At 37.1% G+C, this 72,089-nt stretch overlaps 4 protein-coding genes across 5 annotated transcripts; 2 read left to right on the forward strand and 2 right to left on the reverse strand.

Annotated features, from left to right (window-relative positions):
- The first annotated feature begins 416 nt into the window (after positions 1-416).
- Positions 417-1,090, forward strand: LOC140013484 (uncharacterized). The gene is made up of 2 exons (XM_072062777.1): positions 417-680; positions 764-1,090. The coding sequence occupies exons 1-2, from the start codon at positions 417-419 to the stop codon at positions 1,088-1,090; spliced, it is 591 nt and encodes a 196-aa protein (XP_071918878.1).
- Positions 1,091-12,590: 11,500 nt separating this feature from the next.
- LOC113705930 (epi-neemfruitin B 7-O-acetyltransferse L7AT-like) lies at positions 12,591-13,826 on the reverse strand. Its single transcript, XM_072062778.1, has one exon. It carries the CDS (start codon positions 13,824-13,826, stop codon positions 12,591-12,593), a length of 1,236 nt encoding a protein of 411 aa, XP_071918879.1.
- Positions 13,827-47,380: 33,554 nt separating this feature from the next.
- LOC113705927 (probable (S)-N-methylcoclaurine 3'-hydroxylase isozyme 2) lies at positions 47,381-49,661 on the reverse strand. Its single transcript, XM_027227831.2, has 2 exons — positions 48,786-49,661; positions 47,381-48,167 (listed from the first exon to the last, which is right to left on the reverse strand). Exons 1-2 carry the CDS (start codon positions 49,659-49,661, stop codon positions 47,556-47,558), a joined length of 1,488 nt encoding a protein of 495 aa, XP_027083632.1. The 3' UTR covers positions 47,381-47,555.
- Positions 49,662-63,411: 13,750 nt separating this feature from the next.
- LOC113705546 (cis-abienol synthase, chloroplastic) lies at positions 63,412-71,559 on the forward strand. 2 transcript variants are annotated; one of them, XM_027227438.2, is made up of 14 exons: positions 63,412-63,627; positions 63,738-63,787; positions 63,864-64,152; positions 64,899-65,076; positions 68,107-68,309; positions 68,429-68,549; positions 68,644-68,741; positions 68,806-69,020; positions 69,294-69,403; positions 69,502-69,600; positions 69,674-69,889; positions 69,968-70,109; positions 70,183-70,428; positions 71,067-71,559. In XM_027227438.2, the coding sequence occupies exons 1-14, from the start codon at positions 63,546-63,548 to the stop codon at positions 71,379-71,381; spliced, it is 2,364 nt and encodes a 787-aa protein (XP_027083239.1). In that variant the 5' UTR covers positions 63,412-63,545; the 3' UTR covers positions 71,382-71,559. The 2 variants fall into 2 exon arrangements, with proteins under 2 accessions (XP_027083239.1, XP_071919842.1); XM_072063741.1 differs by having other exon boundaries at positions 63,435-63,538.
- Positions 71,560-72,089: the final 530 nt, after the last annotated feature.

Raw genomic sequence — 72,089 nt, forward strand, 5'->3', positions numbered from 1 at the left:
CTAAATTCCAACACCCCAACATCCCCACCCCACCCCCCCAAAAAAAACCCAATGTTTTAATCAAGAGCCCCTCCTTTATATTGAGGAAATTGCAGAAATTAGTGCAGCAATTTATGGAATGATGCTTTAGAAAATTGCAGAAATTAGTGCAGCAATTTACGGTATGTAATTTTTCGGTAGTTTACTATTTTATAGGAAATCTTTCTTTGTACAGAGATAGAAATTATATAGGTAGCTTCCTTATCTCTGTAGTTTACTAATTGTATAGGAAATCTTTCTTTGTACAGATATAGAAATTATAGAGGTAGGTTCCTTATCTCTTCTTATCTCTGTATATAAATACACCTTTGAGGTCAATGAGAAGATCAAGGTTTCTTTGATCCCAGTATCTCTGTTTTCTTCATGGTATCAGAGCAATGCTTCCCAAAGATGAAGGAAATTCTGGTTCAGATAAGAAAACTTCCAGCCCTTACGCTCTAAGCCCTAACGACAATCCAGGCAACATAATTACCCAGGTACAGTTGAAGGGAGAAAATTATGAAGAGTGGGCATGGGCAGTGCGGACTGCATTGAGGGCCAAAAAGAAGTATGGTTTCATTGATGGAACTGTGGAACAACCGGCAGATGATTCGTCGGAAATTGAAGATTGGTGGACAGTTAATTCCATGCTGGTTTCATGGGTATTTAACACGTTGAACCCTCTTTACGTTCAACTATTTCTCTTGTGGACAATATTGGAGATTTATGGGAGGACATAAGGCAGCGCTTCTCAATTGGGAATGGACCAAGAGTCCAGCAATTGCGATCGGACTTGACGAACTGCAAGCTGGAGGGACAAACCATAGTCAATCACTATGGACAGCTTAAAACCATATGGGATGAACTGAATAATTACGACAAAACACCATTGTGCAGTTGTGGTGGATGCAAGTGCAATCTCACAACTGAACTGGAAAAGAAAAGGGAGGAAGAAAGAGTTCATCAATTTTTGATGGGCTTGGATGAGGAACACTATGGTACTGTGTGTGCTAATATTTTGAGCACAAAGCCATTACCCAATCTGAATAGGGTATATGCAATGGTCGTTTAGCAAGAATGAGTAAGGACAATGTCACGAACAAGGGAAGAGAAAGGCAACCCTATGAGCTTTGCAGTTCAGGTTGGTGGACGAAATTCAGGGGGGGACAAAACTGCAGTATGCTCACATTGCAATTGTGAGGGACACGATTCAGGTACCTGCTTTCAGCTGATAGGGTATCCAGATTGGTGGGGAAATAGACCTCGCTCCAGTACTCCAGGACGAGGAAGTGGGCGTAAGCGCAATGGTGGTGGAGGCCGTGACAGGGGTGGTATACCAAGAGCAAATGTCACTCAAACATTTACAACAAAAGGTGATCACGGAGGAGTCACAGAAACTGACCGAAAGGGGCTTAGTGGGTTGAATGATGAACAATGGAGCATTTTGCTAGGACTTTTGAGTTCGCAAAAGACTGTATCCAATGAAAAATTGATTGGTAAGCAAGAAATTTTGTCTTGGATAATAGATTCAGTGGCTTCCCATCATATGGCTGGAACAAGGGCCTGCCTGAGAGATGTGTCTGACATTGTTCCATGTTCAGTCAGAATGCCAAATGGTGAAGCAACTGTGGCACTAAAAGAAGGAACGGTGCATCTTGGAGGAGGATTGAAATTGCAACATGTTCTTTTTGTGCCTAATTTAAAATATAACTTGATCTCTATTTCACAACTTCTCAATGACTCAAATCTGGTACTGCAAATCACTAACAAAATTTGTGCTATACAGGACCGAAATATGAGGAGGCTGATTGGAGCGGGTGAACAACACGAGGGGCTGTATTTTTTGAAGGTAGTGGGTTCGGCTAATGCTTGTAAAACTTCTGGAGTTTCAGACTTCAATCTTTGGCATAGGAGAATGGGTCATCCGTCGAGTAAGGTGCTAGAGTTGATTTCTGCAGCAAATAAATTTAGTAAAGATAGTGATAATTTAAGTTGTGATGTTTGTTTTAGAGCAAAACAGACTAGGGAGATGTTTTATTCTAGTGACAATAAGACTAAGAATTGTTTTGATTTAATGCATTGTGACTTATGGGGGCCTTATAAAGCTTTGGCTTCTTGTGGAGCTGCTTATTTCTTGACTATTGTTGATAATTGTTCTCGTGCTGTGTGGATTTATTTGCTAAAAGGAAAACATGAAGTCGCTTGTGTTCTTAAGAATTTTATTGCTATGGTTAAACGACAATTTGAGAAGGAGATGTGAAGACTATTAGGAGTGATAATGGCACTGAATTTGTGTGTCTACGAAAATATTTTGATGAAAATGGTATATTGCACCAAACTTCTTGTGTAGGAACTCCCCAACAGAATGGACAAGTTGAGAGAAAACATCGTCACATCCTTAATGTGGCGAGAGCTTTGATGTTTCAGGGACACTTGCCAATTGATTTTTGGGGTGAATGCATTCTTACCGCTGGATACTTAATCAATAGGACACCATCCGCGGTCCTGAAGGGAAAAACTCCTTATGAAATTCTCTTTCGACAACTTCCTTCCTATAATCATATTAGGACTTTTGGGTGTTTGTGTTATGTGCATAGACAACTTAAAGATAAGGATAAATTTGCCAGTCGAAGCCGTAGATGTGTTTTTGTGGGGTACCCTTTTGACAAGAAAGGATGGAAAGTGTATGATTTAGAAACTTCTGAGTATCTTGTTTCAAGGGATGTGGTGTTTGTAGAAATAAATTTGTCATACTCTGCAACAATGTTTGTAGGTGAAAATTCCACTAAAAATGCAGATGGAGCTCATGAGCATAAGGATTGGGAAATTATTGAGGAAAATGGGGAGATATTAGAGAAATTTCCTGAAGGTTGTCCACCTACTGAGGAAATTGCAGAAATCAATGAGCTGAAAGTAGGGAGGAAAATTCAGGAGAGAAGGTACTAGTGGGAGATCAGCTTGGTCGTGGACAAAGGATTAAGCAGTCATCCACTCGTCTGAAGGACTATGTGACAAATAATGTGCAATTCAGCCCCTCGCAGAGTTCACCACTTCAACTACATTCCTCGGGTATGTCTTATCCCATGGCCAATTTTTGTTGGCTATGATCGGTTTTCTTCACAACATCGGTCCTTCTTGGCAAGCATTACTGTAAGTTCAAAACCAATTTCTTATAATGAGGCAATGAGAGATGAATGATGGCATGAAGCTATGAGAAAAGAAATTCAAGCTTTGGAGGAGAATGGAACTTGGACGGTGGAAGACTTACTCGTTGGGAAGAAGGCTATTGGCATGGGTGTACAAAATAAAATATAATTCTGATGGAAGCATTGAACGATGCAAGGCTCGATTGGTAATTCTTGGCAATAATCAAAAAGAGGGTATTGACTATCATGAAACTTTTGCTCCCACTGCAAAGATGGCCACTATACGTACTTTTCTTGCAGTAGCTACTGCAAATAACTGCGTACTACATCAGATGGATGTGCAGAATGCTTTCTTGCACGGCGACTTGACTGAGGAAGTTTTCATGAAAATGCCACCAGGTTTTGCCTCTAAAAGTCCTGGGAAAGTGTGTAGACTACGAAGGTCTTTGTATGGCTTACGTCAAGCACCCCGTTGTTGGTTTGCTAAGCTAGCAAATTCTTTGAAGACGTATGGCTTTCATCAATCTTACTCAGACTATTCATTTTTTGCTTTTCGTGAGCAACATGTGCAAATACATGTTCTGGTCTATGTTGATGATCTCATTATTTCAGGTAATGATGCACGGCTGTGCAGCGAGTTAAGAAATATTTGAACAGTTGTTTTCATATGAAGGATTTGGGACAGTTGAAATATTTTTTGGGTATAGAGGTAGCAAGAAATGCTGAAGGGATTTTTCTTTGTCAGCGAAAATATGCCTTGGATGTCATCTCTGAGGTTGGTTTGCTGGGAGCTAAGCCAGCAAAAACTCTACTGGAGCAGAATCATAAACTTGCACTTGTTGAAGGGGATGATGCTAGTGACCCTGCTCAATATCGTCGGCTGGTAGGCAGACTAATTTACTTAACTATTACACGACCTGAATTGAGCTACTGTGTCCATATTCTTGCTCAATTTATGCAGCAACCAAAGAAGGCCCATTGGGAAGCTGCATTACGAGTAGTCCGATATTTGGAATCCTTTTGCGGGCCAACTCTGATCTTAAATTGTATTCATACTGTGACTCCGATTGGGCAAGTTGTCCCTTGACAAGACGCTCCTTGACAGGTTATTTTATTTGCTTGGGCAGATCACCTATTTCATGGAAAATCAGGAAACAACAGACTGTTTCACGCTCCTCTGCTGAGGCAGAATATCGGTCAATAACTACAGCAGCTTGTGAACTTAAGTGGTTAAAGGGTTTGCTGCTATTTCTTGGTGTTGATCATTCGAGTTCCATGCGCTTGTACTGTAATAGTCAATCAGCTTTACACATTGCGGCGAATCCTGTATATCATGAGCGTACGAAACACATCAAGGTTGATTGTCATTTCATTCGAGACGAGATACAAAATGGGAACATTGAAACAGCTCATGTACGTACGACTCTACAACTTGCTGATATTTTCACTAAAGCTTTGGGTACTGATCAGTTTCAATTTCTTCTTAGCAAGTTGGGCATCTCCAATCTTCATGCTCCAACTTAAGGGGGGGTATTGAGGAAATTGCAGAAATTAGTGCAGCAATTTACGATATGTAATTTTTTGGTAGTTTACTATTTTATAGGAAATCTTTCTTTGTACAGATATAGAAATTATATAGGTAGGTTCCTTATCTCTGTAGTTTACTAATTGTATAGGAAATCTTTCTTTGTACAGATATAGATATTACATAGGTAGGTTACTTATCTCTCCTTATCTCTGTATATAAATACACCTTTGAGGTCAATGAGAAGATCAAGGTTTCTTTGATCCCAGTATCTCTGTTTTCTTCACTTTACCTATCCTGGAAATAGCCATAATATGTTGTGCTTCACTCTTATTTATTCTTTCTCTTATCAAGATTTTTGACTTCTAGAATAACACATATTTTTACCTCTCTCTCTCTCACACAAAGTTTCACCATCGCCATTCTCTTTTGATTTATCGAAGATTCTTTCGATAAAGGAACCAATCACAAGAGTAAGCCAGCCGTACACCTAGCCAAATTAGACAGCCATACTTTAGGCTGTGGCCTTTCGTGGGAGAGAGGAGTGGGGACGGTTGCACTGAAGTATTCTTGGTTTTTTGGCAAATCTTTAGTATAAACCCCTCTTGGGACAATTGTCACTCACACGCCATGCCCCATGTCCCTTGGTGACTGGTGATGGTCCATGGAGATGGCAGTGGCGTTTCCAGTACTTTTCAGGAAATTTCAGAAGCAATTGATCTTGGTGCAAGATCTTTTCTGTCCATCTTTTCTTCTTTTCTTGTTCCTAATGTTCCTTTTGTAAGACTTACCTCCTTTAGAGGCAAATTATGACCTACATGATTGATTGATATTCTAAATTGATTGACAATTAATTGGTATCTCCCATTAGGCAATGATTGGTGATTGGTATCCTAATTAATTGATTGACATCTTGTCAATAATTAATTAGTATATTCCATTTGTTAGTGCTTGATTGATATCTATTATTAATTGATATCTTATTCAATCAGTTAATCAATCAAATCAATCAGTTAGTCAGAAAATATTAATTTCAGTTATGGATTTTGGCAAGAGTTCCTTGATGGAAGGAAACCCTAGGAATTTTTTGTATTTGCCAGTAAGGGTCCCTACCCTAGCCTATAAATAGCATGTGGTATTCCATCACTTATACACTTTTTGGTTAGGCATAGGCTAGAAGATCCCTACTCTAAATTCTCCTTCTACTTTTCTCTTCTTCTACACATCTACATAGTCTCTTTGTCTACACAAACAAGAACAAAGTAAGAAGACAAGGAGTTGCAAAGATCAATCTCTGTTCAACAACAATGGCTGGAGGTAAGTCATTTAAATTTTCGCTGCCTAGTACAAGTTATTTGTACTTATTTGATTTAACATGTGGTATCAGAGCCACCCTCTAGCCATGTTGCTTAACATATAACTTCATGGTTTGTTGGCAATCTGAGAAAAGTTATATAGATTCATTTAATATTGAATGAATCAAATTCAATTTGTCATGGGATCTATGTATCCATTATCTCAATTATTGAGAATTAATGGCTAATTCCATGTATATGTATCATCCTTGTGATGATTTATTTATCATGCAAGTATGTGTCATACATATATCGTTAGTGTGATATTTAATTTTCATTTGGTTATGCTTGTATATAACAACATAACTAATTTTATCTTGCATGAATTATGATTAGTATACTTATGCCTTTTGACTTTGCATCATGTATGCTAAATGAAGGTTGAACTTTGCTTTTGAGGCACTTTATGAGTTCTATTTAAATAACTCCATGCCTCTTGAAATTATTGGTTAATAATTGGCATAGCAAGTTGCTTGTTTCGCCTAATTATTTAAACTATAATTTGTGACATTTATCAACCTTTCATTTTGTCACCTTTATAGCTGTTATCATAAAGATTTTGCATCTTGTATTTAAGAGTAGCCACAGCATCTTATATGCTTGATGTTTAGAATTTTAATCACATAAATGTCTAGTGATTACTTGAATAACATCTAATTAAGTAAACAATTAATTTATTAAAATTATCACTTGGCCCACAGGAAAGTGATAGTTTTAATAAGATTAGTTGAAATAAAATGGTAAATTTAATATTGTGCTAAGAGATTTTTCTAGACCCACAGGTATGAAAATTTCTATTTTTGTTAATAGTTTTAATTTACCAGTCTTATTATAAAGAAAGGAAATTCAATGCGTGTTTGGCAACCTCTACCCACAGGAAAGTTTGAATTTATTATTTGAATTAACATTGGTTAATTCAATCTTTATGTCTTAAATTTCATAGCAATAATGTATGTTTATTCTTGGATATTGCAGTTTTTTCTACCACTACTCTTTTTAATGATTCATCTCGTATTCCAATGCTATCCGGTGAAAACTACATCGAATGGAAGGACAAGATTCTTCTAACTTTGGGGTGCATGGATCTTGATTTGGCCCTTCGTGAGAATGAACCACCCATTTTCACGGATTCTAGTTTGCCAAATGAAAAGGTTGCTGATGAGCGGTGGGAGCGATCTAATCGCCTAAGTTTGATGCTCATTAAGTCGCATATCAGTCAAAGCATTAGGGGTTCAATTTCTGATTGTGACCGAGTCAAAGCTTACATGAAAGCAATTTATGAACAATTTGTAAGCTCTGATAAGGCTTTGGCTAGCACCCTTATGAAGAAACTTGCAAGCATGACACTTGACAAAAGTAGGAGTGTGCGCGAGCACATTATGGAAATGAGGGATATTGCGGCTAAATTAAAGTCCCTTAAAGTTGAGATTTCTGAATCATTTCTTGTACATTTCATTCTCAATTCTCTTCCGTAGGAATATACTCCGTTTAAGATCTCTTATAACCCACATAAAGAAGAATGGTCAATTAATGAACTATTGACCATGCGTGTTCAAGAGAATGAGAGATTGAAACATGAGACTCCAGAAAGTGTTCATCTAGTGACTCATGGTAGAGGAAACACAAAGAAAGGAAAAGGCAAGAGTGTTCTTATGAAAAAAGATGGCAATAAAGACAAATGCCGTTTTTGCAAAAAGAAAGGGCACTGGAAGAAAGATTGCCTCAAGTACAAGAAATGGCTCGAAAAGAAAGGTAATCTCACCTTTATGTGTTATGAATCTAACTTTACTGAAGTTTTTGATAATGCTTGGTGGATTGATTGTGGTTCTACAATTCACATTTCCAAAACCATGCAGGGCTTTCTGAACCTAAGGAAGCCGTTACGAAGTAAACAAAGCATCGATTTTGGAAATCGGATGCGTTCATCTGTTGAAGGTGTGGGGACCTATAGACTCATTTTAAAGACCGGTTTTCAATTAGATCTTGAAAATACTTTTTATGTTCCATCCTTTTCTAGAAATTTGATTTCTCTTTCTAGACTATCTATTATTGGATATGATTCCAATTCTCATCTTTCAACTATGAATCTTTTAAAAAATAATAAAATTATTGGTTCTACCAATTTGGATGGAATGTTATTTAAACTTGAGTTAGACCTCACATATGAATATAGCCTTTTAACTGTGCATGGTACTAGTACTAAACGCAGTATTATCAATAAGAACTCTTTAAAACTTTGGCATAAGAGATTGGGACATATCTCCATTGATAGAATCAAAAGGTTAGTGAATGATGGAGTCTTATAGACTTTAGATTTCACTGACTTTAGTACTTGTGTAGGCTTCATAAAGGGTAAGCAGACTAACAAGACCTCAAAAGGTGCCAAAAGAAGTTCTCAATTACTTGAGATTATACACACAGATATCTGTGGACCTTTTCCTACTTCTTGCTTGAATGGTCAGAGATATTTTATCTCATTTATAGATGATTATTCAAGATTTATGTATCTCTATCTCTTGTTTGATAAATCAGAAGCACTTGATGCTTTTAAAATTTTCAAATTAGAGGTAGAGAAACAAAAGGAAAAGAAAATCAAAATTGTGAGATCAGATAGGGCTGGCGAATATTATGGAAGGCACACAGATAAAGGACAGGCATATGGTCCATTTGCTAAGTTTCTCCAAGAAAAAGGTATTGTTGCTCAATATACAATGCCTGACACACCACAACAAAATGGTGTAGCCGAAAGGAGAAATAGAACTCTCATGGACATGGTTAGAACCATGATTAGCCGTACTAGTTTACCTTTATCCTTATGGAGTGAAACTTTAAAAACAGCTGTGTATATTTTGAATAGGATACCATCCAAGGCTGTGCCCAAGATGCTTTTTGAGATTTGGAATGGATGGAAACCTAGTTTAAAACATTTACACGTATGGGGTTGTCTAGTTGAAGTGAGGGTATATAACCCACGCATTAAGAAATTGGATGAACGTACAGTTAGTGGCTTCTTCATAGGCTATGCTGTTAACTCCAAAGGGTTTAGATTTTATTGTCCTTCACACACTCCAAATATTGTTAACGCTAGAAATGCTAAATTTCTTGAGGAGCATGAAATCAGTGGGAGTGGTTCTCAAAAAGTGGAATTTGAAGAAGTAAAGGATGCACCTGTGCCACCTTTACATGATCTAGTTGTTATTCAAAATATTGAAGAGCAACCAATTGAGCAACCTCCACTTGAGCTACCACAACAAGAACAATCAACAATAGTTAATCCCACTAATCAAACTCCCCATGAAACAGTGGGAGTTAGAAGATCTACAAGAATTAGAAGGCCAGCAATTTCTAGTGATTATGAAGTATATCTCCAAGAGTTTGACTATGATGTTGGACTTAAGGATGACCCTAATTCATTTTCACAAGCCATGAATGGAGAAAACTCCACATCTTGGTATAATGCCATGAAAGAAGAAATGGAATCAATGGCTAAAAATAAAGTCTGGGATCTCGTTGAATTACCCAAAAAGGTCTCTATTGTGAGTTGCAAATGGGTTTTCAAAACCAAAAGAGATTCAATGGGTAATATCGAACGATATAAAACTAGACTTGTAACCAAAGGTTTTACTCAGAAGGAAGGCATTGACTACCATGAAACCTTCTCTTCTGTTTCAAAGAAGGATTCATTGCGTGTTATCATGGCAATAGTAGCCCACTTTGATTTGAAGCTACATCAAATGGATGTGAAAACAACATTCCTTAATGGGGATCTTGAAGAAGAGGTATACATGTGTCAACCTGAGGGTTTTGTTAATAATGATAACAACCAACTTGTTTGTAAGTTAAAGAAATCTATATATGGACTAAAACAGGCTTCTCGTCAATGGTATATTAAGTTTCACAACGTTATCTCTTCATTTGGTTTTGTAGAGAATATCGTTGACCAATGCATATACCTTAAGATAAATGGGAGTAAATATATCTTTTTAGTCCTATATGTAGATGATATTCTTCTTGCAAGTAATGATATGGGTTTGCTGCATGAAACTAAAATGTTTCTTACACAAAACTTTGAAATGAAGGATATGGGTGAAGCCTCTTATGTCATTGGCATAGAGATTCATAGAGATAGAACAAGAAAAGTTCTTGGTCTGTCTCAAAAGGCCTACATTGAAAAGGTTTTGGAATGAAGCACTGCTCTTCCATTGCAGCTCCCATTGTCAAAGGAGAAAAATTCAGTTTGGATCAATGTCCTAAGATTGAGTTGGAACGAAAAGAGATGGATAGCATTCCGTATGCTTCACTTGTTGGAAGCCTTATGTATGCTCAGGTCTGTACCAGACTTGATATTGCTTTCATAGTTGGAATGTTAGGTAGGTATCAAAGTATTCCTGGAAAGGATCACTGGAAAGCTGCCAAAAGAGTTTTGAGATATCTGCAAGGGACCAAGGACTACAGACTTACATACAAACAGTCTGATTAGTTAGAGGTAGTTGGATATTCTGATTCAGATTTTGCTGGATGTGTGGACTCAAGCAAATCTACTTCAGGGTACATTTTCCTTCTTGCTGGAGGAGCAGTATCTTGGAGAAGTATAAAACAAACAATTGTTGCATCATCCACAATGGAAGCAGAATTCATTGCTTGCTATGAGACTACATCACAGGCTTTATGGTTGAAGAACTTCATATCTGGCCTAAAAGTGGTAGATTCAATAAGTAGGCCACTGAAGATCTTTTGTGACAACTCTGCTACTGTGTTCTTTGCTAAGAACAACAAGAGTGGAAGTCGAAGTAAGCATATCGACATCAAGTTCTTAATGGTCAGAGATCATGTTAAAAAACAAGAAGTAATCATTGAACACATTAATACTGAATTAATGATTGCTGATCCTATGACTAAAGGACTGTCGGCAAAAGTCTTTCAGGATCATGCAACTCATATGGGACTCAGTAATTCGTGCTAGATTATTTCTATTTTCTTGACCATTTGTGTCTAGACATTTGTTATTAATGTTTGCGCGCATTAAAATTGATATACATGTATAAAGAAGTGATCTTTTGATCGATAAAGTTGGACCTTGAGTAACTTATATGAAGTTATTCATAAAGTTCTTTTAAAGCACTTAATTAGGAAGTATACTATATTGTAATACATGGAAGGAAGTGTTCGCAATAAGAATATAACCGCCATGATTCGAATATTATCATTTTCTAATTAAGCAACTGCTCATAACTGTCGAGCCTATTGAGTGACAATAAAGACTTATGGCCACTTAAGCATCTAGTCACTCAAGGTTATCTGACTATGGCATGTGGGTCAAGTGAGAGAATGTAAGACTTACCTTCTTTAGAGGGAAATTATGACCCACATGATTGATTGATATTCTAAATTGATTGACAATTAATTGGTATCTCCCATTAGGCAATGATTGGTGATTGGTATCCTAATTAATTGATTGACATCTTGTCAATAATTAATTAGTATATTCTATTTGTTAGTGATTGATTGATATCTATTATTAATTGATATCTTATTCAATCAGTTAATCAATCAAATCAATCAATTAGTCAGAAAATATTAATTTCAGTTATGGATTTTGGCAAGAGTTCCTTGATGGAAGGAAACCCTAGGGATTTTTTGTATTTGCCAGTAAAGGTCCCTAGCCTAGCCTATAAATAGCCTATAGTATTCCATCACTTATACACTTTTTGGTTAGGCATAGGCTAGAAGATCCCTACTCTAAATTCTCCTTCTACTTTTCTCTTCTTCTACACATCTACATAGTCTCTTTGTCTACACAGACAAGAACAAAGTAAGAAGACAAGGAGTTGTAAAGATCAATCTCTGTTCAACAACAATGGCTGGAGGTAAGTCATTTAAATTTCCGCTGTCTAGTACAAGTTATTTGTACTTATTTGATTTAACACCTTTTCCTTGTCGTCCTTGCAACGGTATCAGCATTCAAACCGTGGGAATTAAATGGGGAAGTGACGAGGGACTAGGGTAGCCAAATTCTACTATGACAAAGTAGTTGCATATGAAACCATGGTTCAAAGACTCGATCGAGTCGTCACTGTCTCAGACTCTCCCGATACGATATCGGGACGATACGATTCCGAGATACTTGACTCGCCGAGATGTCATCGTGAAGAATTGAAACGGTCGAGTCACACCGAATCACTCCGAGTCATTTCGAGTCAACTCGAATTTTTATTATTTTTACTAATTTTTAATTATTTTTGTTTATCATAATTTTTACAATTTTTAGAATATTAAATATTTCAAAAATTTGCGTCTCATCGAAACCGCGACCGATATATCGAGACTGATGTGAAACGGTCCAACCCGAGACCGCAACTGCTACCGTGACTTTGAACCATGTGTGGAACTGGGCAGGCCGTCAAAAGATAACACGGACACATTTATCAAGTTCAATTTTTTTTTTCCTAAATAACTCTCATATGAAGCATCAAAACGTTTCCTTTAAGTGCTAATGTTGGCTGCCCATATTATTTTGTCCAGTCTTGCAAATCATGTTGTTAAACATCAAGCAGACAAGGAGATCTCAAGTGGGCTTGGATCCAAAGTAGCAAAATTGAGTAGCTCGGGAATCTTCTCAAATATAGCCATGTCATTTTCTTTCAAGGTCACCCATGCTTCAATTCCATCACCAGATCTTGTGTCCATGAAAACAACCAAATTTGGAAGTCCAAGGGCGTCTATACCAGCACTTCCAATGCAAGTCCATATGGGCTTCCCCCAACCGAAATCTGCATTATAAATACCTCCATTGCAGATACTTGAAAGAGACAAGTATTCTGTATCAAGATTGCCAGTATGTACTTCTTCCAATTCTTTCAAATGCTTCATCACATTGACCAAAGACCCGTCTTTACCTTTTATGTCTTCAAGAAAACTGTTGTCTAATTTATCGATGCCATTCCTGACACGCCTGACCATCGAGGGCAGCTTGAGATCTGAATTAACCAGGCATTTAGCATACGTTACCCAAAAGATGTTACCCATGGAATAAGGCGGCAAGGGTGGAGAATTTCTTGACCTCAGATTCACCACAAAGGTTAAAATAGATGGCTTTCGAAATCCAAATCTTGCTTGCGATGTGGCTATTGCGCACTGCCAAGTAAGTCCCATTGCGGCGGTAACACGACTGGGATTGGTGACATTTGATTCAGCACAAGTGGCATTGTTTTTCAAAGCATTCAAGGCCGATGCATCAAACACGAATCTCCTTGTCGCGGATTTGGATTGCTCAGATTGAGGAGGAGGTATCAAAATCGAAGTATCTTTAGGTAATTTAGGATTCGGATGAAAAATCGAGGATGAAATAAAACTTTCTGATGATCCACGAGCTGTGGCTGCCCACGCATTCATAAATGTCACTGTCGACTGCCCATCCATGACCTTGTGGGAACTATATATGCCAATTGCTATGCCACCACACTCAAAAATGTTCACTTGCACCATTGCTACATAAGTTTTAGTAAATAATTCCGTGGAACTCGGATGAAATGGAAGCAAGCCATGTATCAATTTTTGCTGCGGATGCCCAAGGAAATCGGAGAGTTGAGCGTTGACTCGGGCTTCAACATAGTACATACCATCATCATTGCAATCAACATGTAGATTGTCTTTGACTTTGCCAGCAAGTGGATAGAAGTGGACTAAAGTTTCTGACAGGGATTGCTTCAACAATTCCCTCCTCTTTGAAATGTCAGATTTTCCATCGTTCTTGAAGAAATAAACTAATGGAACCACGTACATGGGGAATAAGTTGATCCAGAAGTGAGATTTTGAAGGTTTTGAAATGATTTGGGGTTGGAGACTCTGGCTTAATGTACTCCCTTGAGATGATTTCAATCTCCAGCTCTTTCATTTCTGAACCACTAGTGTCGCATCTGCAAAATGGAAAATCATCAAAATTTTGAACTAGTTTTCATTAGTTCCAAGAACAATGACCCTTATTAACTGGTAATGCTCTAATTATCGATGAAACTTACATGGGAAAAAAAAAAGGGGAAACTGTTAATGTAAGGGAATTGAGATTCTATATGGCATCATAGAGAAGGAAAAAAAAAAACCCGACTGGTTGATACACCATTGTTAACAAATTTTGTGTTGTTTCTAAATTTTTCTTTTTCCAAAAAGACAGTAGACAAATGCAACAACCGATTGTTAACAAAATAAATAACTAAATAAGAGTACAACTCACAAATAGGAGAATAAAATCCACATAAGATCACCAATTCCTTGTGCGCGAACAAATTAAACAACAAAAAGACGTTGAAATTACAAACCTAAATGAACTTTTTTCTTTTGTAGCAGACCAAATAATTAACAAGAAAAATAAAAACATAATCGTGCATCAATTTGCACTTGGCCAGCCTCTTATAAACTTGTGAAAGTGTATTTTCCTCAAATAAAAGCACAAATCATACTTGGTTGTCATATACACTCGTCCAATAGATGGAGTGATCCAAGGCCAAGATGGTACTCTTCTGAACGACTTTTCTACTCCTAAGCATTCCCTGGGGTGGAAATCCGATGGAACTGCAGAACCGGCAGCGGATATTGGGGTTGAAGAAGGGGCCAAATCACCATTTAAAGCCATTCTTCGCCATGTTTTGAAACGTCTTATGGCAGAAAACCTCATCATCGTTGACACCAAATTTCTTCTGCGGGATGAAAATTTTCGATAGACCCAAAACCAAGTTCAATAAATTTGCTAAAAGCCAAATTTCAGCTTGCAATGAAAAATTAAAACAAAATGAGCTAATTGCAGCACATTTTTTGCTTTAGTATAGTTTACCTGATGAAGATATGCAGTTTAGTCCCAAATGATTATTGGCTTTAGCTCCTACAGCTTAAGTGGAACAAGAAACCTGAGATTGAACTCCACGGCAGATAAAACTCCCACAAAAGAAAAATAAAATAAAATAAAAACCTTCGGGTCTGCTTTGAAAGAGGCGAGATGCAATGGAATAGAAATGTTTCAAATCATTCACACATTGTAGGGGCTGTGGTGGCTGTTAGCTTAAAGTGGTTCAAATTACTTGTACTACTATCACAAAGGTTGCACGCAATTATACATGGTACGTGTATCATAATAAACAATAGGTAATTAAAATATATCATACTAGTTTGTTGGAACTAAATGGCTTGTCTGATTCCTTTTTCATTCAAGCTTGCCTTGGTGGCCTACACCCTGCATTCACCATTTCTCGATTGGTCAATTTGCCTCTCTTGATATGGTTACGTCTACGGTGGAAAGTTCACCTTTCTGCCGATAGTAGGCAGAAGCAATGCAAGGAGGCCAACTGTTCTATGTGGGGACGCACAAAGAAGGACATCCGAGCACCACCGGAGAAAGCCAGTTGGGCCTGGGTGAAAAACGTTGTATATTTTAAAATCATAATAAAAGTCCTCTTAAAAATTTATTCATCATCTAATGACCAATACTTATATTTGATAAATTAAAATAGTTAATTAATTATTCTATTATAATATAAACAGCTATATGTCATTGAGTTGATTGAATGATTTTTTTTTTTTTGTATTTCAACTAGTTGTCAATTAAGTTTCAATTGAAATAAATATTTTATAATTATTTAAATTATCAATTTAAGATGAGCATAAATATAAATACATTAAATTGTATTATTGAAATATTTGATTTAATATAAAAGAAAGACAAGAAGAAATAGCAAGAAATTTTTTAAAAATTCATATGAGTCCTTTATATTAGTAATCACATTTACTTGTTATTATAATCACAATGCCTAACCATAACCGATTGAAACTCATATACACAAGTCATACAACAATTTACGTTATAATGTTTACAATTAAAGTTACTATACACTCAAATTAAAATTCTCTTTTTTCCACTAAATTTTCTTTTATATATGATTTATGTGTTATCATTGATTTGTAATTAATTTAATGAAAAGATGCTCTTTAGGCTAAATGATACGTTTTGACAATGTGGATTACTTTTAAGGATTTTAATGAGATTTAGAACACATTTTTTATGCATTTAATCTAATTCACATTTTATTTTATTTGAAATATAATTATTTAAAATATAAGGGACCATATTGAACAAATTTTCAAATATTAGAGGCCAAAAAATATAAAGTCAAACTTTTGACTAATTCTAACTTGATTTTGACTGTTGGATATTATTGTTTTTTATTAGTTGTCCTAAATTTGCCGAAAAAAAAATTTGGGACCATATTTACTTTGATCAAAATATCAGGGACTAGTTTAACTCATAGACCAAACGTTAGGGGACCAAAATTGCACATCTTCCTTTATTTTAATCATGTTTGATATCCCAACTCTTTCTTTTATATTTGCGCTTCAATTATTTCAAATATTAAACTCAATTAAAATATAAAAACTATCACAATATTTGTTTTGACATGTACAAAATTTACTAAATAATATTGAAAATTTCACCTATTTTCTATTACAACAATTTCATCCACCTTTTAGTGCCTTTATTTTTCACGTTTTTTTGACATTCACTTTTTCGCTCTTCACTTTTCATTGGGACTTGCATCTCGGTTGGAGTGTTCACAAAATATTTTATAAGTAATGGGTATTAGATGGTGAACAAATTTTTAAGAGGGCTTTTATTGTAATTTTAAAATGTATTGCATTATTTCATCCGAGCACAACCGGCTTTCTCCAGTGCCCGGTACATCATTTATCTGTCCGCCTTTGTGTGGCCTTCTCACATTGTTTCTGCCTACTGTGGGCAAAAAAGTGAACTTTCCACCGTAGACGTAACCATCTTGATATAATTATAACGCGAAAATTCACAAGAACCCAATTTTTTAATGAAACAAGATAATTGATTTAAAAAGAATAAAGAGTTTATCTACAAAAAGCAACTGAAAATTATAACATGTTTAAATGTTAAATACAAATATGAAAATTCTTAAAATCAAAAGAGGTAGGTTATCATTTAGTTTGTGTCAATCACATAAGTTGTATGTCCTTTAAAAATAAGATTTTTCAAAAAAAAAAAAACGGAGAAATTTGTGCCCTTACACTAGAATCAATGACATGGGCTGGAAATGATTTGCAGGCAATGGAAATGCCATCACGTTCCCACTCATCACTGATTTAATTATTCATCCGTTCATTGGAACATGATCATATTATGTGGTAAGGGTAATAACATTAAAACCCTATACGTTGCAAGACATTAGTATTTAGACCGTACAGCTCAACTTAATCAGTTTCTGTTATTTTAATTTTCAATGCAATTCGAACCAAATTGGCCTCATAAAAAATGGACAATATTTATGTGAAAAAGCCTCTGTTTTAAAACTCGGACCGGACCGGCCGGTCGAACCGGGAACCGGCCAGATAGCCAATCCGAGTCATATTAAAAAAACGGAAATTTAAAACCTGGTCAAAACCGGTCTTAAATTTCCGGTCAAAGTCGGTCAAAAACCGGATTTGACCGGGAAAAACCGGTTTTTTCCGGTTCAACAGAATTTTTTTTAAAAAAAATTCAAACTTTTTAATATTATGTTTTGACCCCCTAAATTGTTAAAACTTATTGATATATCTCAAATATTTGATACTTTATAAATATTGTCCTAAAATTTGATGTTATTTTTCAATTAAATTCATAATTTTAATTCTAAACTTGTTAATATTTATTAAATAATATAAACTGCTACTTGATTGTTCTAATTTCTTTGTATTTTGTTGTTAAATATATTTAAAACATCAAATATATATGAATATACCTTTATTAATATCAATATATTATTAGATATTATATATATAATATTTTAATTTTTAAATAATTTTTATTTATGACGTCATCCGATTCGATCCCTATCGACCCCCGGTCGAATCCATTGACCCCTGACCCCTGATCTCGGCCGAGTCACTATTCGGTCCGGTTCTGAAAACATAGGAAAAAGCTTCGGAAAAAAACCATCTTCAGCTTCAAACACTCATGGCCTGCCAGCATTCTATTTTATCCATTTACTTTTTATCTTCAGCTTCAAACGAAGAGTTTTATTGATTAAAAAGATTATTGATTCCAATAAAGTATAGAAAACAACAATTAAGATGCCTAAATTAGTTTCTCTCACTACTTATGAGCTAGCATGAGCCATCATCTTTGACCCATTGCATTGACAACACTTAATTATCAATCCAATCACTATCAGTAAAGAATTTCAAGTCAACCAAATCAACTTTTTGCCTATTAAGACATTAATCTACTGCTTACTTTCGTAAGAAAATGTAAGAAGACATTAATCTACTGCAAATTGACATGGCCGGCGCCTTAGTCAGCTTCAACTAGTAGGCAGGTGTGTCAGAACAAACGTTTCGTTCACGAGCTGATAGAGCGGGTATTTAGCATATTTTGCACTATTATTCTGTCCTAATTTTGGCTACTCATGGTGCTAAGAATTGAGAATTTGCTTATATTTGATATTTGTGTAAATTGTAAGTGGTTGGTGTTAAAAATGATCACATAAGGTACATTTTCAGAAGACTCTTTATTTTATGGCATGCCCACGCTAGAAGCTGAGGAGATATACCTAAAGCCGGATCCGCGGGATTGGGAGCGGCAGGGCTAACTAGAAAACCAAGTCCATGTGAACCCGACGCATGGAATCAAAGCCCAGGCTCCAAAAGAAAGTAAAACTGCAGACGTTTCTTGGTCTCTAGGGCGGCGGCTACAAAAAGAATAAGAGGGCTTTGGCTTTTGGGGAGTCAAACGTATTTGGTCCTTGGATCGGCAGCAGCAATTAAGAAGCCAGATTCACGTCTTATCAATTGGAGATTAGCTTTAGTTTCAATTAGGAGTCAGACGTTTTCTTTTCTCTTCAGCAGCCATTAAGAAGCGGAAATCATGCGAGCTTCATAGTTCTTCCTATTAGACAATTTCTCATGGGCGGCTTGGCTCTTGTCTTTTGGCAGCCGACTTTCTCTAGTGCTTTACCTTTATTTTCTTGCTTCAGTACGAACACAGAGACCAAGAGATAGTCAAGCCGTTTTTGTTTGTTTTCCTCGTTGCCTCACCTTTCCCAATTTTTGGCAATTAATTAAATGGTTTCAATTAAATCATGCGAGTGTAATGGTACCAGATTGAGCTATCTGGAATTCTCAAATCTAATGACAGAAATGAATAAATCAACTGGATAACAACTAATCAATTGAAGAATTAGAGTATAGAATTGACTCAGTCAGCTGTATTTGATGTATGAATTAGGAGTTACAGAAAAAGCGGGTAAGAAGCTAAGAAGATGAACAAGAGTGAAGGAATTTGGGGAAAAAGAAACAGGAAGGGCTCAGCCCAATCTCTGCTGATAATACATAAAATTGCCTGCCTATTACATTCAATTCTATCCTATTTATAGATGACCAGCTGATAACAAACTTCACGTCTTCCAATTGGCATGACCAAGTGGCTGAGAGGCCGTTGCAGCTAATTTGAAAGTTTGTTATTTGAACTTCAGTCTTCATGTGCGTTTGTTGCAGAATCCTTGAAACCACGCCTTCATTTGTCTCTTCTACCTATTCCACGCCTTCCCTCCTTTTGTCTTCACGCCTTCCTCTTGACCTTATGACAATAGCTTCCCCTGCAATTAAATCTTCACCTCAAGATTGAAATTCTGGAAATTGGAGTTCTATCTCTTCTGCATCTTCCCATGTTGCCTCGGCAGGAGAGGTTCCCCACCAATGTACTAGCCATTGGACTACTGCTGCGTTCTTTTTCTTAACAATCCTGCGATCCAGCACTGCCATTGGTTCGACCCTTAAGTGGCCCTTCTCGTTTGTCTCTGGCAATTGTAACACTGGAACCACCTTCTAGCCTATCTTTCTTTTGAGCAAGGAAACATGAAAGACTGGGTGTAATTTCGATGAGTTTGGGAGCTGAAGTTTATAGGCCACCCTTCCTACCCTCTGGATTATTTGATAAGGCCCAAAGTACCTTGCTGATAGTTTAGTGCTACTTCTCATTTCCACCGAGCTTTGCTTGTATGGTTGCAGCCTAAGATACACCCAATCTCCAACCTCAAACTCCTTTTCAGTGCTCCTTTTATCTGCATAGACCTTCATTCTGTTCTTGGCCTCTTCCAGGTTCTTCTTAAGCAATCCTTCTATTCTTTCCCTTTCCTGTAAGTGCTTAGCCACCGTGGCCACTTTAGAATGTGAATATACACCTAAAGCTAGCTGGGGTGGCTTCATGCCATACAATGCTTCAAAGGGGCTCATCTATATGGCAGTGTGATTGGTGGTGTTATACCACCATTCTGCCATTGATAGCCAGGCATTCCATCTCTTAGGCTCCTGATGTGTCATGCATCGTAGATACATTTCAAGTACCTCATTCACCCTCTCAGATTGACCATCTGTCTGAGGGTGATAGGCAGTACTTAAGCATAGTTCAGTCCCCATTAGTGAAAACAGTTCTGTCCAGAATTGACTGGTAAACACCTTATCTCTGTCTGACAGCATGCTCAGTGGCATTCCATGTAGTCTGCAAACTTGGTCCAGGAAGGTTCTGGCCATGGTTGGAGCATCAAAAGGATGAGTTAGGCTAGTGAAATGAGCATACTTAGTGAACCTGTCTACTGTGACCATGATAGTGTCTTTCCTCTCTGAAGTAGGCAGCCCCTCAATGAAATCCATGGTGACATGGCTCCAAGAGTACTGTGGTGTGGGTAATGGTTGTAGGAGACCAGGATAAGCAACGTGCTCATTCTTGCATCTCTTACAGGTGTCACATTGCAGTACTGTATCCTTGACTTTCTTATACAATCCTGGCCAATGAAAAAACTGCCTGACTCTTAGGTAGCTAGCTTGCACACTAGAGTGGCCTCCTAGTTGTGAGTCATGGATGGCAGTGATGCTTTTCCTCCTGATTTGTCCTCCTTTTCCCACTACTATCCTTCCTTTGAATTGGGCTATCCCATTGTGATAGGAGTAGTTCTGTAGGGAACTTGGTGTGAGGATGAGCCTCTTGATTATCTCCTGAACTTCTTCATCTCCTTGATAGCTTTCCTCTACCTCCTTGACCCACTTAGGGATGACACAGGTCGTTTCTGCAATCTCCCCTTCTTCCTTGCTGCTTCTCCTGGATAGTGCATCTGCAACAACATTTTCCCTGCCCTTCTTGTATTGGATTTCATAGCTTAACCCCAACAGCTTAGTGAGCCACTTCTGTTGGAGTGGGGTTGTGACCCTTTGTTCAAGCAAGTACTTGAGGCTCTGGTGATCTGTCCTGATGATGAAGTGATGTCCTTCCAAGTAATGCCTCCACTTGGTGACTGCAGTGACCAGTGCCAGAAGCTCCTTCTCATAAATGGACAGTCCCAAGTTCTTGGTTCCTAAGCTCTGGCTTAAATAAGCAATAGGTCTCCTTTCTTGCATAAGCACGGCTCTAATCCCTCCATAGCATGCATCCGTTTCTATGAAGAAAGTCTTGTTAAAATCTGACAAGGCTAGCACAGGTGTGCTGCACATAGCCATCTTAAGCCTCTGGAATGCCTCCTCAGCCTCCTCATTCCATTGGAATACCCCCTTTTTCAGCAATGTTGTTAGAGGCTTGGCAATGGAACCATAACCCCTCACAAATTTCCTGTAGTAGCCTGTCAATCCTAGAAACCCTTTTAGCTGCTTCACATTTCCAGGTTGTGGCCAGTTCATCATTCCCTCAATTTTCTTAGGATCTGCCTGCACTCCTTCAGCAGAGATTATGTGGCCTAAGTACTCGATTTGGGTCTGTGCAAAGCAACACTTGCTCTGTTTTGCAAACAGTTGGTGTTGTCTTAATAGGTCAAAAACTATTGCTACATGTTGGAGATGGTCTTCCCATGTGGGGCTGTACACCAAGATGTCATCGAAGAATACTATCACAAATTTCCTCAATTGCTCCTTGAAAACTTGGTTCATTAAGCTCTGAAATGTAGCAGGGGCATTAGTTAGCCCAAATGGCATCACCTTGAATTCGTATAGTCCCTGATGAGTCCTGAATGCAGTCTTGTATCTGTCCTCTACTTTAACCCTGATCTGATGGTAACCTGCCCTTAGATCAATTTTAGTGAAATACTGGGATCCATGTAACTCGTCAATCAGCTCATCAATCAGAGGCATTGGAAACTTATCCTTCACTGTGAGCTCGTTAAGTTGCCTGTAGTCCACACAAAACCTCCAGTTTCCATCTTTCTTTTTGACTAACAGGACTGGAGAGGCAAATGAGCTATTGCTAGGCTGTATAATTCCCATTTGTATCATTTCTCTGACCAGCTTCTCTATTTCTGACTTCTGCACATAAGGGCATCTGTAGGGTCTGATCTGGAATGGTCTGGCACCTTCCTTGAGTGGTATCCCATGGTCATGGCTCCTAGGAGGAGGTAGGCCCTGGGGTTCAACAAATACATCTTGGTATTGATTCAGCATCTCTTTCACTCCTGTTGGTATCACTTCCTGTCCTTCCTCCATTATAGTGAGGAATGCAGTGACTCCATACTCTTGCTTCCTTCTCCATTTTGCCAATTTGCTTCCTTTAATAGCTGTCAGTTTTAGCTTATTAGATTCACCCTTCAATTCCACTTCCTCCTTTCCTTTTGAGAACTTCATGCTCAGCTATTTGAAGTCAAATTCGATATGGTATTGTGATATGCTCAGCTGTATCTGGCCAGCTAGTCCACCCTCAATACCATATCACAGCTCCCTAGCTGCAAAGTGTTGAAGTTGTGCTGGAACTCATGTCCTTGTACCCTTCACTTCAGGGGCCTGCTGAGTTGTCTAGACTCCAGCTTCTCCCCATTGGCCACTCTCACTGTTAGGGGGGTTCCTATTACCTGCAGTTGGAGATGAGAGGCCATCCTTTCATCCAGAAAACAATGGGTGCTGTCACTGTCAACTAGAATTAGGAGTTCCCTTCCTGCAAGCACCCCTTTCAGTTTGAAGGTGCTATGTCCATTGCCCCCAGCCAATGTGTGAATTGAAACCTCTATCCTCTCATCACTGATTCCTCCCTCAATACAGTCACAGAACTCTTCCCCTTCATCCATTCCCCCTTCAGCTACTTCAATTAGCTCAGTTGGTTCATCCTCCAAGATATATTGAATCTGAGCTTGCTTGCAGCTATGGCCTAAAGTGTAAGGTTCTATACATTTGTAACACAGTCTTTTCTCCCTCCTGTAGTTGAATTCTGTGGGAGAGATTTTCCTGAATTGGAATTGTATGAGGCTCCGTGGGATATTGTCCTCTGTGCCCTCCTTAGAACTTCTAAATTCTTCTCCTGCACCTTAGCAACTTCTATAGTATCTGCTAAAGTGTGAGGTCTGGCCATTCTCACCATATTTACAATCTCACCCTTCAGTCCACTCAGAAAACAGGATTTATAATAAGAATTAGGTTGGTTAGGTAGGAGAGGCATTACCAGGGACTTTAGCAGCTCAAATTTCTCCAGGTAATCAGTCACACTCCCTGTCTGTGTCAGCTTATTGAACTCCTCTATAGTCTCTTCTGGTGTTCCCCCTCCGAATCTCTCACATATTGCCATGGACAGCTCCTCCCATGGAACTTCAGTTCTCCCATGGTACATTCTGTGGAATCATATGTCTGCCTTCCCTTTAAGATGCAGTTGAGCCAGATCAGATTTTAGCTCCTCTTCTACTCCCTGGATTTGGAAGTACTTGTTGGCTCTCCTGACCCATTCCCTAGGGTTCTCTCCATCAAACACAGGGAAGTCAAGTTTTGGCAACCTGTTTCCTCCTCTTCCTTCTGTTTTCTCAGGTTTTTTGCTGACCAGATCCAATTTCTGGTATCCTCCTGAGCTGCTTCCTTCTTTACCCTTTTCCTTGTCAGTCAGTTTTGCCATCATTTGCGCCATCATATTCATCATGCTCTCATACTTCTGATCCAAGTTTTTTATAGTTTTCTCAGTACTCTCTTGCCTGTGTTCCATGACTCTCATGGCTTGCTCCATTCCATCATTCTTATTGGCAAATGTCCTCATGACACTCCCTAACTCAGTCAGGTCCTTCCTTATCATCTCCTCCTGTGTTTTAGTCATCCCTAATGGCTCGTAGCTAGCTCTGATATCACTGTAATGGTACCAGACTGAGCTATCTGGAATTCTCAATCTAATGACAGAAATGAATAAATCAACTGGATAACAATTAATCAATTGAAGAATTAGAGTATAGAATTGACTCAGTCAGCTGTATTTGATGTATGAATTAGGAGTTACAGAAAAAGCGGGTAAGAAGCTAAGAAGATGAACAAGAGTGAAGGAATTTGGGGAAAAAGAAACAGGAAGGGCTCAGCCCAATCTCTGCTGATAATACATAAAATTGCCTGCCTATTACATTCAATTCTATCCTATTTATAGATGACCAGCTGATAACAAACTTCACGTCTTCCAATTGGCGTGACCAAGTGGCTGAGAGGCCGTTGCAGCTAATTTGAAAGTTTGTTATTTGAACTTCAATCTTCATGTGCGTTTGTTGCAGAATCAGTTTTCAGCTAAGACGTGGTTTCAGACCACGCCTTCATTTGTCTCTTCTACCTATTCCACGCCTTCCCTCCTTTTGTCTTCACGCCTTCCTTTTGACCTTATGACAGCGAGATGAATATGATGAGGAGCGGTTAGGTTTCTCCTCTACCCAAAAGTTAATGCAAGGGCTCTGTCTATAACATCTGTGAGATCTAATCGAATTTTCATTATTTCTTCCAATTCGTTACTATTCATGCATTTCCTGGATTAATTGTTCATGGGTATTTTATTAATTGGGTATCAATGGCCGGGTATTTAATTTAATTTAATAGCCTACTGCCACGTTAATTAAATTGAATCCGTAATTGTTCGTTTAGTTGACAATTAGTGGCAACCACCATAATTGGCTTTATGTTGGGGGAACGCAAGATCTAATTTAAATAAACCCTCTTAGCGTGTTTATTGGTTAGGGTTGGGTTCTTCTAACTTTAATGCAACTGGATAATTAAATTCCTACGGTCGTACCTAGGGTTGTTTTCTGGTTAGAGAAACAGTCAACGGTTGTACCTTGACTGTCGAAAAAGTAAGGAATAATTGGTTGTCAGAGCTTGATGATAATTATAACCAATCGAGTGACGGATGAATGAAATATCTTTGCATCGATGATCATTTAATTGGACCGTGCCTGAAAAGTTGATCCTTTAGGTAAAATTTTATTAATTGCTATTTTTAGTAAATTGTACTTGTGGAGTTGTCTTTTGAATTTTATTTATTTTATTTTCATTTCCATCCCATTAATCATCCCCCAATTTTATTCTATTGACTTGGAAAGAAACAATTTCCTACCCGTTCCCTGTGAAATCGCCCCTACTTGTCATTGTACATAAAATTAATATTTTTATAGACAAATCTGGTATATTGGTGTCGCGTCCCACTTTTTGACAATAGGTGTGTGTGGTGTGTGAGATATGTATGTGAGCGTGTGTGAAAGTGAAAATAAAGGCCTTGGGATTGTGAAATGCGACGGTTTGACCAAATAAAGTTCAAAAAGGGTTTTTTTGGATGGAAAATGGAGTCGCCACTTGGTATAGAGTTAGGGTGTACCAAGTCACCAAAAATGATTTTTGTTTTTGAACGAAAAAGTAAACAAATCCCTTTTAAAGAATTTTTTTAGGTCTACGTAACCAAAGAAAGGGATCGGGGGTCACATTTGATAAGGGAGAAGGCAAAGGCAAAGCCTAAGGCACTCCCTTACCCTAGCAAAAGATAGTTGCGTGACTTAGCCCCACTTTTTCTAATTTTTCTACCCAAAATATGCGTTGCATGTTGGATATGACTAATGGACATGGAAAATAAATGCAATCCTAAATCTAAAATGTCTCTTATGAGGCTTTTTGGTCCCAACCACATGAGTTGTGGTGGCCAATAAGGAAAGTCCTCATAGAGGTCGCGAATGATGCAAATGAAGACTCAAGTATGAGTGCATGTGTGCAAATGTAAGAAGAGTGCATGTGTGCAAATGTAAGAAAAGTGCATGTGTGCCAATTGAGAAAATAAAAGTGCTTGTGTGCAATGTGGATGAAAATATGATAGTAGATACATATAAGTGCAATTGGGTGCAATTTGTGAGTTAGAAAATAAATAAGTGATAGAAGAAAAATGTGCAATCATGGCATGTGGATTGAGAAAAATATAAGTAGTGAGAAAACGTGGATAAAGAAAGTGAGGAAATGATATGATGAAAATGAAAGTGTATGAGCCTAGAGGAATGCATCAAGTTGGGTACGGGAATGACTCCTAATGTCATGACTTTAATTTTCCCTTTGATTAGAAGGAAGAACTAGAGTGCTAAGGCTATTTTGTAGCCACACTCGCTCGTTTCCCTTATCGAAAGGGGGACTCTCAAGCAAATGTACCCTACAACTAGCATGAGGCTGTAAAAACCTAAAATGAGGGGAAAAGGGTTGGAGGGGCATGCCAAATGATAGAAAACTAAGAAAAATGCATGAAATGTAGTGAAACATGCAAGTATGTACTAAAGAGAGGGAATGGCCTATTGGGTCTAGCGTTGGACTAGCCCTTCTTATGAATTCCTACTAGCGTTGGACTAGTGAAATCGAACAATGAGCCACAACTAGCGTTGGACTAGTATGGTGACGCACATTCATCCATCACATTCATTCATGACTATAAAAAGCGAGTAGACATGCGAATCACCTATAAACACGTAGCACATAACACTTAACATGCTCGACTAGGTGCAAGAGACTAATAAAGCAAATTAACACATAGCAACAAAGGCAAACAACCAAGCTAATGAACCTATTACATTTGCTAACTAAAACAAAATGGAAATGGGAAAAATGAATAAAATTGCTCTCCAAGCCCTATCTATTGCAAGCCAAGAGGTGTACACATACCCCATTAAAAGAATAACTTAATAAAAGCAAGCGTAAATGAAATAAAGGAATTAAAGAAAGGCAAGGAAAGCAAATTAGACATGCAATTCTCACTTAGCACGTTGGATCACATAGGAGAGACAAAAAAGGATAAAAGAAATTATACCTCCCCCTTTTGTGGTGCTAATAAAGTGGACAAGACTTAATTTGGGCTATAGTCACCAAAGAAAGGGATAACTTGGGCTAAATCCATCAAAATAAAAGATTAATGCACCAATTTAGTGGTAAAACATATATAAACCAATTTGATTCCACCAAAACATCGAATTCTTGTTCAATTGCAATTTAAAAAAATGACCAAATAATGCATAATGACCAAGGAAAAGTGGAACAACTCATCAAATTCCCAAATATAGCAACTACTAGGAGCTCAAAACAACCCTTAAACGATCATTCAAGTCCAAATGAAACATTTTAGGAACTTTAAAGGTCCAAGAGCAAGAAAAGGTCAAGTAACCAATTTATTTAGGGAAATTAACGAAAATAGACAAACACAATCTCATTTAGACACAAAGTTCACAAATTCATGCATTAAGTATCACCTAAACAAAACATGGTAATTAACGAAAGCAAACAAGCAATCGAGTTGAAAAATTGAGGCTACCAAGGACTCAATTGCGAACATTAACCAAGCACTCAAGCTTAATTAAACATTTTTTAGGAACTTCAAGGGTCCTAAAATAATAAGAGGCCAAATAACAGTTCAAATTGCAATCAATTTAGGACTTAATTGCAAGAGATTGGAATGTAATTGGGCCTTTGTAGCATTACTAGAAACTAAAAGGGAGCAAAGTATAATTTTTTGGAATATTTTTCATGCAAGCCATGCAAATCACGAAGGAAAACATGCTTCTGCAACAACAAGAGGACTTCGGCAGCTAAGCTAGTTCATCCGCAAGCCTTATCCATAAATCTTTGGCAAACAAAACTTTAAACTAACTCTAATTAAAACATGTTTAAACAACACTTAATCAAAGTAGTTCCTAAAAGAATTTCATGCAAGCTTTATGTAACAAAGAGCTCCTGCAAAAGAGAAGCCTGCTGCATTTCCGTTTACAAACAGATTCCAGGCCTGCTGCATTTTCGTTTACAAACCAACTCATCTATCCAAACTCTGAACTTAAGCATCCAACAAATAATCTCCTCATCCAACATAACAAAACATTGAAGGAAGTTATGCAAATTCGTATGAAATTTTCATGCACATTCACGAATGAAACTGCTGCAACATTCATGCAGCTTCTTTTCTTTCTTATCTCAGCTGAGAGGTATTCATGCGAAGTAGCTTAAGACTGGTTATGTTCGACCCAAACACTCCCAAAGGATCCAACAAAGCTAGCCATGAAATGCAGCAAATTAGATGACCAAGACCCACTTCACGGGTTTATGGCAGGGAGAAAGGAAAGATACAACGAAACATGAGAAAAAACGCAACTTTCTTCCATTCCCTGGGTTTCTGCAAAATTTTCTTATTCATGCTACATACAAAATCTAAACACTCCAGCCCATGAAATCAATATCAACTAATGTAAAAGAGAGCAAGCAACAGAGAGCAAATCAATCCACCATGAACCAAACACTCAAACAAGCAGCCACGGAAACAAAACGCAGTGGCAAAGATTCCTTATATCCTGATCTACATCTCATGATACTTGACTGGAAAAGAAATGAAAATATTACCTTAATCACCCAATGAAGCGCAGAATGATCAAGGATAAGGGCTAACGGATTCACCAGATCTTTGGGGAAGCACCAGTGCAAAACAGCGCCGCTGACCCGGTCACTTGGAGCTCCGATCCTTCCTTCCCTTCCAGATTTTCTTTCTCTTCTCCAAAGCTCCGTCTTTTCCGAATACCTTAGCCGCTACTCCCCTCTCTCAGTCCCCAGATTTTTCCTTTCTCTCAGCTCTCTCAGATGAAATCCCGTAGCTTTCTGCTTTTCCTATGCCGTCCGCTCTTTCACTCACCACCCCTAGCCACCAGCCCTCTCTCAGTTGTGAGCCCTTCCTCCGGTCTCTGGTTCTTTCCTCCTTTTCTCCTTCAGTTTCTCTTTAACCCTCCAAACTCTTAGCAGTTGTTCGGTTTCTCTCCTCCTTTCAAACTCTCTCTTGATACCCCTAGCCGTCTGCTGCTCTCCTCGCTCCCTTTCTTTTGTTCCTTTATAAAACCTTCCCCCCCGTTCAATCCCCCCTGGCTGCGGTTTCTTTTTAGCCTTTTATATCAAGTGAGAAACCCTACAAACCCTCTTTTGGATGGCTAGAAACCAACCTCCTCAAACCCCTCTCCCTTGGCCATCCGATGGCCATTCTACGTGAAACAGTTTTTTTTTCTTTTTTTCGAAAGAGTTAAGTAATAAACAAAATATAAAGAAAAATAAACACTGAAATAAAAATAAATAAAAATGAGCAAAATTAGGCATAAAAAATTGCTAATTAATTTCCTTTTTCCGATTGATGATTTTCTCTTTTCTTTTTTTTTCCAATTGATAAACAATAACTTGAATTTGAAAAGGAATAAAATATATTTTTGTGAAGGATTTTTCTTTTTCTTTTCAATAAATTCCTACGCTAAAATTACTCAAAATAAAAATAAAATAAAATAAAATAAAATAATAACATAAAATACAATAAATAAAAAACTAAAGAAAATACAAGAAAACAATACAAAACTAACACTAAAAATTTGGTGTCTACAATTGGATCAAGCAAACTCTTCGGAAATAGGGTGAATCAAGTAACCCATTGTACACCTAGGGTCCCTGCTCCAATACTTAAATTTGTTCTATAATTAATTGTGATGATAATTAGGACTTTTTAGTAATTATTATTGCACAGGTTCAACACCTGTCACGAACTGCGTCTCGGGCGCTCTTCTTTGAGCAGCAATACCTTCTTTTATGGAAAACAAAAGTTAATGGAGAATTTTTATATTAACAAGTCAAAGTCAATTGTTCAGCAATCACGGCCCAAAAAATGCAAAGAAGGAGCTAGTGACAACCGCGTCAGCTATGACGGTGGAATAAGATCGAGTGTTTAACTACTAAACTGGTACAAGTTTGATGTAATTATAATTTTTGTGCAAATTTGATTGCATAAGTTATAAACTCAAGTTTTACATTAAAGTTGTGTCAATTTATACCCGATATTGTAAAAATTATACAATCAGTTTGTATTGAACAACAACTCAACTGACGAGACATCAAGCAGATATTGATCCTGCACTTAATCTGGTCGTTTGTTTACTATCAAATTCGATATTTGCAATTATTTGAGTGGGATTATATTATGTGTCATGAGTCATGACGTGGATCTCCGTTCTAGTGGAAAGATGCTTGATCCGGGATTGAACATTATTTGAAATTTTCTTTTGTAATTTTTTTACTGCTACAATTTTTGAGTAACTATACTGTAATGCATTTTTGTTTTGTGATTTACGTGAAATAAAAAATATTTTAAATAATAATTATGTTATTTTATTACATATATAGTCAAAATGTATAGCAAGCGATGAGGCTTCTTACACGGGTATTGGTTCAGGAGATGAACCTACCGAGGATGGGGGGTCAACTAGTCCCGCCACGGACTAGGCCTTCACCATTAGGCTAGGATAGTGGGTGATTTTGACCTTGTACATAGGAAGGTTAGGGGATGTGGTGACCTGGTGGTTGTATAGCTCCTTTTGACTACTCGTGTTAGGTTTTGCTTGATATGACTATATCTGTACTTTTGGGGGCTCGTACTTGCTATTTTGGTCTCGTTATCTTGTAAATGACTGCTATGAGTCTTTTAATGTATAATACTTTGACTGTTGATCTTGATCTTTGACTGTTGACTGTTGACTATTGACTTTTGACCTTTGACTTTATTCCGTCATTAATTTTAACTACAGTGCATTTCACTTGCTTATCGTGATTTCGATTTTCATTTCTTACTTGACTTTTCATATGAGCATCTATCATATATCATATTGCTTACCCGGTTAGTTATCGTACTTGGGCATTAGGCCACTGAGTAATAATGGAGATTAGACAAAGACGTACTCGGGGCCGTGGACGAGAACCCAGGCAAGTACAAGATCAAGAGGAGGAACAAGGTTCGGTGGCGAATCAAAACCAGGGACCCCGAGGTGATGGAGGGGACCAAGTAGCAACAACTATTAATCGAATGACTGATTTGTTGGCCCGCTTGGTTGACCAGCAGGGTCAAGTACCTGGTAACCAACAAAGGGACCCCGAAGTAGGCCAGGATAGGGCCCTGGAGCGGTTTCAAAAGTTTGCTCCTCCAAAATTTCTTGGAGGACCTGAACCTGAAGTTGCCGAGAATTGGTTCGAGCGAATGGAGGATATATTCGCCGCGTTGCATTACTCTGAAGAGAGGCAAGTTACTTTTGCCGTTTTCCAACTGGAATGCGCGACCCGTTCCTGGTGGAACGTAGTAAGGGCCAAGTGGGAAAGGGAGCAAACCCCACGTACCTGGTTAAACTTCACGAGGGAATTCAATGAGAAATTCCTTCCACCCTTAATTCAGGAGAAAAGGGAGGATGAGTTCATTAAACTGCGCCAAGGCACTTCAAGTGTGGCAGAGTATGAGACGCAGTTCACCCGACTTTCCAAGTTTGCTCCAGAATTGGTAGTAAGTGAACAAAAGCGCATAAGGCGGTTTATACAAGACTTGAATGTAGAAATTCAAAAGGATTTGGCTGCCGCTCAAATTGACACCTTTAAAGATGCGCTTGAAAAGGCTTAACGTGTGGAGCAGGCCCGATCTCAAGTTCGGACCTTTCAGGCTAAGAGGCGTGGTGCATCTAGTAGTACTCCTGGCTGAGGTGATCTGAATGTGCCACCTCCGAAGTTGGGAAGAGGTGCGGGTGGAGGCCGAATTACAGGGACACCGAGAGGAGGAGTTTTATCTAGAGGAGCTCAAAGTGGGAAGGGGACAGGGACAACAAAAGACTGGCTCCCAAGGAGTTCCCGCACCCACCACACGTGTAAGCTGTGGATATTGTGGTAAGCCAAATCATACCGAAGATAATTGCTGGAAAAAATGAAGAAGTGCCTTGTTTGTGGAAGTTCTGAACACCAGATTGCCACTTGCCCTGTTAAGAATCGTGACGGGAACGGGGGTACCCAGTCGGAAAAGTCAAACCCTAAGCAACCTACCACCAGTGCAAGTCGACCCAAAACCTCTGCTAGGGTTTTTGCTTTGGACCACCGGCGAGTTCCGGATTCCTCGGAAGTAGTGGAAGGTACGATCCCTATATTCCACCGCTTAGCTAAACTTTTGATTGACCCTGGGGCAACCCATTCTTTTGTGAATCCTGCCTTTATGTGTGGTATTGCTGTGAATCCTGTTAAGTTGCCGTATGATTTAGAAGTGAAAACACCTACTGGGGATCAAAGCCTAATTACCAATATGGTCTATAAAAATTGTGAGATTTGGGTAGGAGAACGGAAGTTAGTGGGTAGGAGAACGGAAGTTAGTGGGTCACTTGATAAGTTTAGACCTGAAGGGGTACGATGTAATTATAGGCATGGATTTGTTGGCCCGTTATAACGCCCAATTGAACTGTAAAACAAAGGTGGTAGAATTCTCGATACCCGGAGAGGCAACTTTATAGTTGGACGTGAGAGGTAGGTTAGCCTCGTTTGCACTTGTTTCGGGAATCCGAGCCAGAAAGTTGTTGAGTAAGGGGGCGCAAGGCTACTTAGCCTTCTTAATTAATACTCCTGGAGATAAAGTGAAACTGGAGGATGTTTTAGTAGTGAATGAATTTCCTGATGTCTTTCCCGATGAGTTGAAATCGATGCCATCAGAAAGGGAAATAGAATTTAAGATTGATTTAGTACCTGGAACTGCTCCCATTGCAAAAACGCCATACCGAATGGCCCCCGCCAAACTTAAAGAGTTGAAACTGCAGTTACAAGATCTGTTAGAGAGAGAGTTTATTCGAGAAAGTGAGTCACCGTGGGGGGCACCAGTGTTATTTGTTAAGAAAAAGAATGGTAGTTTAAGACTGTGCATTGACTATCGTGGCTTAAATGACGTTACGGTGAAAAATAAATATCCCTTACCACACATTGATGAATTGTTTGACCAACTACAAGGAGCAGTAGTTTTCTCTAAGTTGGACTTGAGGCAAGGCTACTACCAGTTACGAATTAGGCAAGAGGATATACCGAAGACTACCTTTAATTCCAGATATGGTCATTTTGAGTTCGCTGTGATGCCTTTTGGTTTAACGAATGCCCCTGCTGCATTTATGGATTTAATGCATCGAGTTTTTAAACCCTACTTGGATCATGACAGGTGCCGAACCTGTGCAATAATAAATACCTACTCGAGAAAAATACAGATTTTGTATATAGCGGTGAGTAGGGTCGAATCCACAGGGACTGGGGATAATTCGTTTCTTCTAGAGTCCAAAGTATGGGGGGGTTTGGATTAAATGCTAACTAAATAAATTAACTGCAGAAAATAATTAATTAAAAGAAATGATTGGGGAAACTCTAGCCAAGGGTACACATCAGAAATGGTTCATGCACTGATCATTGATGCAGAAGTAATTCCAACATTTAGCAGTAGATTAGTTATAGTTGTCATGCACGCGATAAACAACCAACCCTTCCTTAATTTCTCGATAACTAAGGTACGACCGTTAGCTATTTCTCTAACCCAAAAATAACCCCAGGTACGACCGTAGGATTTAATTTCTAGATTGCATTAATAATTAGAAAGGCCCAATCCTAACCAACAAACACGCTACGAGGGTTTGTTTAAATTAGATCATATTATCCCCTGACATAAACCCAATTACGCCAGTTGCTACTGAGGTAGAGATAACGAACAATTACGGATTCAATTACCCCTATTTAGCAAAAATAGCCTATATGAATAATTAATTATTGCGCACTAATCAATCATACACAAGGCCATAGCAATTAAAATCAAGGAACATATGAATACCAATAAATGAAGAAAATAATTAAAATAGATTCGATCTCACAGTAGTTGTCGAACCAAATCGTCAGTTGTCCCCTTGACTAGAAAAGCTTAACCACGCCTCATGAGAAAATCTCCCCGTTGGGGAATATTGTCGAACACCTGGCGTGTGTCAGAGGCCAGTCCAAAGAAAGGAAAATAGAACTAAACTAAAAAACTAAAACTAAAGCCCTAGATGTCTTTTGCTTTTGTACGTTGTCCCCTTTTAAAGCAACAAAAGAAAGATGACTAAAAGCTATCTAGGTGGTCCCCACACATGTGGACAAAGCCTCCAAAGTACTTCTTTCTCCAAGTCTCTCTACGTAGCTTCTTTTGAAGAGCCCAAATGACTAAATGCCTTTCACTAGCTTGTGGTCCCCACCAATTCAAGGGCCCAAGAATTGAAGCCCTTAGAAGTTTCCATATTTTCCATAAAATCCCTCCTTTTTGGTAGTTTTCTACTTCATTCCTGAAATTAACTCCAGATACCAAATATGAGTAAATATTAACAATTAAGCAATATTTGGCAAGGATAAAAAGGGAGATTAATAATAAAATAACCAATAATTAACACCCTATCAATTCCCCCCACACCTAAATCATGCTTGCCCTCAAGCATGGGAACAACAATTGAACACCAAAATTTGACCATGGCTGTTACTCCAACTACCGTATTGCCAAGACACCAAGAAAATCATATATCAAGCGACACAGGTCAAGATCCAAGAAAAATCACCCCGGTTAGCATCTAAACTATCAACTCCTCCAATTTAAAGCAAACTAATCTAAGAAAAAGGAATGGTTGCTCACATTTATCAGTAAATGGTCCAGCTATTAACCAAAATCTCGACATTAAGATCACAAACCGGCAAGCTGAATTATTCACATACTAACACAATCTTTATTTTATTTTTTTCCTTTTCGTTTTGTTTTTGTTTCTTTCCCTTTTTTTTTTCTTTTTGAATAACAAAAGACTTAGTCTATAACCCTTAGAACCTTTTGACGCGAACTCCAACATTTGATAGATGGAGAAGCCCGGTTACTCAGCTCCAATTGCTACGGGACCACGCACTCATAATAACTACTACCTTTTGACGCGAGAATCGACACTTTAGGTGAAGATCTCCGGTTACTCAGTAGTAACTACTAGCGGAGTACAGTCAATTCTTATTTATATCCATATAGCACGATATCTAAAAATAACACAAAAATAACAGCAGCCAGCCTCAAATTTCCACACATGGAGAACTAAAATTAATAATTGGACCAATTCACATGAAAAAAAAATGCCAACAATCATTCCCTATGCCTAGAAAAGTTAACCAAAAATTGAAAAAGTTAAGCAATTATTGATATTCACCAAAGAGATGTTCCTGAACCCAACCATATCAACTTGATACCCTTTTATTATATAAAACTTGGCAATAGCAGAATTAGAGACAACAATCCGGTATCAAAACTTGGTATTCATATGAAGACTGACCACTAGAAGAAAATAAGAAAAGAAAATAAACGAAAAAAAAGAAGCTAAAAATAAAGGAAAAGCCCTTAGAAACTAAAAATAAAAATACTAGCACCACAACGATCCCCCCCACACCTAATTCACACATTGCCCTCAATGTGATAAATAAATAGTAATAGCAAGGCGAAAGGCAACGGAACTTCCCTGAAAGTCGTCAAAATAGGGGCGGATCGGGCGGGAACTGAGGAGCAGGACCTGCATGGTGCATAGATGCTGCCAAATTCTGCGCCATGTGAGGTTCTAGGTGTCCTAGACCTAGAAGATGACCATGGCCTCACCATTGGTTCTAAAGATCACTCCACTTGACAAGAGACAACAATGGCCAACAAATAATGGAAACAGGAAATTCAAAGCAATAAGAATTGAAAAGCCAACCCAACGAATAAAATGCACAATTCAACAACCCAGAGGTCATACAAATGCCCCAACACTTATAGCAAATGCAATCAATAAGTACTTATGGACCCCATGTAGTCAAATTCAGAATTAAGGTCGTCCAAAGTGCAACAACTGCTCTAAATACCCCAAGTAAGTCAATTAAAGGCAACCGACTTCAACAAGCAAATGCAAACTGCACATTCATGCCCCAATTCAACAAAGAAACGCAGAAAAGTAGCCACAATACTAGAGCACAGCTCCCAATAATGCAACAGAACAGCAACTCGAACAAACTAGGAACTGTGCTAGTGTCTTAATAAATCAACAACTTTCAGCAATTAGACACAATCGGACCCAATATCGTAACAACTGTCTCCAATTGGACAGTCAATTACCCACCTCAACCTGCTAAAATTAGCAATTGACCCAAGAAAATGGCAACTCCAGCAACAACAGTTCAGAAGTTGGACAGAAACAACTCAACCACAAATGCCCAGTAGTCGATTAGGCAACCAATAACACAGGAGTAACAAATATTATGTAAACTACCCTCACCAGTACCACTGGTGCATGCATAAGGAAAAAAAGTAAATCAAATGGCCAACCCACTGCACCTGATAGATCCGAACACACCCAATAGCACCAAAAATGAGCAGAAATCAAAACGAGAAGCAATTGGCAACTAACTCCCAAATCAACCCCAAAGAATGCACCAATTGTACTTAACGGGACTATGGACAGTGCTAGTGTGCTAATAAATCAACAAATGTCTCCAATTTAGGAAACCAGCAAGTCAACTTAACAGCACCAATGAAGCACACAACGGCTATTGAAATGTCTCACGGAGCACATAAACCACAGAGCCGTCAATGGAGCCCAAAAATTGACATTAAAAATGCAGTAGACTAAAGAGCAACTTGGGAACAGAGGGACTCAAAGATACCTGCCCACTGCCCAACGGTGTCGTTGGTGGCTGTGGGTGATGGAAGCGGCGACGGCCGGGGCAGACCGTGGGTGTGCGTGTGAAGGCTGGTGGCGGCGTGCAGGTGGCCGAGCAGAGGCAGAGTGAGGTGGAGAGGAGAGTGTGGGCAGGCGGCTGAGAGGGTGGTGAACTGGAGGAGGTTGTGTGGTGGTGCGCGGCTGGGCAGGGGGAGCTCGACGGTAGTGGGTGAAGTGGAGGAGATGGCCGACAGTAGTGGAGCTCGAGGAGGTGGAGCAGGGAAAGGGAGAAGGCCGCGCGAGGGAGAGAGGAAGATCTGGTGGCTGAGGCTTCAGACGCGAGGTTGCAGCTGCTGGTGGAGGGCGGCTGGTCAGCGGCGAGAGGCGCGCGAGGACGATGAGAGTGGAGGAAGAGGCGGACTGCAGCGGCGAACTGGTGGCGGACGAGCAAACTCGCGGCAGCTCCTGGCGGCGCTCGAACTGGTGGAGAGTTGGTGGCGCCGCTGCTGAAGTAGAAAAGGACAGGGGGAAAGGGAAAGCAGCGGGGAAGAAGGAAGAAAGAAAGAAAAAGAAGAAAGAAAGAAAGAAAAAAGAAGAAAAGAAAAAGAAGAAAAGAAAAGGAAAAAAAAGAAAAATAGTTTTTGGAGATTTTTTTTTTTAAGTTTAAAATTTGAATTTTTCAAAACAAAATCGCAGGTTACAATGGAAAGTATTTTTTTTTATTTTTCTAAAAAAAATATTTTTTCCAATAAAAAAAAATAAAGAGAAACAAAAAAAATAATAATAATAATTTTTCTTTTGTTTTTGGGTCGTCAAACACCGCGTGGGCACGCCAAGATTGGTAAACGTCCACTGACCTCAGGAGTTACACACACTGCGTGGGCACGCCAAGATTGCACTTCCTGCCACAATGGAGAAAAATATGAAAACTGATTACTACTCAACTGAGAAACGAAAAACGAAAGAAATGAACAACGAAAAATAATAAAATCAATATTTGGGTTGCCTCCCAAAAAACGCCCTTCTTTAATGTCTTTGGCTAGACATTATCATGTTTTGCTCATGGAGGATAAAATCTTGTGGCTCGCTTCAATGCTTCATCTTCAACGTGATCCTGGTAACCCTCATAGATGGAGTAATTCTTGGGCACACGAGTTACGGGCTTCCATGGACTAGTAAATGGCGCTAAACAAGTCAACAATGATCTGCATTCTCCACTCACTCCTCCATCACACGCATTCATTGGTTCAAGATATTTTGCCATCTCCACTCTTAACTTATTCCTGTCATGAAATTTTAAATTTTCTGGTATAATAAAATCAATTTCAGTAACAAGAGTTGAAGAATAGGAGTCAGGAAAATATTGATTAAGGAGTGGAGAAGATGTCACCGCATTTGGAGATTGTTCACTGGAATCGTTCACTTGAATGAGTTGATCCTGGAGTCTCATTTCTTGCACTTCAGCTTCCTTTTCAACTGCATCTTTAAATCCGTTTTCTTGAAACTCTTGCAGTTCCATGTCATTTGGCCGGACAATTGCACTCTCATCTTCCTCAAGATTGATATTGGTTTGTGCGGGCAATTCTTCCATTTGAGAAGCCAATCGATCTATCCTGGATGTCAATTGACGCATTTGATCCGCCAGGTCGCGAAGGCTCGCTTGTGTCTTCTGATGATATCGATTTAGGCTCACTTGTGTCTCCTGATGAAATCGATTTGAATTAGCAATTAGTAAACCTATCATTTCTTCAAGAGACATACCTGACACGAAGGATGATTGCTGAGACTCTTGCTGTTGAACATCCATTGGCCCCGTCGAATAATCAAAATTGGAATTATCCCACCATTCTTGATCATACCCGTTTGAATAAGGGTCATACTGCGTTTGATATTGGGGTGGAAAATCTCCAAAAGTATCAAGTGGAGAACTTAAATTATCTTGAAATACGGGGCATGTGTCAGTTGAATAACCTGAGTCAAAATAAGTTCCACAATTTGCAACAGCCCATTGATCATTAGGAAAAACATGAGTCTCATAACCCCATTCAGGAACAAAATCCAGTCTATCATCAAAATACGAAGTGTTAGAAGCCATAAAAAATAAGAGAAAAATAAATTAAAAATGAAAACAAGGTGAACTCGAAAAGAAACAAATTAATCTGACACCAGTCCCCGGCAGCGGCGCCAAAAATTGACAGGTGCCGAACCTGTGCAATAATAAATACCTACTCGAGAAAAATACAGATTTTGTATATAGCGGTGAGTAGGGTCGAATCCACAGGGATTGGGGATAATTCGTTTCTTCTAGAGTCCAAAGTATGGGGGGGTTTGGATTAAATGCTAACTAAATAAATTAACTGCAGAAAATAATTAATTAAAAGAAATGATTGGGGAAACTCTAGCCAAGGGTACACATCAGAAATGGTTCATGCACTGATCATTGATGCAGAAGTAATTCCAACATTTAGCAGTAGATTAGTTATAGTTGTCATGCACGCGATAAACAACCAACCCTTCCTTAATTTCTCGATAACTAAGGTACGACCGTTAGCTATTTCTCTAACCCAAAAATAACCCCAGGTACGACCGTAGGATTTAATTTCTAGATTGCATTAATAATTAGAAAGGCCCAATCCTAACCAACAAACACGCTACGAGGGTTTGTTTAAATTAGATCATATGCTCCCCTGACATAAACCCAATTACGCCAGTTGCTACTGAGGTAGAGATAACGAACAATTACGGATTCAATTACCCCTATTTAGCAAAAATAGCCTATATGAATAATTAATTATTGCGCACTAATCAATCATACACAAGGCCATAGCAATTAAAATCAAGGAACATATGAATACCAATAAATGAAGAAAATAATTAAAACAGATTCGATCTCACAGTAGTTGTCGAACCAAATCGTCAGTTGTCCCCTTGACTAGAAAAGCTTAACCACGCCTCATGAGAAAATCTCCCCGTTGGGGAATATTGTCGAACACCTGGCGTGTGTCAGAGGCCAGTCCAAAGAAAGGAAAATAGAACTAAACTAAAAAACTAAAACTAAAGCCCTAGATGTCTTTTGCTTCTGTACGTTGTCCCCTTTTAAAGCAACAAAAGAAAGATGACTAAAAGCTATCTAGGTGGTCCCCACACATGTGGACAAAGCCTCCAAAGTATTTCTTTCTCCAAGTCTCTCTACGTAGCTTCTTTTGAAGAGCCCAAATGACTAAATGCCTTTCACTAGCTTGTGGTCCCCACCAATTCAAGGGCCCAAGAATTGAAGCCCTTAGAAGTTTCCATATTTTCCATAAAATCCCTCCTTTTTGGTAGTTTTCTACTTCATTCCTGAAATTAAGTCCAGATACCAAATATGAGTAAATATTAACAATTAAGCAATATTTGGCAAGGATAAAAAGGGAGATTAATAATAAAATAACCAATAATTAACACCCTATCAGATCAATTTGTTGTAGTATTTATTGATGATATTTTGGTGTATTCCAAGACTCGAGAGGAACACGAACGGCATTTGAAGATAGTTTTGCAGACTTTAAGGGAACATCAGTTATATGCCAAGTTTAGCAAATGCGAGTTTTGGTTGGAGCAAATTTCTTTTCTAGGGCATATAATATCTAAAGATGAAATTTCTGTGGATCTAGTGAAAGTGGAGGCTATAGCTGAGTGGAAACACCCGGAAACCCCGACTAAGGTCCGTAGTTTTCTAGGTTTAGCCGGATATTACCGTCGGTTTATCAAAGATTTCTCCAAGTTAGCCGGTCCTTTAACCGACCTGACCAAGAAACATGGTCAATTTGTCTGGAATTCTAAGTGTGAATCTAGTTTTCGGGAATTGAAGAAACGGTTAACGTCGGCACCTGTTTTAGCTTTACCAAATGGGAGAGATAGTTTTACTGTATATACGGATGCCTCAAGGGAAGGTTTGGGATGTGTTCTGATGCAAAACGGGAGTGTAATTGCCTATGCCTCTAGGAAGTTAAAACCCCACGAGCGAAATTACCCCACTCATGACTTAGAACTGGCCGCTGTAGTTTTTGCATTAAAGAAGTGGAGGCATTACTTATATGGAGTGACTTTTGAGGTGTATACCGACTATAAGAGTTTGAAATACCTATTCTCTCAGAAGGAGTTAAACTTGAGACAGCGTCGATGGATGGAATTTCTTGAAGATTATGACTGTACCATTAATTATCACCCAGGCAAGGCTAATGTTGTAGCGGACGCTTTTAGCCGACAAGTGCAAATAGCTGGATTGATGGTTAAAGAATAGACTTTGTTGGAGGAAGTGAGTGAATGGAACCCGCAATTAGACCGACAAAGGGGTAATTTTCTGCAATATTACAGTAAGATCTGATTTGTTGGACCGCATTAAAGAGGCTCAGGAGAATGACCGGATGGTGCAAAGGTGGACAGAAGAAGTGCAGAAAAGGGAGTTACAAGACTTTAACGTGAGTTCCGAAGGTATCTTGAAATTTCGAGATCGAATAGTGGTACCACAAGATGAAGTGATAAAAAGAGATATTTTGGAAGAGGCGCATCGGTCCAAGTATACAGTACATCCTGGAAGTAATAAAATGTACCAAAATTTGAAAAGGTTGTATTGGTGGGATAAGATGAAGAAGGAAATTGCTCAGTTTGTCCAAAAATGTTTGGTGTGCCAACAAGTGAAAGCTGAGCATCAAAAGCCCTCAGGTCTTCTGCAACCTCTGGAAATCCCTATGTGGAAATAGGAATATATTACTATGAATTTTGTATCAGGGTTACCCCGTACCCAGAAAGGTCACGACGCCAGGTTGACCAAGTCTGCTCATTTCTTACCCGTAAATATGAAATATTCTATGAAGAAATTGGCCCAATTATACATGGATGAGATTGTGAGGTTACATGGAATCCCTGTAAGCATTGTGTCTGATAGAGACCCACGATTTGTGTCTCGTTTTTTGCAACAATTACAAGGAACCTTAGGGACCAAACTGAACTTTAGTACTACCTATCATCCCCAAACTGATGGACAATCGGAGAGGACCATTCAGACACTTGAAGACAAGTTGAGGACCTGTATTCTAGATTTTGGTGGAAGTTGGGGACAATACATGGCTCTGGTTGAATTTGCATACAATAATAGTTACCATTCTTCAATACAAATGGCACCGTATGAAACTCTCTATGGAAGAAAGTGCCGATCACCAATATTTTGAGATGAAATAGGAGAGAGAAGAGTTGTAGACCCAGTTGCAGTACCATGGATCGAGGATGCGTATGAGAAAGTGAAAGTGATACGTCAGAGACTTCAGACAGCGCAAAGTCGACAAAAGAGTTACGCTGATAATCGACGAAAGGACTTGGAGTTTGAGATTGGGGACAAGGTATTCTTGAAGGTTACACCACTTCGAAATCTCACGACAGGAAAACGAAAGAAGCTTCATCCAAAATACGTAGGACCATTCAAAATCCTTCAATGAGTTGGAAACGTGGCATATCGATTGGAGTTACCAACAAGTCTATCCAGGGTTCATGATGTATTTCACGTGTCCATGTTGAAAAGGTATCATCCAGATCCCACTCATATACTGAAGCCAGAGGAAATTGACATTGATGAATCTTTAACCTACGAGGAAAAGCCAGTGCAAATCTTAGATCGAAAAGTGAAGGAATTGAGGACTAAGCAAATACCCTTGGTAAAGGTCTTGTGGAGAAACCATGAGGTGGAGGAAGTTACTTGGGAAATGGAAGAGGATATTCGCGCCAAATACCCTAAGCTATTCAATGATCAAGGTGAGAATTTCGAGGACGAAATTCTTTAAGGGGGAGAGAGTGTGAGAACCCTCATTTTTTTTAAAAGCACAATTTCCCCAAATTAATTGCCTTATTCTAGGATTTAAATCATATATTGTATGCCCTTACATTAGCTTTTCTAGGTGTTACAATAATTTTCATGCATTACACTTCATTCCTTTTTACTTGAAGAAAAAACATTTTTTTTTCTTCTTGAGTTGATTTTAATTATACACCACTTGCATTTTACCAAGTGTCTTTATATTAGTGGTAGAAATCTTACATGTAGGATTATAGGTGTTAGTTAATTATTGGTGCATTTGGAAAGGTTAGTTAGAGGTGTTAAAGAATTATTGGTACACTTGGAAAGGTTAGTTAGAGGTGTTAAAGAATGATTGGTGCATTTGGAAAGGTTAAGACACCATTAGTCAAAGATTAAGAAAGAATTGGACAAGTAAGTGGACATGTGGCAAACCCTAGCCAAGTATCTTATTGAAACCAAGATTTGAAGATTATTTAAACTAGCCAAGGCCTTTTTTTTTCTTAGTGTTGGCCGAATTTCTTGGCTTCAAGAGAGAGAGAGAGAGTGAGCTACATAATCTTGTTTTCTTACCATAGCAAATCAAGAACAACAATCAAAAGAGAAAGATTTGAGTTAGTAAGAGAGTTTCTCTAACTTTAAGTGCTTTATTCAAGCTTGAAGACTTACTTTGGTGGATTGATTTTGGTGGTTCAAGCTCACCACAAGAGAGGTATATGTTCTTTAAATCTTGGTTTTTGATGATAGATCATGCACTTGAAGTGTTAATAGCAAAGATACAAGTTGTTTGGTTGAGATGTTGAGTTAGTTTCTTGAAGTAAACAAGTAGTAGCTAGGTTTCTTAGTATGCACACCAAGTGTTTGATGAAGTGTTTGATTCTTATTCATGTTTGTTTATGAGGTATTATTATGTTTTAAACCTCTTTTGAGCTAGAACTACCACTTGATATGATGATTTGAGTAGAAAACATGAAAGGATGAAAATTGAACAAATGTTGAAAAGTGTGGGCTGGTTGCTTTGTCTAGGCTGGCCGGTTCTTGTAGGAGGGATTTTCCCTCAATCTTGTTGTTAAATTATGTCCTAATCAAGCCTAATAAACTAGGTTAACTATTGGTTAAGCCTATGAGCAAGTTGGAATGGAATTGAAGCAAGTAAAGTGGTGCTTTTGAACCATTAGTAGACTGTTTTAGGACTCTTGTAGTTATGAGATCATTATGGCTACCTTAAATCATGTTGTATGTTATATTGTGAGCTCCATTGATTCTAAGTGACTTGAATCCTTGTATATGATCACTTGAGGAGTGAATTGGGTGAATTTGGATCAAAACTAATGAAGTTAGCCCTAGAACTAGAGTAGTTTGATATAAGATTAATGTTGATCCAGGGTTGGAAAAACAGCCACCTTGTCTGAATTACTGTTGTTGATATGAGACGAACCATAGTGTGAGCTTGGTACCGTTGGAAAGCCCTTCGAGTCTAGTTTCCAACGCCACTGACGGCACCTAATTTCGAATTTTCTACAGTGAGTTATGACCGTTTTCCTAAGACTGCCAGGGCAAGACTGTGCAACCCGAGAAGAAACCCTTAAGCCCTATTGGAACTTTTCTTTTGCCGAACTTTCATGCATCTACTAAACTTGTTTTCTCATCAACTTTTACCATGGTTTGGACCTTGTTTGCATGACGGATTAAGTAGTTTAGACTACTCACTTGGTCTCTTATTGAGCCTAACCTAGTGGGGCATGAATCTAATTGTTAACGATTTCACTTGTTGCCCTAGGTTTGGGAAATGAAGGTGGTCATAACTAAGACGTTTGACATCGATCGCTACTTTTGCTTGACAGGTGAGTGTTCCACTACCTGTTACTTGTTATGTGGAATACTTGTGTACTTGAAATTATTGAATTGGTATTGTTTGAGCCAAACACTGTTTTAACAAAATTGAGGCGAGTGTGTACTTCATCATACTCGACCTTCCTTGTTTGTTTACTGAGACTCTATTTATTGAATGAATTACCATGGGATGAAATAATCCTATATGTGACTGTGCTTAAGTTGCGTGGAGGATATTCCACCGACTACTGTTACTGTTTGGGTACCCAACCTCACAGGTGAGTCGGCCGTATCGAGCCAGTTAGGGTTTGGTCGAGAAAACCGATAAATCTTGAGGACTGTTTACTGTTCACTGAAACCGGTATACTCGAGTATTACCTAACTACTGTTATGAAGTGCGGGCCCGGTAGGGGGTTGATTGGTGGACGGAGGCAGGTGAAAGTGGTGTTCTACGGACTTAATATTCTGTGTATACAAGTGTTGACGGAGTGTCAACGAAGACATTTATGATCAAGCTCAACGGAATTTTGGCTTTTGAAAGCCACCCGTATCCTTGAATTGAATTGTGGTTAATTGTTGTTGTATCATATGGTATTTACTTGATTATTCTATGCCTTAATTTGACTATGTGTTTACTTGCTTTACTTGGAATCTCACTGAGTTTTAGCTCACCCCACTCCCTTTGTTTTCCTTAACAGATCGGGGATGGACTAACGGTCGAGGGCTTTCTTAGCTTTGTTTTGTTTGAACTTGTAACCTTTTGTTAAGATGACTTACCTTTTACTTTTGTAAGCTTGAATTTCTAAGTTTGACTTATGTTATGTAATTGTAGTATGGAATGGTAAGTGTGACTTTTAGCTGCCGTATTAAGTTTGGAAAGTTGATTGACGGTTATATGTTAGTAAAGTTGTACGATTTAATTTGAAGTTATTTTTCCCCAGTTATTTTGAGTTGCTAATTCTTTGATCGACTGAGCCCCGGCGAGAGTTGGGCAGGCAGTCCGCTAATACCCTAAAGTTCGCCCTAGGGAGAGGTGGGGCTGTCACATGCGAGGGCACCCGTGGGATTAAAAAAATTTTATTATATAATTTCATTAATTAAAAAAATTTATTATATAATTTCATTATAATAAATTTGAGCAAATAATCAAGTATTAAAAAATCAACACAGCAACAAATTATTTATTATTCATTGTAACTTCACAATTGAAACTCATAAAAATAATTAAACAAGGTTATTTGAATACAATCTAATATGATAAAACAAATATAACTAAAATAATCAAGTTTTCACTTTTGATACAAATACAATCACTAAATTATTATTGTATTTTTTTTAGAAAAAAATGTTATTGTATTAAGTGTAGTTAGGAATTTAACATAAATGTATTAATAAATTTAGTATAAATAATTAATAATTTTTATTAATAGACATGTATAATTAATAGTATAATTGATAATATCATTATATATATATATATATATATATGTGTGTGTGTGTGTGTGTGTGTGTGTGTAGTTAGGAATTTAACATAAATGTATTAATAAATTTAGTATAAATAATTAATAATTTTTATTAATAGACATTTATAATTAGTAGTATAATTGATAATATCATTATATATATATATATATATATATATATATATAATTATGTACATATATATATATATATATATTTTTTCAAACGGGTGGCTACTCTCCCGCCCCGTTTCTAAACGGGGGGAAAAATTTACCCCTGCCCCTGCCCCTGCCTCACCCCCCCCCAATGATCCCCCGCGGGTGCCCGCCCCCATTGCCATCCCTATCTAATAGGCATTAAATTATCAAAATTATTATACTAAAATCTATTGTCTAGACAAGCTAGAAAAAAGAAATGAATCCATTATCTCGTGTATCTATTATGAAAAGTAAAAGAAAACCTTCCAATATTTTTGACACTGTCAATTAGAAACTTGAAATCAATTTCACTCACTAGCTTGTGGAGTTTTGGAAAAATACGTGAATAAATTACTGGAGCGGTGTTCTTGCTTTATCAAATGACTGCCATTTGAGAATTTCAAGATTCTCGTTTAGGAAATAAATTTGTTCTTTCTTAAAAGTAAATAAGCATGTAGTGGCAAAGTCAAAAAATTTGTTAAGCGTAACACGCTTTTAGGAAAAAAAAAAAGATTTTATTGTTCTCATATTTCAATCTTCAATTTTACTTTTTTTCTATTTTCTATTTAACCAAATGCTTCTATATTTTGCGTTCTCTTAAATAGTAGAAACCAACTAGAAGACAAGAATAGTTGATTTATAACTTGTGAAAACATCAAACAATTTTGTGTACATTCCAATTTTAAAGAAGTACATTGGAGTTGGGCACATTATATTCACTATAAATGTTTCTCTCACTTTACATGTTCTTTGAAAGCGTTAACTATTACTACATTACCTTAGAGAACTTACATTTACCTGACGTTGATTGACTAGTACAAAGCTTGAAAAAGAAAATAAAAGAGTCAAATACCAACTCTACTTTTAACTCAATGTAACATATATTTAGTTGCTAAAGCAATAAGTTCCTAACTTTCTATGATTATTAATGGCTTAGTAAATTAAAAATTTGTCTGGATGTTATTTTCTAAGGAAAAATTTGTACTTTTTTTGTGAACATATTTTTCAATCTTTTTTTTATCTCACATACATCAAATAAGTAAAACATATTTTTCTACAAAAAATTTAAAAATTAGCAATTCAAACGGGACCTAAGTTTTCCACCACTTCAACCCCAATTATTTGTTCGCGTGAAATGGCAGGAGCAAGATAATTGAAACAATGATGCAAAAGAATGAGGGTAAGAGTTTGGCTTAAATGACAAAGTGAAGCTAGCCTTTTCCCTACTCAATATGGTAAAATCGACTCTATTGACCACTGCCATTTATAGCAAGCGAAATTCACTTGGTTATGTATTCAAGAAGAATGTGTACTCATAAAAAAACAGATCTAAAACAAGACATATAGCAGCAAGACATTTAGTTAACATTCGATTCAGGAAACAAAAGATACATGCGAAAAATATCTATTATTGGTATCGTCTTGATTTGGGGATGAGAAGCAATGGTTGTTCCTTCTGCAATGTAATACCAAACCTCTCCTTCATGTCTAACTGCTGGGGATCTTTGCCTTCAGGAAGTGACCACTCAAAGCAATGAACTAAGGTAGCAAGAACCACACTAAGCTGCCTGGCAGCCATTGGCACGCCAGGGCAAATTCTCCGTCCAGCCCCAAATGGCAACAACTCAAAATCATTTCCCCTGAAATCCTTGTCACAATTTAGAAATCTCTCTGGCCTGAACTTCAACGGCTCATCCCAAACCGAAGGGTCTCGTCCAATAGCCCAAACATTCAATAAAACTTGAGCATCTTTTGGAATTGTATAGTTCATGACCTGACAAGTTTCAAGAGCTCGATGAGGCATCAACAATGGCCCTGGAGGGTGCAATCTGAGGGCTTCTTTAATACAGGCTTGAAGATAAGGTAGTTGCATCAATTGAGACTCGTTTGGCAAATCGTCATGGAACTCTCTGTCAAGCTCTTCGTGTACTTTCTTCATGATTTCTGGATTCTTCACTAGTTCTGCCATTGCCCACTCAATTGTTGAAATGCTTGTGTCGGCCCCAGCAGTGAACAGCTCCTACATTACACCAGTAAATTTTTTTTTTTTTTTAAAATCTCGCATTAATATCTTGATGCACATTTCACAGAGTGGTCGTAAGGGTCTGTCTCAATAAGTTCCTTTCACAGACAACAAAAATAATTTTGGTTGAATTTTAATTCATGATAGTGTCTAATTTTGTGCCTTAAAACAAAATTGGTATGAATAATTAGGGATATAATTTTCTAGATATATATAACATAAATTACTTCAAGTTGAATAAGTAATAACTTAACATGATTATTGTAGAAAATTATTGCTAGTTGTGTCTGCCTCATTGAGATATATATTGGAAGCCGATTTTATCAGTCACAAAGATGTAGCATAACAGATAGAACATATACACGAGAAATCTAGAAATGCAACTGATTTTACGTTGTTGTTTCCAGTTGCATCCGATTTCTAATCTTATTCATCTTCTTGAGATTTAGCTCATGTTCTTGAGGCCAAAGATAAGTGGGCAAACAGTGCAGAAGCTTGAAATTATCATGCTCAACACATACAAATAAATACAGGTGGATGTGTACATTGACTCTGTGTTGTGTGTGTGTGTGTGTGTGTGTGTGTGTGCACGCTTAGGTAAAGAATAAAGAGTACCAAGAGCAATTGGTGGATTCGATCATTGGTAAAATTATTCTCTATCAGTGATTCCAGAAAGTCTATCTGGTCCAAAGGACCACCCTTTTGTCTTCTCTCTTCAATGACTGGTTCCCAGATAGCACGAATCCTTTTCTCCAATTCACTTGTCTTCTTTCGAACACCCTGAAGATCAAACCTGTCAAAAAATGGATAATAATCTGATATATTTGGAACAGTAACCACCTCCATAATTGTTCTAACAAGACCTTTCAACCCTCCATCAGCCCTTTTTTCTTCCAAACCAACAACATCTCTTGACATCAATACATTACCCAACATGTTAAAAATCGTTGCAAAAACTAACTCTCCAAAATCCACAACTTGACCTTCTTTAGCCCTCAAATGCTCAACCATGTCAAAAATCTTTTTCTCTCTTAGACAGGATTGGTTTTCCAGGGCTTTACCGGAGAAAAGCTCGCTTCTACATAGTGTCCTTAGATACTTCCATCGGTCACTGCATTCGTCGTTCCATCCGATTGATGAATAATTCAGCTCTTCTTGATCAGCAGGGACAACCTTGGGAACGTACCGGGCAGAAAAAGTCCGATCATGAGTTTTCATGAGTTCAATTGCAGCAGCTGGTGATGAACCCACGACCAAGTATTGAGTGCCTAGTTTAAGACACATGAGGGGTCCATATGTTTGAGCAAGATTGCTGAGGGTGGCATGAGGCATTTTTCCCATATGAGGAATGTTGCCTAAGATAGGCCATGGAACTGGACCTGGTGGAAGTGGTGGTCTGCCCGATGTAGAAGAAGATTTGAGTTGCTTTGAGATGAAATAGAGCAAAGGTAGGAGGAAGATTGGAAGCAATAGATAGTGGTCTCCTACCATTACTGAAAAGTGGGCCATTACAATTTTTCATGAAAATGTTCTGTTGCAGCTTACAACTTCCTCTTGGGAGCTGAATATAATTGCTCGCACAAAGCCAGGGGCAGTTGGTCAGCACCAGAGGAGTATGCCACGTTTAAGGGCCTCTACAAGACTACAATCCTATATTGGTGAATGTGGGGTGCATTTAATAGTGGAAATTGATTTAACTTGAAATGGATGGATAGGCTTGATAGGAGGACATAATTTTCTATGAATATTAAAATTTAGGGTAAACAACAAAAAAGTCCCCTGTGGTTAAGCAATCATACATAAAAGCCCTCTGTGATTTCATATCATACCAGTCGATACCCCGTGATTTGAATTAACCTGAAAAGTGGACGGAAATCGTCAAATATTCAGCGTGTGTCTTAAACGAACTGCAAAGGCGCGTGCATATGCGAAAAATAGATTTCCACTGCAAACTTTCACGTGATATGCCTACTTTACCCTTCACTCTTTAATAATAAAAGACCAGCTTCCAAGCCTTCCGAGTCTTCATGTTCGGCCAAAATTGAAGATTGAAGGCAGCATTCGAAGCCTGTGCAAGTAATCAATCAAGCAGAGCTTGCAAGCTAGCAAAGGAATTGCAGGAAACAAAGCCTTAAGGTAAAAATGTGAACTGTATCTGTATATATTCGGTCTGCAAATTCTGTAGGAAAAGTGCAGAAAGTACCCCAAGATGTCTTCCTCAAGCTCTCGACCAATAAGCGGGGGAAATGGAGGCAGAGGTCTTCAATACCAGTACAAGGTATGTAATTGTCGAAGGAAGGCAGAGGGGCCATATAGTATTGGCAACCAAGACTGATGTAGCAGTAGAAGAGACTGATTTGCCTGGAGCTGATAAAGATACTGGTGAAGTCTCTGAAAGTCCATTAGATGCTATTGAAACAAACGAAGATTCCTCTGCTAAATCAGATGGAAGCTCCACTACTGCTCGATCTAAGCGAACAAGACCCATTAGGAAGAGTGACATGCCTCCTATCAGGACTGAGGATTTGATTCCTGGTGCAACTTATGTAACTTGTGATTTATTTGTTTGGCAGCTACACGTGAATTTTTTGGAGTAGCATGAGAATCATTAAAGGTTTCTTTATTTCTACTCTAACAATTAGATTGCATATTTCTGTTTGTTCTAAAACATTTTTGTGGAAATAGAGTTCGTGCTGCTTTCTGTTTCTTTTGTTTGACTCTGCTCTTCAGCCATCTGCAACTGAACTTCTTAGTTATTTGGGGTAAGTCCAGACAGGGCCCTTGGGGGTATGGGTTGGGGTGGGTTTTGGGATAAGACAGACTTTATCTAAACTTGATTGGTTTTTGAAGTCTTTGTCTGCAATTTTCGCTTATATTAAAAGGGTATTTTCGTCTATTCACTCAGCTCCGTCTGTTTTGACAATTTCCGTCAACTTTTCAAGTTAATTCAAATCACGGGGTATCGACTGGTATGATATGAAACCACAGGGGGCTTTTATGTATGATTACTTAACCACAGGGGGCTTTTTTGTTGTTTACCCTAAAATTTATTATTTTTGCATAGGTTGTAACTTAATACCGTGTAAAGATATTAATTGATTAATCAAGTTTAAATAAATTCTTATCAAATCGAATTTAATTGGGTTAATTCATCTTTCAACCCTACTAATGCTATTGCAAAGTCAAATCTTGTCGGTAATGCTTCCAAATTCAAACCAAAAAGAAAATTTACTCCACAGAATTTAGACTTTAGTTCCTAATGTTTCTTATGCCGACAAAAGGACAACAACTAATTAGAAATTGCTAACTCTAACAGTCAGATACAAACCAAGTGACAGTTAGTCTGATAAATTGTGGCCAGTATAAAGTATTCTTCTATCTTTCTCTCTCCTCCCTGCTAATGTTAATTTCGTTTCAGTTTTTTGTTTCTTTCAAGGAAGCAGTGGAGTTTAAGAAACGAGAAATGAGGCATTTGAACCTAGAACATTTAATTTCTAAGATAGGATATTAACCTTAACTATTAGATCAAAACCTTTTCGACAAGACGGCAAGTTTAGTTTCAGTTAGCAATTTTTAATAGTTTAAAATGTCTTTAAACTAAAACTGAAATTGCTTTTGTGTGTATAGAAAAATGCCAAATACTTGTTTATTACAATTTTAACTCATCCATGTGGCCATCACCATTAGAGCTGTTAAACGAGCCGAGTCGAGCTCGAGCATATGACAATCGAAGCTCGAACTCGCTCGATTACTAATTAGAGCTTCATAAGGGGCTCGAGATTGACTCGATATATTGGTAGAGAGCTCGAGCTCGAACTCGAGTTTGAGTTCGAGCCGGTCCTGTCGAGCTCGAAGCTCGAGCTCGAACTCGAGATGAACTCAAGCCGAGTTTTGCGAGCTCGAAACTCGAGCTCGAGCTCGTTTACGGGTGAGAGCATATCAGTTCCTGGCAAACTCATATTTAGTCGGACAAAAGAAGAGCACATTCCCTAATATATCATCTTCAATTCCACAAGCTCGAATTGAAGCCAAATATTGCAAGCCAGGTCGAATATAAAAACTCGGATTACAATATTCAAACCAAATCAGATTACAACATGTCCAAAACATATCAGATAACATATCCAAACCAAATATCAGATTACAACATGAAAAGTTTACATAAACAGCCACCAAACATATCAGATAACATGTCCAAATCAAATATCAGATTACAACATCAAAAGTTTACATAAACAGCCACCAAACATATCAGATAACATGTCCAAACCAAATATCAGATTACAACATCAAAAGTTTACATAAACAGCCACCAAACATATCAGAAGCCACCAAGCAACATCAACAGCCACCAAATCAGCTCGTGAATGATTCAGGAAGTTCAACTTCCTCAAATGTGATTGATTCGGCCACATCAAGTGATTCCTACAAAACAAAAGATGAGTATGGGCAATGAAAGAAAATCTGCCTGATTTATTTTCAGAGAGACAAATATTTGACATAATTCATTTTTCAAATTGAAATGGGAAGTCAGTCTACTTCTTTTGATTGGAAAGCATACATAGAAGGTAGTGTACGTGAATAGTTGGTTGCTCAAAATTGATATCGAAAGCACTTATTACATATTCAACCACCTTTCTAATTCGTTGAAATTTTTTTTTGTTGGGTGTATGGAGCCATATATAGATCCTAAATTCATTTAATTCTAGCAGGTTAGCCCAGAGCTGTATAGGGACAGCTTTCCAAGATTTTTTACATATTGGACAGTAAGTGTCTAAGTGGCAGTCACATTAATTATTGCCATTCATTCATCTTCTTTAAGGAACTTATGATTAATCGTAATTAACTTGACCAAATTCATCAAGCTAATTCAATGAATGATGTACAAAGTGATGCATATCAAGCCACAAGTTGTTATAATTTGCTATGCTCAGGCTTTGCCCAGACCAATAATCGAATAGCAATCGGAGCTGCAATTTCTCCCACATCTTCATATAATGGTCCCAGTATATGTGCGTGTGTGTGTGTGTATATACTAAATTTGCTAGCTAATTTTTCAAGAAAAGGAAAAAAAGAAGTGATTAAAAAAGGAATTAAGTAGACGAAAATAAGAGGAACTGGTAGCAATTAAACACACATCTCTTACCACAAAAAGAAAAACTAATTAAACAAACTAACGACCCAAATAGCAATCAGCAGGAACCTACTGATGTAGATGTTACCATCCTTGGCCAGTTAATTAGTGCAAAACTTGGAAACAGCCATAGGGCCAAAAACATTATCTCGTTTATTAACGTCAACATCCAACTCCAGCGATAGAAAATAGAACAATTTCGATGAATGTGAACAATAATCATTCTATATAAATATTTCAACAAACACTCTAGAAAAAAAACAGTACTTGAAGACAATTTCGACATTCACTATTAATTTACTAGTATATTTGCCAATCTTCAATACCATCTTTTTCAGATACAACAATCAGTATATAATCATCAAGCACACTCTAATCTGCTCGATACATGTGTGCTTGTTAAATTGATTGAAATTTAAATTCTTGAACCCAAAAACAAAGAAAGAAAAGGAAAAAAAAAAAGAAAAAAAGAATCGGGGTCACTACTTACCAGAATGCAGTGAATCAGGGTATGGTAGAGGCCCCTGGCTCTACCGAGGTGGCTCTGTATGGCAGCTCCGTATGGTGAGTCAGTGACGGTGGCGAGAATCAGGCGAGCTACTGGCCAAGGATGGAATTCAGTCGCCTGATTCAGTGGGCTGCTTTTGTTAGGAGGGTACGGCTGCGACTGCAGGTGTGGAACGGGAAAAGAGTTGAGGAGAATGGAGGCTGGCGGTGAGAATGGAGGCTGCGGGGTGGGGTGCAAATGGAGGCTGCGGTGAGAATGGAGGATGGCGCCTGGCGGCGAGAATGGAGGCTGCGGGGTGCGGCGTGAGAATGGAGGCTGCAAGGATTGGGGTGCGGCTGCGGGGTGACGGCTGTGGCCTGTGGGACGGGAAAACGAAATACCAAAAGAGGAAAGGAGGAATTAGGGCTACAGCAGACGGAAGATGACTTAGAGTACCACTTACACGCTGAAATGATAAAAATGCCCCTATCTTTCGAGCCTACCGAGCTTATACGAGCCGAGCCCTACTCGGCTCGTTTATTAAACAAGTACTGATTAGAGCTCGAGCTCGGCTCGTTTCTCTCTGTAAACGAGCCGAGCCGAGCCCTTATCGAGCCGGGTCGAGCTCGGCTCGCTAGTTGCCCGGTTCGATTAACAGCCCTAATCACTATTAGCAAATTAGCCAAATTTGTCAATTTTCTATTTTCTATTTTTATTAATAATTACAACATTACAAATGGGATTGGTATATATTTGAACTTTTGGATCAATTTTATCAAAATAACCTTAGGGACCAACGCAGCAAGTTTCCCTTATTATGTTCTTGTTCATTGATTCTAATGTGCAATCTTCGCCTTCCATATTCTAAACATTTCCCCAAATTAAATTCAAAGTGGTATTTTTATTTATGTTAGTCAAATTGCGAACGCCCTTACGCACTTTGTGTGACTGTGGAATCTCGAGCAATCTCACAATTAGTTGACTAATTCAATAAGATGTTTATACTATACAACAGCCCCTAAATTTGACATTGAAACCAAAAGAACATTGAAATCAAGTAAATTCTCCTAGTCAGATAGCATATTAGAACATTCAGTTTTACCTTCCACCCAAAATTTCAAAATTCTATGCATTTTTTTGGGTAGAAATAAGGATTAAACATTAATAAAATAGAGTTTCGCCCCATCTATTACAGTGCAAAAGAGATAGTGCGAGGAAAACAGATCTCTTTCAAGTCCTCATCATAGACAAAAGCGAGTTTTTGAGGACAATTAGCAAAAGTTACAAAGTTGGATTGTAATCTGCTCCCATAGTGTGTCTACACATCTGTTCGCCTCCCGGTATATGTGGGATATCTTAACATGCCGCATCTACAAAAGGAGGAATCTGCAGTCCGAAATGATAGAATTCAAATGATGATTGGGATTGGTAGCAGATTTTAACAAAGTAACAATAGTTTCGCACTCAACTTCAACTTTTAGTTGAGAAATATTTAAGGAAAGGGCTAGTTCTAGTCTATCTCGGATACCCCAACACTCCGCCAGCATGTTGGTTAAAGAGCCTAAATTTCTGCAGTATCCTATGCATGATTGTTCCCCAAAATTCTATGATTGATTGTTCTCACTCTCATCTCATTGCAATGGCCCATAATAGACATACTTTGACTTTTCTACAAGGGTTACTCTACTCTGCGGATTAACAAAACAAGATAATGTTAGAAAATTGGCTTAATTTCTTTTAGATAGAATTCTTGTTTTGTGTGGGAAGTAACTAGTTTCCTAATTGGATTTAGTTACTTGAAGTAGTAGTCAAGTAAAGCCCTATTTAGCTAGAATTAGATGTTATTTTCTACTCTATATGAGTTTAGGAAATAGTATTGGTTTCCAATTGTTATTTGATTTTTTAGCAGTAATGTTCTCTATAAATAGGTGAGTTGGCATACTGCACAAGGAGACATACAAGGAGACACAAGGGGCATCATGTAGCCTTATACATGGGGTGTGAGAGAGGGTTCTTGAGAGATGAGAGATGGTATACAAGGGTTGGGCTTGAATTCAAGTTGTATTCTTGTATAAGGTTTTCCTCTCATAATAAAGAACAAGTTTCTCTCCGTGGACGTAGACTCAATGGCGGAGTCGAACCACGTTAAATATTGTGTGTCGTTTATCTTTCATGTTTGTGACTTATTTGCTATTAAATTTTTGTGCATTTGATATCTCAAGTTTGTTTATTCCGCGTTTGGATCCTAACAAGTGGTATCAAAATTTGGTTGTGAGATTGAGCTGTTCAAGGTTCGTAATTGGATCCTAGTTAACTATTGAGATCAAGTGGATTGGTAGCTGTTACCAATTGAACAATTTAATGAGTGGTATTTTTGTTTCAATGACTTGGCAAAAAGCATTGATGGTGAAGGATAAAAAGTAAAAAAATACGAAAATACTTGACGGTAAATCTAGGCAGGTGATTCAAGGTTCAAGAAAAAAGTGGAGTCTAATTTTGATTTTGGACATGAATCGGTGGAGACTTTATCACACCTCCAATGGTTGATACTTCATTTCGGTGGATTTTAGATTTGGTTATGTTCTTTGGGTGGTGTGGCACATGTCCCAAAAAAATAAAGAAATCTAATTTCCATGCGCCAGAAGACTCTGACAGTTACGAGTTTTTCGTTTTAGGTGGAGTCTTGAAAACCACACATGGCGAGACAGTCCTGAGAATGGGAAGAAGTATGGTGATTTTACCACTTGGTTGCCTTAATGGTTAGGGTTAGAGCTCACAGAAGGGGATCCCGAATTGCAAGTGGTGGTGAGAAGAAATCCTGCAAAAGGAGATGGTGAATTGAGGCACCTTCTCACGAGTCAACTGGAGGTTGGACTCAGGGTAACTACACATGTTCGTTTGTCAATTGAATCAATTTGGTGTCAGGATTGTATTGATTCGGGTGTGTAGTTTGGTATCATATTATTTGGTAGTTGAAGGCAAATGGTTGTTAAAAGAAATTTTTGCCAAGGTAGAGATTTGTTAGGAAATTGACTTAATTTCTTTTAGGTAGAATTCTTGTTTTATGTGGGAAGTAACCAGTTTCCTAATTGGATTTAGTTACTTGAAATACTAGTCAAGTAAAACCCTATTTAGCTAGAATTAGATGCTATTTTCTACTCTATATGAGTTTAGAAAATAGTATTGGTTTCCAATTGTTATTTGATTTTTTAGCAGTAATGTTCTCTATAAATAGGTGGGTTGGCATACTACACAAGGAGACACAACGGGTATCATGTAGCCTTATACATGGGGTGTAAGAGAGGGTTCTTGAGAGATAAGAGATGGTATACAAGGATTGGATTTGGGTTCAAGTTGTATTCTTGTATAGGGTTTTCCTCTTATAATAAAGAACGGATTTCTCTCCGTGGACGTAGGCTCAATGGTGGAATCGAACCACGTTAAATATTGTGTGTGATTTATCTTTCATGCTTGTGGCTTATTTGCTATTAAATTGTTGTGCATTTGATATCTCAATGTTGTTTATTCCGCATTTGGATCCTAACAGATAAAAGGTTGGACCTAGATATTCTTGTTGGCAAGAGTTTAAATTTACAAGTGAAGGCAATTCAAAGCATGTGGATAAGATCAAAAGTTCTATTTCGTTTTTGTGCGCTAAGATATAGAATATAGAAAGGCCTTTCTTTTCCGCACATCACCTCCAAAGGTACAACAACCTATCCCCTTTCGTTGCAGTCTATTCCAATCTACATCATTGGAATAAAATAGAAACCTACCTCAACACTGTACTTTGCCCCATATATAATATTCTGATAATACATTTCTCTACTGGATCATTTATGTTGTAACAGGAAAACCATTATATGACATATAGAGATAAATGTAAAAAGTGTTAGAAGGTAGGAGTAGAAAGTGTGTTTGACTTGGTAGAAACCTCTATTTATAGGCTAAAAACTTAGAAGTATTAAAATGCCAATATTAAGTAGAATAAACACCTTTTTTCAGCTACAAATTGAAAAGGTCTAGGTTCATTGTATAATGGTAAAAATTCACTAAATGAATTCATAAAGCTAATCATTACATAGGTTACAAATTTCAAAACTTAAAGCTACAAAAATCTCATCTTAAAAACATAAGTTACACTCTTGAATAGTTGAATTTGAGGGCTGAAAATTCATTAAAGAATTTATAACTTATTGTGTTTGAATTCAAAATAAACATGTAATATTTTTTAGTAATATATATATATATATATATATGTATAGTAAAACATCTAACAGTTCAAGCTTTGCAGTCTAGTGTATAGAGGTATTCACCGGTGGTGTACTGAACTTGTTTGGTCGTGCCATCATTCGAAAACCGAGTCTTTTGGTAGTGTGATCAAGAGGTTAGTTTTAGGTGCTGTGGTACGTAGAATTTGGAGAGAAAGGAATGATCAAGTCTCTCAACATAAAGCTTTTAATGCGAATCTTGTTGTTGTAAACTTTCTTGCTTTATCAATAAAATTCTTGTTGAAAAAAAAAACGATTATATCTCTAGAGTGAAAATTTTTTCCCAACCCAATTTTTTTTTAATACTGCATGATCTAATGCAAACAATCCACCTATCAACGTATAAATATATAATTATGTTAGGGTTGTTATCTATAATAACTTTTGGTGAAAACCATCACCTATTAAACCCATAATCTATATGGCGATTATTAAGAAACAAATCAATATTAAAATAGCGGAAGCGTACCTGAATCCATATTGACAAACTTGAAACTTGAATCCTCAGAGAATTTGGGGTGGCCTTCCAGGTCGACACGTATTCACCAATCCTTGAGAGAGGCCTTAGTATCTCTCTGGTATCTTTCCTGACGATGGGATATCAAGAAAGGGCTGTATATCGTGGTACTAGAAAATACGACAAAATAATGATATGTGTGACCTGGGGACCATAACCCCGTATTTATAGGTGACCTGGGGATCAAGACTTATTGGACCAAAGGTCCATATCCATAATTTGATCCAATTTATTATTCAAGCCCAAATTTTTTTTTATTGTCCATAAATACTTTATAAAATTATATATATATAGTGGGCCAAACCTATGGACTTTATAGGATTTAAATATCTTATTAACTTTATTAGGGTTCACTTAAATTACAAAAACCCTAATTTTCTTAACATAAATATATGCAAATTCTCTTATACAAGGAACCAAGCCAATTACGGTTGAATCAAAATATGGCAAGTTGTATACTCAAGATTTTAGACATAAACCATGTAATTTAAAAATAAAACAACAATACAACTGGATCCTTAAAGATCTTCCAAAAATAAAGAGAAATAAATTGGGGCAGTAACTAGATTTGCGATTCCTTGTTTAAGAATTCTCCAGCATGCATCAAAATAGACTCTTAATAAATAGTGCATAAATTCGGGAACTCAAATACAAGTCCTTTCAAGCCCGAGCGGATGTGTAAATTCACGTCTGAATCCGGGCAAACGTTCCTGACCAGACAAGTCTACGGTGCATATTTTATAGAAAACATAAATTGGATAGCTACTTCATCATATGAGTACACAGGAACTTTAAAAGCATTGTTCAATGCATAGATGACGTGGAAGTCCACTTTACCAAGTATGAGCAATTAAGTGCCCTGAAGGTCATATCATGACTTTGTGTCAGCCCAGCTTTGTATTCATGTGATAACCAAATTAAACAATCAAGAAAGCCTGAAGCCAGAAACACGTGCCAAAAAAAATATTTTTTTTAATACTAGATTACGTACAAGCATGGCATCGTGACCGAGACCAGAACCACAGAGTCAAAACTGAATTCTCTTTGTGCGGCAAAAGCAACCAAAATCATATTCATGTATAATTAAACAATGAATCAGCTAGCTATCGAAGATTTGAACACGTAACAATAATGTATTTACTAGCATCAGAGACCGCAGCCAGTAGCCATGAAAACCAAACCAATAGTAATAAAATTATGAATTACTAAAACAAAATTATTTCCTAATAATCAATCATACGGGCTCTGATATCACTTGTTAGGGTGGTTATCTATAATAACTTTTGGTGAAAACCATCACCTATTAAACCCATAATCTATATGGCGATTATTAAGAAACAAATCAACATTAAAATAGCGGAAGCGTACCTAAATTCATATTGACAAACTTGAAACTTGAATCCTCAGAAAATTTGGAGTGGCCTTCCAGGTCGACACGTATTCACCAATCCTTGAGAGAGGCCTTTAGTATCTCTCTGATATCTTTCCTGACGATGGGATATCAGGAAAGGGTTGTATATTGTGGTACTAGAAAATACGACAAAATAATTATACGTGTGACCTGGAGACCATAACCCTATTTATAGGTAACTTTCCTGCTACCTTTTGGAGCCCTATTTCAGCCCATCATAGAAATAGGGACCCTTAAAGTTTCTACACATTAAAGGCCCACATCCTATTAGATACATAAAGTCCAAATCATATTTGATCAGTTTAATTGAATTTAACATTATTTGACAGTTTACAATCCATAATTATTTACATATAAGTCCAATATTAGATTAAGGATTCAACAAATTACCCTTTTCAATTACGTACTACGGCATAAGCAATATTTGAATAGAGTTCCTCCTCCTAAATTTTTAGTAGTTTGAAAATGATGTGGGCTGCAAATGGTTTACTTTTCCACGAGGGAATGTAGTTGTACCATCCATTGTCACTAAACAAGGACAAAACCACTTTCATATGCCACATAAATCTTTTTCATTGGACAATATGGTCAACTAGCATTACGTATAAAGCTGCCTGAAATCAAAAAATAAATACATAAAATAACATAAAAAATAAAATAAATAAATAAATTTACGTATATAACTTGTATAGTCATGAATTTAGTAGTTTGAACATGATGTGGACTGAAAATGGTTTACTTTTCTACATGGAAAAGTAGTAGGTACCATCCATTGTCACTAAACAAGGAGAAAACCCCTTTGATACCTCATAAATGCATGTTATTTGACAATAAGGCCAACTAGCATTGCGTTCAAAGCTTCCTGAAACCACAAAAAATAAATTAAATTAAAATTTACCTATATAATGACTTCTATAGTCAAACCTGGCGGCGGTCGATTTTCGTAATGGGATGACGGGTCAATTCTGCTCTCTTCATGCTTAAGATGAAGATACAAAATTTCTTGAAGAGAGAAGATAGTTTTTTCCTTTTTCGTTTTTCCCCCTGAATTTTCTAATCCAAGAACAAGAAAACGAAGAAAATTAGAAGTCGTGATCTTTACAAGCTGCTACAATCATTACTTCATTATGGAGTGAGAAAGATGGAGTGGTGATGTTTAGCTTCGTCGAAGATATATTTATTCCAATGAATATACGCTAGGGCATATATTCTAATACCTCGTAAAAATTCAAATAAGGGTTATGTTCGCTTAAATCAATATAAACTTGGAGAGAATAACCAGATATAAAAGTAGTAAATTGTATTAGAGGAATTTAGAATGAAACAACCAGTAGTGCACATTAACTATTTATAGAAGAAAACTTTTTACCCAATGGACCTAAATAAACTTTTTGGACTTTGGCCTGGGGAAATTGTGTAGATCCAATAAAGTTAGTTATATTTTCCTTAATTGCAGAGGCGGTGAAAAAAAAAAAAGGTTACAATAAAACGGACTAAAAATATAAGAATAAGGGCAAGAAAGTATTGTTGGTAGACAAATATTTGTTTTTTGCACTGCACTCGCAAACTCACTCTGCTGGCTGAATTCCAATCTTGAAGATATTACATCATAAACATTCAGGTTTGTCATATTTGTTTCAATTGTTGAAGGCGTTCAAATAACTAAACGAAATGAGTTCCCAAATAGTGAGACTTTTGAAGAAAAAAAAAGCGTATTTAGCGAATGTAACTTTTAAAAAACGTATTCAGTGAATACAACTTTTGAGAAATAAGCGTCTAGAAAAATCAAAAAATGATTCTGTGAATGCAACTTCACTTTGGGTGTTTTACACAAATAATCCAATTTTTATTCCAAATTCCCAAGATAGACCATCCTTTTAAGTTATTCCCAAAATCAGGATTCCCTACTTCAACTAGTGACTTATAGCTGACTCACATGGATGTCATATTTTTACAAAAATTTAATATATATATATATATATATATATATATATACATATATGAGGTGAAAGTCAAGCTCTGAAGTCACAACTCAAGTTTCACAAAATCTTCTGGTAACTTCAAAGTCTCTATTTCTTAATACAACTTCATTACTTGCAAGTAAGTCTTTATTTTATATTTTATTTATTATTTCTAAAAAATTCGGGGTTCAAAGTAAAAGTTATCAATTGACTTACTGTGCATGGTGTCTAAACACTAAAAAATATAACCATTTTCTCAACGTGATTAATGAAAGGCTAAAATGTGACAAATATAAAGTTTGTGGTGCAATGTATCAAGAATTAAAATTGTGGATGCAAAGTAAGAATTAGTTAGTAATAGTTAAAGGGTGTAAAGTGCAATTAGGCTTTTGTTTTGGAAATGTTTCAAATTGTGTTTCTGTTTCATTAGAAACATTTATACACTTAGGCAATAATTTGGGAATGACTTAGGTGACATTTGGTTGGCACTTTGGAATTGGATTCGGATTTGAGATCATTTATTCTGAGTTTAGAATGGAGTCAATCATTCCAATATATCTATTTGGTTCAGTACCAAAAATTTTTATCATTACTATAGTTGATGTTTGGTTCGTTCGTTCTTTCAAAATAAGACATAAGAAATTTTCATTAATTAAATGTATTACTATAAATATATTAATAAATTTAGTATAACTAATTAATAATTTCTATCAATAAACATGTATAATTATTAGTACAATTGATAATATCAATTATATTACATATACTAATATACATTATATAATACATATTAGTAGTAATATATAATATATTTTTATTATATACACATATATATTATAGTTATATGCACATATAATATAAATTTATAAATATATTTAAAAATAATATAAATATATCATTTTATAATATTAATAAATTTATAATATATATTATATAAATATAAATATATTTAATTAAATAATTATTATATGTATTTATATAATACATTATATATGTGTATATAATATTTAAAAATAAAAATAAAAATATATTTATTATTATAGATATATATTATATAATTATACTAATATTATAACAAAATATATAATTATAATATATGTATTATATATATAATTATATATATTTATATAATTATATATTAATTTTTAACTGGTGTCAGGACGGGCCCTATTTCTAAATGAAAATTAGACTTGAATTTTGTTCAAAACCCTCCAGGTTACTAGAGAATTGGGGAACTCCAAAATTTTATATATGATTGCAAAATTTCAATTCCAATAGTAGTAATCCAAATAATAATTATGAGATTTATTCCAATTCTCTATTATGAAATCTTTTACCAAATGCCAAATTAGTCTTGCAAACACAGTGGTTCAATTTTTACCCCATATTTAATACTTAAATTCGTGTGACGATGGGACAAATTTTGACTCACTAGACTCGCGCAAGTGTTTGTCCATGGATCATTGGCCCAAACGACTCCCTAAGTTCCTGTATATCATTTTGATGAGCACAATTTCTTTATTGTCTCTCCTGGTTATAACTCGCAGCTGATCTCTCTCTCTCTCTCTCTCTCTGACAATTAAAATAGTAAGTGATGGTGATGTTGCTCAGCCCCGGAGTCACTTTCACATCCCTCCGTGAACACAAAATCAGAAATTTCAGACATGCGTCAGGCAGTAGGGATTCTAAAAGCAGAGTGATACTTAGTTTGACAAGAATGGATTTATCAAAATTTTCTTTTCAATCTTTCACTACTTGGGTAACCTTGAATCTCTTGTCCCTGCAGATGGATTCCCTAAAAGATCAATGCCCAGATGCTGCCTTGACGTTTCATTGGTAAGCATGTATAGAGTTAGTTTATATACTCTCAAGGGAAGTTCTAAAAGTTAGTTGTCTGGTATTTTAATTTCAGAAAGCAGAAGGGTCAATGGCAGGAGTTAAGGAAATGTTCGGGAGAAAGATTAATTTGTCAGTGTCTGCATATGACACAGCTTGGGTGGCAATGGTGCCTTCTAGGGATACCCCAAACGTGCCCTGTTTCCCTGAATGTTTGGATTGGATCGTGGAAAATCAGCACCAAGATGGTTCATGGGGTTTGCTTCCTGGGCATCCATTACTGGTAAAAGACAAACTTTCTTGCACAATTGCATGCGTGATTGCTCTCAGAAAGTGGAGAGTTGGAAAGCAATCGGTACAAAGAGGTAACACATCTTCTATTCTTTCAATAAATCACATATTTATTGAGCATGAACCTCTTTACTTTATGGAAGCCATTTTCAAAGGGACCTAAGTTTTGAACCCAACTATGTGCAATGGGTCGTATTGTAGATATAATAGGGACTAGGGAGAGATTTTTTCAACCTTGATGCACTAATAATTTTTTTTTATCAGTCCAACAACTTATATACTATTAGTATCGGAGTGTATTTAACCTTTCCTAGACAAACTCAATTTTTGTAGTTACTTTATTAGCAATCACCTAAAATTTTACTCATACTATGTGTTGACAATGTTCACTAACTATGTGTTGCAAATTGTTCCACTAGATTACCTTACTTGATACTAAAGCCCTGTTTGGCACTTGAGTTTTTTGCCAAGTTTGTCTGCTACAAGTTTTTTTAAAACTTTAGTTACAGTAATTTTAAAAAACTTTTTAAAGTTTTTAAACTATATACTTCAAAATTTTTAAAAACTTCTACAGTAAATTACAGTTCAAAAAACTCACTTGCTAAACGGGTCTAAGTTACATTGAACTTGGAATTGTTTTCATTTGTCCAGAAATGTTTATCGCATTTCAAGATTTCAACTTTAACCATGTACATCCCCCTCTAGTTTAAGCGTTATTTGGGGTTCGGCCTATTTTGTGGGCAAAGGACGGTATCCTCTAGGCCTTACAACTGCTTCCAGCGAAACATCTTTATCCCACATTTTCTAAACTCCTTTGCAGGCCTCAACTTTATTGGGTCACACGGTTGGGCTGCAACAGATACGGATCAGCTGTGTCCAATTGGATTTGGTATTCTGTTTCCTGCCATGATCAAGGAAGCAATAGAACTAGGCTTGGATGTGCCCCTAGATCCAGTTTTGGTAGATGATATTATAAACCAAACTTCAGTCATTGAGAGGTGAGTTTATGGCATGCTTCTCCAAAAATTTTGGTGTACCATATGATTATGATCCACGTAGCATTGCTGTTTCACTTTTTTTTTCTTTTTCCAATAGAGACTATAATCTTACGCAGAATAGTAGTATTGCTTTAACTCTTACCTTTTGAGTATCAAAACTTATTTTTCTTGTTGGGTCTGTCTAATGAATAGGCAATATTCATTGGGCACTCGTTAGGACGTATTTAAGGTGTTAGATTTTTGGAAAAATAAAATTAATTAAGGAAAATATATAAATATAAGAGAGAATAGTTATTGTTAGTGTGTACATATACATGATAGGTTGAATGGAATTTATATATTTTAACGAGTGTCCGACAGATACTCATTAGAAATACACTTTCTAGAATATTACAAGTTCTTTTGTGGCCGAACTTCTATTTTATCTAGGGCAAATTATTTACAATCCCTTGTAATTTTACATAATGCTTGATGACTCTCCTAAGGTTTCAAGATAGCCACATAAACCCCCTATAGTTTTATGTAAAGTGGAAAATGAATGGAATGCACAATCAGTTAGGGTGTTTATATCAAACACACACTAAAAATGCGTATGATAAAATCTTAATTTCCATGTAACCCCTTGTGGTTTGTCTAAATATCCAATTTACTCTCCTATGATTTTTGCATTTATTCACATAATCTCCCTATGCTTTTATACAAAGTAGTTAAGTCGTTGATTGATTTAGCATTTAAGTAAGAGCACTATTAGTATTTTAATTAACGATGCTATTTTTCGTCAAATTTCCACTTTATATAAAACTATAAGGGAGGTGAAGTGGACATTTTGAAATATCGGGGGTCATATGACAATAGATGAAACCACAAGGGGTTTATATATAATTTACCCTTTTATCTATGATTTATTGTCATATTTTATATTTATTGGATTGCGTTATGCACAAAAGTTTCACATTAATATTTTTTTTTAAAACTTTTTTTAGCTGCATTTCTAAAAGTGAATCATTTCAAAATCTTTTTTCTACCATGTTAACCTTTCCTTTATCAGTTTCTCTTTTCACTCTAAGGTTTCATTCTTTTATGGACACGCAAATTCCCTCCCTTAAGTTTAAATTCGGAGAGGGCAGAGGCCCTTAACTTTTTTTAATGCTTCAAGAAACTTGTTGGACGAATTTCTGAATATGACTTAGGCCACTGAAACTTTCATGTGTCACCTCTCGCACCTAGCTTCTATAAGCAATTAGTTTTTTGCAATTCAACTTCAAAACTATGAATATTGTGGAAGTTTTGAATCTTGTAATAGGACTCAAGTTTGGTAAGATGATGAGAATTTTTGTTTTACTGAAGCTACTTTAAGTTTGTTTAGATTGGAGAGGATTGATGCTCAGGAGTTTATTGAAATTCGTAAATTATGCTTTATGACAATGTTAAGATTGAGATGATTATCAAACTGTAGCAATAGATTTCACAGCTGCAGGCTATCAAACAGGCATACACATTTTATAAAGATGAAATATCAGAAGTATCCGAATTTGAGTTTAGCTACTTGGTTGGGCCATCTCATACATATCCAACATGATGACATTTAAAGAAAGGAAAAATAAGTTTTTTGGTAGTAACCTTGGTGATATTACAGCCTGGTAACTTCCATTCATTTGGTAAAGGATTTGTGGCAAGAAGATAATTGGTGTGTATAAAACTTAAAGCATGCTTCCTTATAATACAGCCTAGGTTTTCTTCAATGGAATACCAAAACTTACCAGACAATATGGGTACGATAAAGGCGGATGCATCATTCGCTTTTGCTGTTGAATGACAGTGAACACTGAACATGATTCCTTTTTAGCTTCTAATTTTTTATTGTTCTTAAACTGAGGTTGCTGAGAAGGACACCAATAAAGATCTGTCAAATCCCAAGTAAGTACATCTTGGTGGAACTATTTGCCAAAAACCTGTTGCATACTTGGGAACCTTGTGCTGATTTTACGAAAACCTGTGGCTACATGGATGGCTAATTGTTTTAAGGCAAGACAACACGTCCTGTTTCAAGTGTTTCCTGCTATTGTAAGTTCAGAAGTGTGGAAAAGAAAAAGGCTCCATTTGATAGATAAAAATGCTTCTTTTCAGTGATACAGCAGATTTAAATGTGCAAGTAATAAAATCTGTTTAACTACTGATTTTGTTGATAGAGAATATATTAGTCCACTTGCTTTTGTGGATCAAATAGCTTATAATATAGACCATTTGCAAAAGCTCTGCAGATTAAATGCAGTGAAATAGTGCATAGTTATTACAAAATCTAAAGCAGATCATCCTAATGGAGATCCAAAGTGATACTTTCAGGAGGTGGAGATTCTAGAGAACATTTTGAGCGAGTAGATTCTGATTTGGATGGTTTCGATGTATAGCAATTTACCAAAAGATTTGTTAGCCGAGACTCAACCATCATTATTTGACCTGCAACTGTTTAGGTGGGGCTATTGCATTTCTTTGGTTGAGTTGGTTCTCTACTGCCTTGGGGGAGACAGTTTAAAATTTTGTAGAGAGAGGCTTCATGCTGATATGCTGTCAAAACGTGAAGAATATGGGAAGGAAGAAGTCACATGGTCATATCTAGTAAATAGCTATGCCTTAGCTGTAGCTTGAGGGTTTGCGAGATTTGATTGGATTAATTTTTTTCAGTTGAGAAATTTAGTAGAAGTGGAATTTAATCTTTGCCAGTGAGCAAGTATGATACATCAAACAAAGTTTTGATCATGCTGCCGTAGAATCCTGTTCAACTTGAAAGTAAATGAAAGATTGCTATTTGCCACCTGAATAGGAAAATCTTGAGAGTCAAGAGCATAATCTGTAACTCTTGCACAAGTTTGCAAATTAAACTACCCCTGCCTTTTAATTTCACATTTTATGGATCATAGGTGGCTTTCTTTTGGCATCGGCTATCTATCAAATAACATGACAAGGGAACACTATATATGCAATCACTTGTGATTTGAATTCTTATATTCTTGATGAAACCTCTGCCAACAGTTTTATTGGTAAAGAGGCAATTCTGGCAACTGTTGCTGAAGGGGTTGGAGAATCATGTTTCTGGGAAGCGGTTAAGAACCAGAAAAGGAGTAATGGGTCGTTGGTCAATTCACCATCCACTACTGCTGCTGCTTTGCTTTACCATCATGATGAACAATCCTACGAGTACTTGTGCTCAGTCTTGAAAGAATATAGTAGTGGAGGTACGCTCAAGCCTCAATACATTTGATGAACCTTTGGATGTATACTTCACCTGATAATCTACTATTCTCAATATTTCACCTCTTCCAAAGCTAACAACTTCCTCCTGTTGTGGCAACAGTTCCTGTAGCACATCCCACAGAACTTTATGCTCGTCTCTGCATGGTTGATGCACTTCAACGTTTAGGAGTACAGAGATATTTCAGGCATGAGATGGAAAGTGTTTTAAAAGATGCAGACAGGTGAATTCCAAATAAAATCCTGTACATAAATTTCTGTCTACCAATTTGTAATACTGACCTTCTTCAGTTGAAATGCTGTTGCAATCACAAATAGGCATTGGCAGCTGAAGTCTGAAGAGATATTTTTGGACATCACCTGCTGTGCTTTGGGATTTCGACTTCTGCGGACACATGGTTACGAAGTTTCATCAGGTGCGCCCTATATAAAAGTCCAACATATTTACTACATATACTAATTAGTTTCGATCTACTGCAGATGAGTTAGCAAGACTTGTTGATCAACATAAATTCTCTCAGGCATCAGGCGTGCAATTTATGAGTTTAGGTTCCATTCTTGAGCTTCATAGGGCCTCCTGCCTGATGATGCATGAGAGTGAAGTTGCTCTTGAACAAATACACACCTGGACAACCTCTTATCTGACGCAACAATTGTCCAATGAGGGTATTCTTGATGAAACATTAAGTAAGGAGGTAATCCCTTTTCACCTTATATTGCGTTATTGTAGAATTTGTCAGAAGAGATTACAGGTTCTGTGGTCATTTTTTAACTATAATTTTCTGCTTGTCCTGATACCCTAGACTTACAGATAACCCTTGTGGTATCTTTGTTCTGACAAAGTTTCATCTTATATTCTAACAGTTACAATGTAATTTAGCACCCCCAACATCCCTATGAATTTAGCAGAGCTTTTACACCATGAATGTGTTGGTAATGAAACAATTAATTTTTGTTGAGATGTCTAGGTGGAGTATGCACTCAAGAATGAAAATGGCACGCTAGACCGCATACAAAGTAGGCAAAGCATACATCTCTACAGAGAAGATAAATTTGACATTCTCAAAACATCTTATAGGTATAATCCCAATATTTCCTGCTCAGATGCTTATTGTGATGTTGGTGTTTTTAGTTTAAACAACCAATTATGTGTTCCTCGAACTTCTGCACTACCAGGTACCCAAACTTATATAGTAAAGATTTGCTTACCTTCTCATTATATGATTTCAACTACTGTCAAGCCCACCACAAAGCAGAACTTCGACAACTTGAGAGGTAAAGCTCAATTGAAGCTTTGTTTTTAAGAAATTTCAATTGAAGTAGATATACTAACAGCATATTTATTCAGATGGTACAAGGGAAACAGACTAGATCAATTGAAGGATACCAGACAAGTTCTACATACTGCTTATTTCCTGATCACAGCTGATGTTTTCAATCCAGAACTCACCGAAGCTCGAGCTGCATATGCTGAAAACATCATATTAGGAACTATTGTGGATGATTTATTTGATAATTTTGCTCCCAGAGAGGAATTACTCAATATCATCGACTTGGTGAAGAAGTATATTTTGCCTAAAATCATTTGTTTCTTAATTAGTTATGTACAGATTCAACTCTTAACATTCGTGAAAACTCACAGGTGGGATGAACCCTCAGCTGGTGATTACTACTCCAACCGAGTGGAAATCTTTTACTCGGCACTTTATAAGACATTAAATGAAATTGGAGCAAAAGTTGTGATGCAGCAAGGTCGATGCATCAAGAATCATCTAGTTAGTGCGGTAAGCCAGGTCATCAGTTTTTGTTTTTGAATTTGGTCTAAACTTTCAAACCTAAATTAATGTTGAAAAGCAGTGGCTAAAAATGCTGGAGGGTATGATGAGTGAGCTAGATTGGTGGGAAGATGGGGTAACACCCACAATAGATGAATATTTAGCAGCTGCATGTGAAACTATCAATGCCAGGGTCTGTATTCTTCCAACAATATTTCTGCTTGGGATAAAGTTGCCAGATGACATAATAGACGGTAAAGAATACAGTAGTCTACTCCAGCATGTCACTATTGTCGCTAGACTTCTTAATGATCTTCAAACCTACAAGGTAAAAGTTCTTGCCCTTTCTTTAAACTTGGGACTTTTGATACTATGAATGCACATTTTGCTTTCTGTATAAAGCTGAATTTTGACATCTGTTCAGCAATTTGGGAATGTAGTAGCAAAATCGAACGAACCAACTGGCCATAACTCCGTACAGACATTTAGAACTGTGCATGAATCTGCAGCTTACGGTTCCAGAGAGTTCTATTGTGATTAGAGATGAAAGTACAAATGTGTTGGAGTCAGCAACCTGAGGTTGCCTAAAGGGCTGAAATAACAAAACAAGCCACATACATTTATATTGTCAAGAAATAGTCTTCAAATTTCACTCAGTTCATCAACATTGATGACTCTGTTATATTCACTATTTGGTCATTTAGGATTAAGTTCATCTGTCTTCACGATAAACAAAACTAGTTACATCCGTTTATATTGTCAAGAAATGGTCTTCAAGTTTCACTCTCATTTCATCAACATTGATGATTGTGTTGTATTCACCATAAAAGTAGAGGTTATGGTTCTGTAGCTATCTTGAAACATCTTGCAAAGTTCACTACTAGTTCTATAGCGCTCATGATTCTCTACTACTAGTATTTTTTAATTACAATGTTGATTATTTTGTTTTCTGCTTTTGGTGAACAGAAGGAACTTATAGAAAGCAAGCCAAACTGCATCCAACAGCTTCTAGTTAAAGGTAATGGGGTCATTAGCGAGGAAGAGGCTATAACGAAGATGAAGGAAATGATAGAGACTAGTCGAAGAAAGCTGCTACAGATGGTTCTTCAAACCAAGGGAAGCTCAATTCCTAGAGTATGCAAGGATGTCTTTTGGACAACAAGCAAGATTGCTCATTTTCTATACTCTTTTAGGGATGAGTTCAGCTCCCCCAAGGAAATGATTAATCATATAAATCAAGTAATTTACGAGCCTCTTATTCTTCCCCGGAACATTGGCTAAACGAGAAAATGGGTAGTGAAAAGCCTTTTACAAAATATTTAAGGGAATATGTTTTCTGTTGTCAAACCAGTACTAGACTGCATAAAACTTCCGTTGTGTAATCAGAGAATAGTCACAAGATGCAAGACTTGATACTCAGGAATAAAATCAGTAAGCCTTTGATTTGTTGGATCTTTAATTCAATGTTGGACTTATATGTGAATAATTATGCATTGCAAATGCAAATAAAGTTAAGTTTAATTAAAGTGATTAATTATAGTTTGAGCTATAATGTATTTAATAGTATGTGGGCATTTAATGTGTAAAGATTTATGAGTTATTTTTATTTCTATTTCTATGATGGGTTGAAATAAGAATTCAAAAAATAACATGAAAGTTATTAATAAATAGAGTTATGATTTTCGGGTCACACATATTCTTATTACAATATTTTTCAGTACCACAAAATAGGTATTTCTTAATATCCCATTGAGGAACTAAAGTGCTCTCTCAAGTGATTAGCGAATACGTGTTAATCTGAAAAATCAACCCAAAATTTTTAAAAATTCAAATACCAGTTAGTTAATATGAATCCAGATATGCTTCTGTAATTTTGTTGTTAATTTATTTTTCGATTCTTTGAGGATGTCGAGTTTGGGGAAGAGATACAGTTAGAAACCTTGTTTTTGAAGAAAAATATGTTAATATTCCTATAGGTGTCATTGATCT

This window comes from Coffea arabica, chromosome 8c, assembly GCF_036785885.1.
Source record: "Coffea arabica cultivar ET-39 chromosome 8c, Coffea Arabica ET-39 HiFi, whole genome shotgun sequence".
Taxonomy (NCBI): Eukaryota; Viridiplantae; Streptophyta; class Magnoliopsida; order Gentianales; family Rubiaceae; genus Coffea; species Coffea arabica.

What these genes read in the sequence shown, in the direction of transcription:
- LOC140013484 (XM_072062777.1), top strand. Translation starts at nt 417, where the DNA reads ATGCTTCCCAAAGATGAAGGAAATTCTGGTTCAGATAAGAAAACTTCC. An exon ending in ATTCCATGCTGGTTTCATGG is followed by an intron (nt 681 to 763) that starts GTATTTAACACG and finishes GACATAAGGCAG; the next exon opens with CGCTTCTCAATTGGGAATGG.
- LOC113705930 (XM_072062778.1), bottom strand. Translation starts at nt 13,826, where the DNA reads ATGTACGTGGTTCCATTAGTTTATTTCTTCAAGAACGATGGAAAATCT.
- LOC113705927 (XM_027227831.2), bottom strand. Translation starts at nt 49,661, where the DNA reads ATGGTAGGAGACCACTATCTATTGCTTCCAATCTTCCTCCTACCTTTG. An exon ending in GAATCCACCAATTGCTCTTG is followed by an intron (nt 48,168 to 48,785) that starts GTACTCTTTATT and finishes GGTGTAATGTAG; the next exon opens with GAGCTGTTCACTGCTGGGGC.
- LOC113705546 (XM_027227438.2), top strand. Translation starts at nt 63,546, where the DNA reads ATGGTGATGTTGCTCAGCCCCGGAGTCACTTTCACATCCCTCCGTGAA. An exon ending in AAAGCAATCGGTACAAAGAG is followed by an intron (nt 64,153 to 64,898) that starts GTAACACATCTT and finishes ACTCCTTTGCAG; the next exon opens with GCCTCAACTTTATTGGGTCA. An exon ending in TGGTTACGAAGTTTCATCAG is followed by an intron (nt 68,742 to 68,805) that starts GTGCGCCCTATA and finishes GATCTACTGCAG; the next exon opens with ATGAGTTAGCAAGACTTGTT.